A 72089-nucleotide genomic window follows, 5' to 3' on the forward strand; every position below is an offset into this window, starting at 1 on the left:
GTATAAAAGGGAAATTGAGTTTAGAAGGCCGGCCAAAAGACCCCATCTTTAAGAATTTGTTGAGGCATCACAAGCGCAATGGGATTGGTTGGCCAAAGAAAATGAATATAGGGCTACCATAAGCAAGCTGTAAAAGCAAGTCAAGGACCTTCAATTCGAGAATGGTTTGCAAGTCGCTGCAGATGAGGGTGAGAGGAAAAAGCTAGCCAAGGAAAATGAATCCCTTCGAGCCCAAATTCGGTAAATAAAAATAGCAGCTGAAAATCCCGCCAGAAGTGCAAAAGATGAAAAGCTTATAAAGAACCTTAGGCAGAGGTGAGTGAGTATGGTTTTGATTTGAACAAGGTGGAGGGTGAATTAGCAAGGGCTCGAACAAAATTGGCTAAGAATGCGGAAGAACGAGAGCGCTTGGTTAATCAGTTAAAAGAAACATATGACAATGAGGTTGTGGAGTTGAAGAAAAGGGTCACTATCTTTAAGAACAAAATGATCAAGAAAGCAAAAGACTTTAAGGCAGAAAGAGAACACTATTATGCAGCGATGGCACAGTTAGAAAGAGATCTGCAACAACTTCAAGAACAGAATCATATAGTTGAACAAACCTTGGAAGTTAGGGCCCAACAGATTGGGCGTTTGTTGCAAGAAAAGGGTGTCATAAGAGAAAGGGTCAGAAGGATCGTCGACTACATCACAATGAAATGCAGTAAGTGTGAGGTCATGACTAGATCCATGTTCTTCACCACTGTGATGACCAAGGGGATTTGGCGCGTAGGCCTGTGGCGAGATCGAATGATGTCCCGCGGGCCCCAAGAACAGTTGAGGCATTGATGTATTCATGATTTTCATTGGATTCTATTAGTCTGTTTTTTCATCTTGAAGTCTGTTAGTCTGTTTTCGAGTCAATTTTTTCATATTTCCATTGGAGTCTGTTAGTTTCTTTTTAGAGTCTGTTAATTTTTGAGTCGTTGTAATCAAAACGTTTATTTTATGAAAAATTTTGAAAATCCCAAAATATTTTTATTATTTATTTTTACACTTATCTCCCAAAACTACGCAAAGATCTGATTCATGAGGGGTCATGATACATAGCCAATCTCCATAGGATTCGATCATAACCAAAAGAGAAAAAGAGAGAGAAAATAAAAAAAAGAAAGAGAGAGAAAAGAAAAAGAAGAAAAAGATAGAGAAAATAAAAAACCGTGAGAAGGGAGCAATGGCAAAATAAGAAAGAGAAATGAGAGAATAAAGAACAACGAGAAATCAAGCAAAAAAAGGGGAAGGAGTGAAAAAGAGAAAAGGGTTGAAAAAAAGAGGAGAAAAAAAGAGAGAGAAAAAGAGAAGTTGCAAATAGAAATAAGAGAAAAGTCGGGATTACGCAAGCAACCGATCATATGCATGATAGAAATGGTTAACTGCTTAGGTGCATTACATTCACCCAAATGTGTGGTTGCCTATCTGTTAAGCTCTAGCTGCTAACAAGTTTGTTGTTGATAGTAGTACAGGAAGGTGGTTAGTTTGTTGGCATTCTGGCAACTCACCCATACAACACCCGGTCCAAAAACAAGTTGATCATGGCTAACCAAGAACTTGATGCAAGTGTTATCGATCTTTCGAGGGAGGGGGAAGAGTTGGATGTAAATTTGAAAGAAGAGATGTATAAGTTAAAACAACAGATGGCCGAGATGTATCAAGCATGGGTAAAAGGGCACCCACCACCACTTTATCCCACCAACCCTACCTTTGTCCCTCTATTGGCTCAGTCTCAGGAACCTCCTGCTACCGATTCATCCCCGAGATTTCCCATTTACCACCACTACCAAAGCACCACCTCCCAAACACCACAAGCTCTACCACCCAAACCAGTTTCATACCCTCCTCCACCAGCCACTCTTTTCTTTGTGGCACCCCCACCCGCTACACTCCAACGATCCTCCAGCGAGCCATTATTCCATGCCCACGATAACCAATATTACCCCCCGGAGCCCACATTCAATGCTCTAGAACCCTATTCCTTCACTCCTCCTTTTGATCTCCCTATGGAAACTGAGAAACCATCTAAGAATCCCGAACATAAGGAGATGTTCAGGAAAGTTAAACGCTTGGAACAGTCATTCAGAAACATGCAGGGGTTGGGAGGTCAGGTAAGCGTGGCTTACAAAGATCTATACTTATTCCCAGATGTTCAATTGTCAGCTGGGTTTAAGATGCCCAAGTTTGATTTGTATGATGGGCACGGAGACCCGGTGGCGCATTTGAGAGGTTTTTGTAGCAAAATGAGATGAGCTGGCGGGAGAGACGAGTTACTAATGGTGTATTTCAGTCAGAGTTTGAGTGGTTCGGCGCTAGAGTGGTACACTCGGTAGGATCACGGAAAATGGTATACATGGGATGATCTAGCCCAAGCATTCGCTTGTCACTTCCAGTACAATCTCAAGATTATTCTGGATCGTCTGTCTTTGACAAAGATTGAGAAAAAGCATAATGGGAGCTTCAGGGAGTATGGTTTTCGATGGAGAGAACAGGGAGCAAGGGTTGACCCTCCAATGAAAGAAAGTGAAATGGTGGATTATTTTCTGTAGGCCTTAGAACCTACTTACTACGGTCATCAGGTATCAGCTATAGGCAAGTCCTTCAATGAAGTGGTGAAAATGGGCGGTATGGTAGAAGAAGGACTTAATTCAAACAAAATCATGAGCTATTTGGCTATTAAGGGAACCACCCAGGCTATTCAAAGCGGAACTGGGGAGTAATTGGAAAGAAGAAGAAAGAGGACGTGGCAATGATTGATTCAGGAGCTTGGTTTGGACCTAGGGGTTCATCTCACCACTATAATTAGCCTCGACCCCACCACCAAACCTACCCCCATACCCCGTATAATCCACCCCAACACTACTACCCACCACCAGACCTCCACTTTTCTGTCCACCATTTCCAAACATACACTCAACCTCCTGCCCATGTACAATGGAGTGCGCCAGCCCCACAAAACACCTACCCGCCCTCACGAGCCTACTGAAACCCTTCTAGACCAGATTTCCGGCCCAATCAAGCATTTAAAAATAAGAGGTTGCAGAAGAATAAAACCTTCAGTCCATTGGGAGATTCCTATACCAGTTTGTTCCACAGGCTGAGACAATTGGATATGCTAAGGCCGATCAAGTTAAAATTGCCAAATCTTCCCCTGAGAAATCTTGATTATTCTGTAAAATGCGAATATTGTTCTGGTGCTCCGGGGCACGACACGTAGAAATGCTGGCAATTGAAAAATGCTATCCAAGAGCTCATTGATACAAATCGGATTGAAGTACAAGCTCCGAAGGCACCCAACATCAACCAGAACCTGTTGCCAACCCATCAGGAGACAAATATGATCGAGATAGTGCATTAGGGAGGGGAGCCCAAGAAACCTTCACAGACCGTCATGATGATTCGGTCCAGCGAGGTTAAGCCGGTTGAAAAATCAATAAGTGATAGATCAGTGATCAAATTGAGCGGGACAAACAGCGAACCATCTGCGGTAGTCAAGAAAGGGTTCTCAAGTGATGTTGCCACGAAACAGGAAAGGGCAAAAGTGGTTGTGCCAGGAGTGGAAAACAAGCCTATCGTAATTGTAGAGGGTGCACGCATAGATCCGGTCATTATCAAGCCTGTAACCAAGTTACCAATAGTCAACAGCAAGGCTATCCCGTGGAATTATGAATGGGTGACAATGACTTACAAAAGAAAAGAAGTTAAAGAAGAAGTCTATAAGACCCACGGATTGACTCGGTCAGGTAGATGTTTTTCCCCCGAGGAGTTACGAAAAGCTAAAACCTCCAAAGATAACCCAGTGCTTGTGAAGAAAGTTGTTACCGAAGAAGAGGCAGAAAACTTTTTGAGAAAGATAAAGGTGCAAGACTATTCCATTGTGGAGCAGTTGAGGAAGACGCCTACTCAGATTTCACTGTTGTCATTGTTAATCCATTCAGACGAGCATCGACGAGCCTTGATGAAAATCCTGAATGAGGCCCACATTCCTGACAAAATCTCAGTAAACCATTTGGAAAAGATAGCCAACAAGATATTTGAGGTAAACAGAGTCACTTTTTCTGATGATGCATTGCCTGTAGAGGGTCCTGAGCACAATAGAGCCCTCTATCTTAGAGTGAAATGCGAAGATTCTGTGGTTACCCGGGTATTGGTTGAAAATAGTTCCAGTGCGAACATTTGCCCTCTCTCCACTCTGAACAAGTTGAAAGTGGATGATGAAAGGATTCACAAGAACAGTATTTGCTTGCGGAGATTTGACGTTGGAGGGAAATATTCAGTCGGTGATATAGTCCTTAAGCTGACAATAGGACCAGTTGAATTCATCATGGAATTCTAGGTGCTGGATGTGGTTATTTCCTACAATCTGTTGTTAGGTCGACCCTGGATTCATGTTGCCAAAGCAGTCCCGTCTACTCTGCATCAGATGGTCAAGTTTGAATGGGATAGACAGGAAATTGTTGTGCACGGCGAAGATAATTTGTGTGTTCCCAGTTATGTCATTATTCCATTCATTGAGGTTGAAGACGACAAGGGGCCTTGGGTATATCAGGTTTTTGACACAGTATCAGTCGAGAAAATTCCAGAAGGGAAATGCGTTGCAATGTCGAGGGTAACCACCGCATCAGTCATGGTGGCTTTTGAAATGTTGAAAAATGGTTTTGTACCTGGTAAGGGTTTGGGTGCATCTCTTCAAGGTATAGTACAACTGGTGTCTCTCCCCAAAAACTTGGATACATTTGGTTTGGGATTCAAGCCCACAGCCGCAGACATGAAAAGAGCCAGAAAATTGAAACAGAGGGCATGGGTCCTCCCAAAGCCGCTCCCACGTCTCTCCAGATCGTTTGTCAAGCCTGGCGCCAAGAAGCGCCCAGTAACAACAGTTCCCAGTTCTGTGGTTGGTCTTGATAAAGAGTTGATTGAAAGGTTTGAAAGGTTGTTCGACGATGTAAATATGGTGGAAGTTGGAGAAGGTTCCAACAAGGCGGATGTGCAATTTGTCGGGCCCAGTGCAAAGATTAACAATTGGGAAGCTACTCCTCTCCCTACCCGAAAGGAGTTTTGGTAGTTTGCTTTGATTTTCTTTCAGTTTATCTGGATTATTCTAGGGTTGTAATTCAGATTCTATGTTCCGTCCGTTTGGATGTATAAACCTTGTTATCTTTTGATATCAATGAAATGCAATTTCCCCTTTTTCATCATTCCTGATAGTTTTATTTTTGTTTTTCTTTTCTTCCTTGTACAGTTCTTTTCATGCTGGTTTCAATGACATGACATACATGAGGAATCTTCTTCCCAGTCTTAAAAGCCAATCTAATTCTGAAATAATAATTCAAGAAATAGAGTGTGATGATAAATCAGAATACGATGAGGATGAGGACTTTGAAGAGATTAGTAAAGAATTAAGCCATTTTGAAGAAAAACCCAAGCCCAACCTGAGTGATACCGAAGCAATCACTTTAGGGGACCCAGATAATATAAAAGAGAAACTAAGATAAGCGTTTATCTTGAACCGCAACTCAGGGAAGAGATGATTAAAGCATTGTTTGAGTACAAAGATATTTTTGCATGGTCATATGACGACATGTCGGGTCTAATAACTGACTTGGTGGTTCACAAATTGCCCACTGACCCGGCATTTCCTCCCGTCAAATAGAAGTTTAGGAAGTTGAAAACCGACATGAGTGTGAAGATCAAAGAAGAGGTCACAAAGCAGTTCGAGGCAAAAGTCATTCGAGTCACGCGGTATCCCACTTGGTTAGCCAATGTTGTGCCTGTGCCAAAAAAGGATGGTAAGACTAGAGTGTGTGTTGATTACCGTGATCTCAACAAGGCAAGTTCAAAGGACAACTTTCCACTGCCAAACATCCACATTTTGATTGATAATTGAGCCAAACGTGAGATTGGGTATTTTGTGGATTGCTATGCGGGCTATCATCAGATCCTAATGAATGAGGAGGATGCAGAAAAAATGGCATTCATCACGCCATGGGGAACATACTGCTACCGGGTCATGCCTTTCAGTTTGAAAAATGCTGGGGCAACTTACATGAGGGCAATGACGACCATATTCCACAACATGATACACAAGGAGATCGAGGTTTATGTGGATGATGTAATCATAAAGTCTAGAAAGCAGTCTGACCATGTCAGAGATTTGAGAAAGTTCTTCCAAAGGCTTCGCAGGTACAATCTTAACCTCAATCCTGCAAAGTGCGCATTCGGGGTGCCGTCTGGAAAACTGTTGGGATTCATAGTCTACCGTTGAGGTATTGAATTGGACCCGTCAAAGATCAAAGATATCCAAGAATTGTCACCCCCAAGGAACAAGACTGAGGTGATGAGTTTATTAGGGAGGTTGAACTACATCAACAGGTTTATTGCTCAGCTTACGACAACTTGTGAGCCTATCTTCAAACTACTGAAGAATGATGTTGTGATGAAGTAGACAGATGAGTGTCAAGAAGCATTTGATAAGATAAAGGGGTACTTTTCAAACCCACATGTGTTGGTGCCACCAGCATCGGGGAGACATTTGATTCTGTATTTGATGGTCATGGACAATTCATTTGGTTGTGTGTTGGGTCAGCATGACATCACTGGCAGGAAGGAGTAGGCCATCTATTATCTCAGCAAGAAGTTCACATCTTATCAGGTTAAGTACACTCACCTGGAAAGGACATGTTGCGCCCTAACTTGGGTAGCACAGAAGTTGAAGCATTATTTGTCATCTTACACAACTTACCTTATCTCTAGTTTAGATCCGCTAAAGTATATCTTTCAGAAGCCTATGCCTACAGGGAGGCTCGCAAAGTGGTAGATCTTACTAACAGAATTTGGCATTGTCTATGTGACTTAGACTGCAATGAAAGCCCAGGCATTGGCCGATCATTTGGCCGAGAATCCAGTGGATGAAGAATATGAGCCTTTGAAGACTTACTTCCCTGATGAAGAGATAATGCACATTGACGAGTTGGAACAGGTTGAAGAGCCAGTTTGGAAACTTTTCTTTGATGGAGCTACTAACATGAAAGGCGTTGGGATAGGAGCTGTACTTATTTCTGAAACAGGGCATCACTACCCTTTTACGGCTCAGCTTCATTTCTATTGCACTAACAATATGGTTGAGTACGAGGCATGTATTTTGGGTTTAAGGTTAGCTACCGACATGGGTGTCTAGGAAGTCTTGGTCTTGGGAGACTCGGACCTTTTGGTTCACCAAATTCAGGGAGAATGGGAAACACGGGATTTGAAACTCATACTGTATCGATAATTTTTGCATGATCTTTGTCAGTGGTTTCGATCAGTAGAGTTCAGGCATATTCCATGGATCCATAATGAGGTTGTCTATGCTTTGGCTACTCTGGCGTCAATGTTACCTCACCTAGATAAGGCTTATGTTGACCTTTTGCATATTCAGGCCCATGATCAGCATGCTTACTATAACATGGTGGAAGAAGAACTTAATGGTGCGTCGTGGTTCCACGACATCAGGGAATACATCAGAATGAGAGTATATCCGGTACAAGCCACAGGTGATCAAAAGAGAAGAATTCGTCGTTTGGCAAGTGGAGTTGTCTTTAGTGGAGGAGTTTTGTACAAAAGAACTCCATATCTTGGATTGTTAAGATGCATAGATGCTAGACATGCCACAGCTATCATGACCGAAGTACATTCTGGAGTCTGTGGACTACATATAAGTGGGTACGTTCTGGCAAAGAAGATTCTCCGAGCAGGTTATTATTGGATCACCATAGAGAGAGATTGTATCAGCTTTGTGCGCAAATGTCATCAATGCCAAGTACACGGAGATTTGATTCATTCTCCGCCATCTGAATTGCACACAATGTCTGCACCATGGTCTTTTGTTGCTTGGGGCATGGATGTCATTGGACCGATTGATCCAGCAGCATCCAATGGGCACAAGTTCATTCTAGTAGCCTTTGATTATTTCACTAAGTGGGTTGAAGCTAAAACTTTCAAGTCTGTGACCAAGAAAGTGGTGGTCGATTTTGTACTCAAATATCATCTGTCGGTGCGGGATCCCAAAGGTGATCATTACAAATAATGGTGCTAATCTCAATAGTCATCTGATGAAAGAGGCATGTCAGCAGTTTAAGATTATGCATCGCAATTCCACCCCATACCGCCCCAAGGCGAATGGAGCAGTCGAGGCAGCCAACAAGAACATAAAGAAGATACTTCGGAAAATTGTGGAGGGTTCTAGGCAGTGGCATGAAAAGTTGTCATTTGCATTGTTGGGTTATCGCACTACTATTCGCACTTCAGTAGGGGCAACTCCTTATTTGTTAGTATATGGCACTGAAGCAGTGATACCTACGGAAGTTGAAATCCCATCCCTTCGGATTGTCGCTGAAGTCGAAATTGATGATGATGAGTGGGTCAAAACCCGCCTGGAGCAATGGAGTTTGATCGATGAGAAAAGATTGGCAGCAGTGTGTCATGGCCAGTTGTATCAACAGAGAATGGCAAGAGCATATAATAAGAAGGTGCGTCCACAGAAGTTTGAAGTGGGTCAACAAGTATTGAAACGTATCCTTCCACATCAGGGTGAAGCAAAAGGCAAGTTCGCCCCAAATTGGCAGGGGCCGTTCACCGTAACGAGAGAGTTATCCAATGGTGATTTGTATTTAACAGATATAGAAGGCAAATGTGTAGACATGGCTATCAATTCTGATGCAGTCAAAAGATATTATGTATGATTTCTCTGGTTTAAATTGTATTTGTTTGCACTTGGCATGTTCTGAAGATTAGAATGACGAAGGTATTTTGTTCTGCTATCAAAACAATTTATCATTTGTTACCCCTTTTGAGCCTTATTTATTTCATTTCATACCCCTCTTTTGGAATCAGTAGCAAAGTTCAGAAACACAGTCACAAAATATAAGTAAAGGAAAAGATAGAAAAGAAAAGAGAAGGAAAAAAAAAAGAAAAAAAAAGAAATAAAGAAAAGAAAAAGGAGAGAACAACAAAACAACAAAAAGAAAAAAAGGAGGAAAGAAAAAAAGAGAAAGAAAAGAAAGAGAAAAGAGAAAATCACAACAGCAAAGCCATTTCTATGTCATGAACTCCGTTCGACCTCATTCCTTTTAAGGATACGTAGGCAGCCTCACGGTTCGGTCCCATCAAAGTAAAAATTCAAAAGTCCCCCAAGCAAAGAAATTGAGGCAGAAGTTGTGGTTGTTGTAAGAAATCTGATTCCGAAAGTTGTAATCTTGAACCCATTTGAATTGTTTTGAGCCTTTTGATACCCTTTCTTTCTAACCCCATCCAAACTCACATTACGGTCCAAAGAAAGACCTTCCGATCAGTCTTCGAGAGATGCCAAGTCGAGCAAGTGGAGGCGATTCATATCAGGGGCAACACTCCAGTCCAAACAAAGAAGATGAAAATGAGTGAGTCTTATTGGTGAAAACCCTTGCCGTCACCATAAGGCGACGAAAGATGAGAGAAATCAAAATGAGAGAGTCTTATTAGTGGAAAACCTTCACGGGCACCTTAAGGCGAAAGTGAGTTGAGAGATGAACAAATGAGAGAGGTTTGTTGGTGAAAATCCTTTAGGGCACCGCAGGCCGAATTAGGACAAGGTTTTGGTGAAGAAATTGGGGTTTGAAGATCTTGGGGCGTAAAGTACGACAACTGAAAGTTGGTTGGTTGGACAGACTGGGCCGATTAATCCGAAATGCATGTCATGATCATTGGTGTCGGCTGCTCCACTCAGATAAGTCTCTTTTCTTTTTCCCTTTCAGACAGTCTTCTAGTTTTGGATTTTTCTTTTCCCTAACTCTCAAAGTTATTGCATTTCATTTCTTCTAGATTTATTTCTCTAAGATGTTTCCAATGTCAGTTCTGTTTAAGCAAATAAGAAAGGATTTCAAAGCTCTCTACCAACTTCCAAAATTGCACAAAAGCACAGCGTTGCCAAAGCATTGTTAGAGATAGTATGATGTGAAATGGGATATAAAGGGTCAGCAAAAGTTCCATTAGTGAAATGGTTTAGTAATTTCGTGGGAGATGCAGAGGTGCAGATAGATGGGTCAGAGATATAACACAACAGTTGGGTATAGAACACTCGGGTTATCCAAGGTCATATGGGTGAAAGTTAGTCAGAAAGTCAAACGATTTTTGGCCAATCCGGGGAAGCCAGTCAAAACAAAGCACGGTAGTAGAGAGGTCACCTTCAGCAATAATGCCACAAACTAACCACCACATTTTAAACTGACAAGATTTTTCTTTGATTGAAATAGGGGCAGGAAATTTTGTTTGTTTCGGAAAAACCCTCCGTAAGGGAAAACAAGCACCAGATAGGTTTGATCATAAATTCTCAGGACCCTCCTGGAAAATGGGACCTAGTTTAAAATTCAAAACATTCATGAATAGCAAAATCTAGCATAAATGTACCCCAAAGGAATATAAATTGGCTTCAAAGTTTTCATGCTTGAGATAGGATTCAATTAAGAACTTTCAGGACCCTCGTGAATAATGGGACTTAGCTTTAAGATTTCCCTTAGATAACAAGATTTAGCGTAAGTTCTGTTGTAGGGTAGTATAATTCAGCCGTAAAAGTTGTCACTCTTAAGATAAGACTTGATTTTTGATTTTCAGGACCCTCCTGGATAATGGGATGTAGTTTTAAGACCCTCCTAGATAACAAGGTTTAGTGGGAGTCATACCTTTAGAAGATATAATTTAGATGTAAAGTTGTCATTTAACTAGGAGTTTTCCGGACCCTCCTGGAAAATAGGATTTAGCTTTCAAATTCATAGAGATATTTGGTGACGTGATTCAATTAACACTCATAGATGCGCACAGCACCAAACTGGGGCAGGAAAATTTCTTTTGTTTTGTTTGTTTTGTTGTAATCAGGTTCAAAGGCAGCAATTTCAGATGATCAGTTCAAGTTTTGGTAATCAGACGCCCACCTGGAGAGTAAGGGAATACAGTTCAAGTTTCGGCAATCAGGCGCCCACCTAGGGAGTAAGGGAATACAGTTGAAGTTATGGCAATCAGGTGCCCACCTGGAGAGCAAGGGAATACGGTTCAAGTTTTGACAATCAGGCACCCATCTAGAGAGCAAGGGAATACAGTTAAAGTTTTGGCAATCAGGTGCCCACCTGGAGAGCAAGGGAATACAATTAATGTTTCGGCAATCAGGCACCCACCTGGAGAGCAAGGGAATACAATTAAAGTTTCGGCAATCAGGCGCCCATCTAGAGAGCAAGGGAATACAATTAAAGTTTTGGCAATCAGGCGCCTACCTGGAGAGCAAGGGAATACAGTTCAAGTTTTGGCAATCAGGCACCCACCTGGAGAGCAAGGGAATACAGTTAAAGTTTCGGCAATCAGGTGCCCACCTGGAGAGCAAGGGATTACAGTTCAAGTTTCGGCAATCAGGCACCCACCTGGAGAGTAAGGGAATACAGTTCATGTTTCGGCAATGAATACAGTTCAAGTTTTGGCAATCAGGCGCCCACCTGGAGAGCAAGGGAGTACAGTTCAAGTTTCGACCGTCAGGCGCCCACCTGGAGAGCAAGGGAATACAGTTCAAGTTTTGGCAATCAGACGCCCACCTGGAGAGCAAGGGAATACAGCTAAGGTTTTGGTAATCAGGCGCCCACCTGGAAAGCAAGGGAATACAATTAAAATTTTGGCAATCAGGCGCCCACCTGGAGAGCAAGGGAGAACAACACTAGTTTTAAGGAAGGGAAACAATTTAAGTGTCGGTAATCAGGAGCCCACCTGGAGAACAAAGTAACTCAAAGTATTGGTAATCAGGAGCCCACCTGGAGAACAAAGGGAAAGCAGCAATATTCGAAGGAAGACGGTTCAAGTTCAGGAATCAGGCACCCACCTGGAAAAAAGGGAAAGCATCTCAGATTACAATTCGAGTCGGCAACAAAGGGACTTCACCTGGAGAATACAAGTCAACAAAGCAACAGGAATCGCAAGATCAAGTTTGAAGATATAGATAGGATTCTTGTAACTCATAGATCATAGTTTAGTATAGCTTCTATTATTTTGTCACGGTGTAATAAGGAGTTCAGTAAGCAGTAGCAGCGGCGACAGCAATAGTGAAATCACGGCTTCATGGTAGTCCCAGCTACTGAAACTTCCCGAACTACACTGACTTGTTCCCTTTATAGCCAAGGATTTGTAGGCAACCTCGGAAGCAGGGTGCGGTCAAATCTTTCAAAAATGCTTCCCTCGTATCTGCTCACTTTATCGTTGCACGAAAACTCTTCATGTTTCCGAGCAAAGACGGGCAGCTGTGAGCACATGATTTTTTCCCTATGTGAATTACTCCCATAAATTCAAGAAAAATAAATTTTCCCGTTATTTGCAATTTCGTAGAGTTTTGTAGCATTTTTCGTTAATTGTTTGCATTTGTCTGCGCATTTTAATTCTATTTAATTCATGAAAAATACAAAAATATATTGCATTTGCATTTAGAATTTAATTTTGCATTTTTGGATTAATTAGTAATTTAGTTGTTTTACAAAAATAGAAAATCACAAAAATAACTCATTTTGCGTCTTTAACTTTTTAATTTTAAATTTTATAGTTTTTCTTTTAATTTAGGAGTTATTTAATTTTTGTAAAGGCTATGAATAGTAATTAGTTTAATTTGGAGAGTTAATTCAGTTTTAAGAGTTAATTTGGGTTTTTAATTTTGATTTGAAAAGAAAAGGAAATTGAATTTGACAAAGAAAAAGAAAAGAAATTGAAGCAAAGGCTGTCTTGGGCCAATTCAGCAGGCCCAAATAATTCCCCTTCCTTACCCGCCCCTCTCCAGCCCACAACCCACAACCCGTTCTTTGACCCACCCCAATCCAGATCCGTCCAGCCCAAATTCCCTTTTAATCTCATCCGTCACTTCCTCTCATCCAATGGCCCACAGCACTTCAATTATCCAAATATACCTCCAATGCAAGAAAACCTAATCCTAAAGTCCCAAACTCAGAAACGGCATGTTCATCCTCTCTTCACCTTCAATCTGCATCCAGACTCGCCAAATTTCAGGCGAGTGAGCTCAAACTCGACTCATGCAACCCCCATCTCACCAAGTCACCGAATATTCTAACGGCTTCTGACAATTTTTCCACACCATGTGCTGAATTAGTTGAAATCTCTGAGGGATAAATTCCGAAAAATGGGAGCTATGGATTGATTTGAGGATCAATCCCCTCCTTCCATCTGTCAGAATTGGTTCCAAAAGAGATCTTCAAGTTTCATGTATGTGAAGAAAGGAATAGGAGGTTCGAGATTTTTGGGGGAAGGTATATATATAAGGTAAGCTTCTTCGTTAAGGAGGATTTTTTTGAAGAGATTTTTTGGCATGAGGGCTAGGGTTAAAAGTAATTCTAATTCTTCTTCGTTTTTTTTTTAATTTTGGCTTAGTTTTTCCAGAACAAGCGAAAGATACATAAAGAAAAATGTTCATTATTCTCTGAGTTTGTTTTTCATTTTCGACTACTTTTAAAAAAGAGAGAAAAAAATCAAAAATATATAGTCCGTCCTTTCTCTCTGGGGTTGAAGGCTGTTTGAAAATGATGCTCGATTGAGAGTTGCTAAGTTTTGTTGTTGTCCAAGCTATTGATTTCTACTTGACTCTGTTTGCTGTTCGGATTAGCATTAGCTTCTGGATTTCAGTTGTAATTAGTGTTTAAGCAAAGTAAATCGAAGTTGTTACTGATTCCTGGTTCATTTCTTCTCCATTTTTTTATTGTTCCCGATTTGGTGTCGTGTGTTCATGTTCTGTGATGATTTTATTTAAGACTACCTGAAAGTCAGTATTCATTGCTTGGGTTAAATGATGAGTTCTTTTGGCCTTGATTCAGGCCTGTTTGTGTTTCTTGTTTATTCTATATTGGATGAGTGATTGTATGCACTGATGTAATGGCTGCAGTTGTATAAACTCATCCCATTCATTTTGTTAAATTTTAGCACTAAAACAGATTCTTGAAACCCTAAAGAGTGAAGCCTGCTTGTTTGATCATTTTTGTTGGTTTACCTGAAGTTTGAGCCTTAAGTAATTCGTGTGCTTGGTTCATTCTTGAATTAGTGAGTCAACACACATTTAGCTTCACCTCTAAGGCCACAGAGGTTAATGTTCATGTTTCCAGTAGTCGTTTGTCACTAAATCTCTTGAAACAGTAGTTAATATGAAGCATGTGCAGCATTGCTTTGTTCTCTCAAATCATTTTATTTGCTAGTCGAGTTTGTTTAAGTTTTGGTAAGAAAACAATGTTCAAGAATCTCCTTCTCTTTCTCCGAAATAGTTTAAGTGCCTTATGCCACAGTTGATCCTTCATGTCACAGTATCCACATTCATAGTAAAATCATGTTTAAAACGTTAGTTCGAGTGATATTTTGGAGTTTCTAGCATCACGTGAGCTATGTGCCTTTTGTCCATTCTGATAAGTGTTGCATTAGGAGCAAGGTCACATTAAGTTGTGTGGGCTCGCCATGATCCAGCTTGCCCTATTTAAGACTTTCGCGTGTTTGAGTGCCATTTCAACTGTCCTGATTGCCAATTCAGTTTGCCTTAATATCCTGGATATCAATATGTCCTGTTATTTTTTCCCCTTTATGTTTCTATGATGATAAATGAATAGAAAAACCATGGATAATACAGAACTGAATGGTATAACTGAATACTGGAGTTAAATGGATTGACTGCATTTTTTGGGCCGGAAGGACTACTGTTTTTGGCAAGAATTTGCAGTTGTTGATGGCCATTTACTTTCTGTTGCATAAGGTTAGTTTGCATAGCCTTTGAAGCATTTGTGAGCATTGCATGACTCATATGTCATAGTTCTTGCAGCTTTACATATTGACGACAGTAAATTTTGCATCTGTGAGTTGTGAGTTTCTTTATATGTGTATAGCGGGGGTAGGGGGTGTTTGTCGATGTTGTTACAAGTTTGTACGTGGCTGAAATTCCTGCTAAGTTACAATCACACGTCAATTTGATATGCTTTCGTAGTTCTAATTGCCATACTGTATCATGTCATTCCCACTGTAACAAATTAGATACACATTTATATGTTTGCTATCTTCCCTTTTATCCATTCAGGTGCATGAGAGATATTAGTGCATAAACATATTGCATAAAAATGCATTTTTTTGTTAACTAGGAAGTCAGAAGTGGGGGAAAGTGGGTCAACTTGATAATAACTTCATTTCCTATTGGCTTATGTTTACAGATGACTTCGTTGGTCGTTTATAGGTTGATTGATTGTGTGCAGATAGATTTTGTTAATCCTACTAGTTAGAATGTGATGCGAGTGAGGAAGAAGAAACAATTTATTCATGAACGTTCTAGTTTATTTTAGTCAAGTAATTAAATTATTACAATTACGGGTACGGTTCCCGTGACGTGGTTGTGATACTTAGTTTTTTTTAAGTTAGATATAAGTAGGAGTATTTTTGGTTTGCCTTAGCTAAACACAATTCTTTTCTTAAAATAATTTGAGGTGCGCCATACACAAACAAAATCCTATAATGTATGGCCCTCACATAAATACAAAATTAGTATAGAAAATGCCCTGAACTTGCGTAGTTTGCTTTAGGCGTGTAATTTAAATTACTTTCCTAAATTTGGGTGTGCATTTATGTGACCCAAATCCAAATATCAACAACGTTAGATAAAATGTGTCGTGGACCGCGGGTGCATTTATGTGACGTGGTTCAAGACGTGTTTAGATGACGTTGAATCTATCCTAAAAATAATTAAATAAAAGCGGTTATAAAGTTAAAATTGAACTATAGGCTAAAACATGTATTAAAATCAGATAATAGGCCAATTATAATAGTTGAGCGACCGTGCTAGAACCACGGAATTCGGGAATGGCTAACACCTTCTCCCGGGTTAACAGAATTCCTTACCCGGATTTCTGTGTTCGCGAACTATAAAACTGAGTCAATATTTCCTCGATTCGCGATTTAAAACTGGTGACTTGGGACACCATAAATTATTCCAAGTGGCGACTCTGAATCTTTAAATAAATAAATCCCGTTTCGATTGTCAGTTTAAGTTGGAAAACACTCTCTTACACCCTTCCGGGAGTGTTAGGAAAAAGGAGGTGTGACACTAGTCAATTCTCGCACTTGACAAAGTTTTATCTCCCTTCTCTCTAGTTTCCCTTTCTAAGTTTTATAATGTCAGTAAATGACCCAATCTCAACCCCACCACCAGCCCCACCTACAACCAATGAAAACTTAACAGAAAACCTAAACTCAGCTACAAACACCTGCACACCACCTATTCACCTCAAACCATCGGCTAACTCAGACCAACCAACCCAAAATACCACAGCTAAAACCAACAATTCGAATTTACTAACAAATGTTAATGGCGTAAACAGACCAGTTTCCACCACCATAATACCTCAAACCACCACTATAACATCAATTATCTCTTCACAACCCAAAATTTCCTCCAATTTGACAGACCAGAGTGACAAAATGGCAATACTTTGAATAATGAAGAAAACATTATTCTTCAATCGTCCATCATTCCTAATGAAAATTCAAACCTAGAGAAGCTATTAGCCATAAAGGGTCAGACACACAACCTATACCAAAACCACATGCAACAACCTAAAGGTTATTGGTAACAGACCATCATCACATAGTGGACGTAGAGATGACACACAGAGTATCTCCAAACTTTCCTTTGCAAGCTTCATTTAAGACAAAGAATACACGACCAGTGGAGATTAGACATGGAACACATCTAGGTAAGTTGGCAGTTTACTTATCTTCTCCAGATTATTTTATCAACCTTGTTCAGGATTGAAGACTCACGATAGTGGGTAAGTTTTATAGAGGTAAACCAACTATGGAAGAAATATGGGAAGTTTTCATAAGGCAATTTTATCTTAAAGGGCCAGTGAAGATTCCTTATTTTGATCCTAAATATGTCTACATAGATGTTCCGAATGATGTCGATTATAAACATTTTAGATTCAAAGAATATGTAGATATTAGTGACTCTCCAATAAAATTTATGAAGTACACCCCTGACTTCATACCAGAAGTAGAGACTTCTATTATTCAAGTATGGATTTTGATACATCAACTACCATGGCACCTGATCAAGTAGAATATTATTTCTAAGATGATGCAATCTATAGGGGTGGTTGTTTCTCCTGATTAGGCAACATACTCTAAATCTAGAGGAAAAGTTGCTAAAGTGAAAGTTAAAATCGACCTTCTAAAGCCAGAATTTGACTAGTTATGGTTGGGCTTCAATAGGCTTAGAGGTGCAGAAAATGGTGTGATATTAAGTATGAAAGGGTACCAAGTTATTCTCTTTATTGTAAATTATAAGGTCAATAAATTTAATGTAGAAATAGAGTCAGAGATGAGAGAATCAAAGCACAAAAAGAAGAAATTGCTAGAGCTCAGAAGGGGGAAATTGCTAATAGAAAAACAGGAAGCAAAAGTGATGATGAATTCAAAATTGTAAGCAGAAGGAAGGGACCAAAAGAAAGGAAGATAGGAAGCACACAAAGTCAAAACAAAAATCAAGATCAGAATACTACACATCAAAATGAAAGAAACAGCCAAACCAACAAAGCTAATAGGGGCATTGTGATCAGGGAACTAATAGAAGGAAACCATACAATTATGTTAGAAGAAGTTTAGGGCAAGGGTAAAGGAAAGTTATATAAAGAAAACAATGATTAAGCCATTGAAGAAGAGGATACGGAATAGGATAATGATGCACTTCCGAGATACAATGTTGAGGAGCCAAAATTGAAGAAAGAAAGAACCGGAGGCAAAAAGAAATTCAAAGGGAAAATGAGAATGAGACAACTCAAAAGTGTGATGAAGAAGTACAAGAACCTATCAACCTAATGAACAAGAAAAGGTTAATAATGCTAGTACTTTAAAAATCAAACCAAGTGAGAAGGTTGAACAAAAGTCAAAGTTCCAGGAGCAAAGTAGCATTCACTCAATTCCTGAGAATCAAGAACTTAAACCACTTAGTAGAGTCACAGATTAGACTACAAACCATGTTATTTAACCATGAGAGTGCCATCACAACTATATTAAATTAATATCTGGAACTAACCTTGACAGAAATCACAACAATGGAGAGACACAACATATCATATCAGATGAAATTTTGAATTCATCTGAGAATGATGAAAGTGCAGGAGACATGGATTATGTAGATGAAGAAAGTTCAGAAGATGGTGATGATTATGCTTATGATAATCCGCGTAGACCAAAGGAAAACACTCATTGTTTATGGCATGGACTACCAGGGTATCTAATCATGTTCGTTCCCCATGCTTTCGCACCATAGCGTCATATGGTCCTGGATAGAGGTTCCATCCTAAAAATAAAAGAGAGCCTTCATGAAAAACTATTTGAATGAGATCTCTCATACAAAAAGTTCTTAGCTAGTGTTTCGGGAGAATCTAGTCATTTAGTCAATTCATATCTATCTCTGTAAATCAAGGGGTAAAGCTTACCTCTCATGTAGTCGTCGGCCTTCCTAACTCAAGGGTAGAGTACTCAGCTTTTAAGTGCGGCTAGTCTTTTTTATACATATGGATGAAGTGAGGGATTTGTTCTGAATTCCATCTATACTATAGAACTAGACGTGAGAGTTTCTTCTCATCCAGCTCCTCGCGAATAAAAGGATCCAAAAAATTTATATTGGAGCAAAAAATAGGGGGTCGTAGAACTGACCTCTTATTTTTATTGATTCAATACATTAGGGAAAAAGATCGTATAGTTCCCTATCGAGACAAACTCTCAACGGATTCTCCACGTGTTGGGAATGCCTCTTCCGTGCGTCTTTCTCGTGGCGGGAACAGAACAATAGGGAAAGACCCGGCCCAGGGCAAGGTTTATTTATTTAAGAGAGAATGACAAAATGAACCACATGTCCTGATCGGAACGATTGAAGAAAGAAAGAGAATGGTAGCTTCTTTCGCCTAGGGGACATCATCGGAGAACAATGTCGGGGACAGGGTGAGAATCTTCTGTTGGTTACGCCCTTGTTGTGTCAGTTCTTCCATATTTAGAAACTTCATAGAAGTCAAAATAGGAAAAAATAAAAATACCTAGCAATTTTTTTCTATGGATATAAGGCTTTAATTGATAGAGATAGAGGAAGCAGCGTAAATATCAAATAGCGAGGTTTTGGGCCGATACAATAATAACTGCGTACGGATGTCATGATGGAAGAAATACTTATCTCGTGATGTGAGATCAATCTTAGGGATTTTCTTTCAGTGCCTCGAAGACTCAATAGCAATTCCATCTCGTCTATTCTAATAGATTCCACTTCGCTTACTTGCATGACTTCCTCTTTACTTAAAAAAGGGGGGTGAGTCAAAGGTCTTCATTCACTCTTCTCTTACTTTCCCTACTTCTAAAAAAAATGTTGAACAAAAATGATCTTTCTAAAGTTAAGGCATCAAATCGGTCGGCTGCTGGACGGGGTCAGGAGCAGCAGTAGGAGAAGCGATAAGCCCTTCAATCTACTCCTCAATGCAGGAATGGAGGGCCGCTTTGGACCACTTTCTCCCGTATTACTGCCTTGTTTTCTTGTGCCAATAGTTTCCCACTGAGAAAGAGATCGAGGATCGGTCGGAAGCTTCTTCCTTCGAAGGAATTTCTCCTTCATCAAATGAATTCTCTTTCAAAGTAGATAAATGATATCAAAAATCGATAGATTTAAACTACTCGTTCGACAAATAAAGAATTTATAGTTGTCCAATAAAATAAAACCATCTACGTAAAATGAATATTCATTTAGACGAAATATGATATTAAGTGAAGGAAAGGGGAATTTTAGGAAAAAGATATTTTTTTTAGATCTTTTTTCCCTTACTCTTTAATATCATTGTAATTTTTTTGCATGCCTCCTTGACTTCTCAAACTGAACTAAGACTGTCCAACTAGAGTATAGCCAGAAGGAGCTCTTTTTGTGGTGAAAGTATTTCCAAATAGAAATCCATAGCGTCAGTATTAAGACTTAGAGTAAACGAACAATTGAAGCTTCTTACAAAAGGTAGATCAGCTTGATAACTCGGTACACTGTATTGACAGAACTCTATTCATAGACAAACTTGAGATTTGCGATCCCAAGTAAGATCAGTTAAGGACCATGGGATCCTTTTCTATCAGATAGGACATCTAATTCCTCTAACACGGATAACATAAAAACTAGGATTAGATGCTTAACATAACGACTCGTATGCTTTCACAAAAGATAGAGGAGCGACTCCGGAGAGAGACATCTAACAACTCAACTAGAGCAGATCCCGAGACTTCACCCTTTCTATTAAACTGTTGGGCACTATATTCTGTAAAAATAAAGAGAAAATAAAAGGTAAACAAAAGAGAGAACAAATGCGATAGAAAGCGTCAGAGCTTCGAAAGCCTGAAATTGAGTGTCCTTGATTTGAGCATGTTAGTTAGGTAGAATGTGGGTCTCCAAAATCCAATGTCGTAGGTTCAAATCCTACAGAGCGCGATCGGGGCATTGCCCTTACTTTAGCTTTAGGAAGAAATCTAGACTTTGCATCTCATATTAGGGATCACATATCGGTATCGGAAGATCATGCCTATCACTTCTTCTTAACTTCCGTGATTTGACGGCAGGAGGATCATCAAAGGTTGGAGAAAGAGATAGAAAGCTGACTAGAGTAGGGGTAGAGGGGCTGTGTCAATCTATTCCAATCGAGGTGATAGCTTGACTCGGCCAATGGGAGAAAGATCAAATTGCGCGGGTGAGGGTTCCCACCCATCATCTAGATTCAAAGTCAAGGTCTTGTTTTGATATTGATCATAGCAAACGTCACTTCCTTTATTGGATAGATTCAGGCTTGCTTATCTCGCTCTCAAATTGGAAAGCTAGGTTTGGAACAATTCAATTCAGTGGGATCCTTCATTCACATTTTTTCCACCAAGAATGTTTTCTAAAACTCTTTGATCTCCAAATTTGGAGAATCCTAATTTCACGCAATTCACAGGGTTCAACAAGCAATCAATATTTCACAATCAAGAATGTAATACTTTTTATAGTAGTGGTCCTTATATATTGTTTTAGCAATCGAAATATGGTCGAAAGAAAAAATCTCTAATTGATAGGGCTTGTTCATATACCTATGAATTCCATTGGACCCAGAAATGATACATTGGAATAATCTATTGGGTCTTCCAATATCAATAGGTTGCATAGTAATAGTTGTTTGCTAGGTTGGTTTTGCTCTCTACCTTCTCACGGTGGGATGGAAACAAGAGAGGTCAACCCGGCATACCTTCAAAGCAAGAAGCTATAACAGCAGAAGGGGAGAAAAACGATCTACACGAATGGTGTAATGACTGCCCCGCTATCTTTGACATGGACCCGGTGAAATTAAATTCTTCGTAAAGATGTGGAGTACCAACGGTAAGATGGTAAGACCCCGTGCACCTTAACTATAAAACAACGACTTTCGAGTAGAGGATTTGTTTGCTCTTCATTATTCCCTCAGAGTTAAGTTATAGTTAGCAGATGGGATCTAATTCATTAGAGGAAGTATGAGGAGATCGATAGTGACAAATATGTAGATATTTTGCTTGAGACTTTTGCTTCCGAGAATATGGTTGACGTTCCTATATCCTCGACCACAGACACTACTACCAATACAATTTGCTCATCTCATAGGGGCAGAGGTGGAACAAGAGGAGGTAGATATTCAACAAGAGGAAGAGGTAGCTGATACACCAATCAAGGGCATGTGGAAAATCACAGAAATACAGCTTCTCAGATTAGTAATTAAGTTTAAGTCCCTTTTTGGAATATAAGGAGCATCAATTCTAGTGGTGCTCTTGAAAGACTGAAGCAATTGATTAGATCACATAAATTTCCTTTTATTTTCTTAAGTGAACCTTTCTATAAGACCAATAAGTTGGACAAATACAAAAGAATATTGGGATACCAACATGCCTTTTCTAACAACAACAGTCAAATAATCTTGATTGTGAGGTGGTGGAAGAGGATGAACAACATGTGTCTAGTATTATGAAACACAATGTAACTTCATTTCTCATGTTTTCTATTTATGCAAAATGTGAAGATCATTTGAGAAGATAATTGTGGGATAAACTTAGGAATTAGGAGCATCTCTGACAAATATAGCATGCCTTGGTTCATTTATGGTGATTTCAATTGTATCACTGACCCTCGTGAGATGAAGGGAGTGGTCTACATAGGATGTAAAAAAGCTTGTCTTTTCTCCAATGTTTTATGAATTGTGAACTAGTGGAGGTTGGCTACACTGGTTCTGCTTTTACGTGGTGTAATGGCTGGTCTTCTCAAAGAAGAATCTTGCAGCAATTAGATAGAGTCCTTGTCAATCATAAGTGGATGAACCTCTTTAATGCCGCAAATGTCATTCGCTTAGTTAGGACAGGTTCTGATCATGAACCTCTCTTATGCTCCATGAAGATAATGCTTAGTGAACCAGTGAAATACTTTAGGTTCCTTGATTTATGGATCAAACAAGAAGACTTCATGAATATAGTAGAACAATCTTAGGCTGACGAGGTTTAGGGATCACCTCTTTGGAGATTTCATTTGATGTTGAAGAACACATGCAGAAAGTTATCTCAAAAGTCCAAGAGTTCTCTTGGTAATATATTTGACAAAGTTAAGGAACTAGAGGGTAAGGTAGCAGAGCTAGAAGAGAGGTCCATCCAAGATAATTATGATTTTAACATATGTGCTCTTAATCAAGCCAATGCAAATTTGATTAGTTCTATGAAGGATGAAGAGCCTTACTAGAGACAAAAATCTGGTATCAAATGGTTGGTTGAGGGTAAAACTAACTCTAAAACCCTAGATAATATTTCCATCAAAACCCTAGATAACAAATTAGTTATTCATAATAGTATGTAAAACTACAATACTAAAAGTCATAACAAACAATGAAAAATAGGAAGAGAAAGGAAAAAATCGTAGAAGAATTCCCCACCTTGCTCCTATTGTGTCTCTGCCTCCTTAGGTCGAATCTGTGTCAAAAGTATGTCCAACCTCCTCAAAATAGCATTTTTACATGTATTTATACCAAGTAGGGTCGAGCCCAGACGAAAATACCTTCTCCCGTGCGAAATAGGTCAACCACTCTATAAACTTTGCACTACCGCGCCGCACCATGCGGTGCGGCAGTGGGAAAGTTCAGATTGCTGATTCTGACAGGCTGTAGGAAATTTCCACAGGCGCGGCGCACTGCACGCCGCACCATGCGATGCGGTAGTGGGAATTTGTTAAAACACAAAACAGGAAAGTTGTAGCCCATTCAAATAGCTTTCCAACAATATATTGTGAATCCCAAATGGCATTCTGAGTGAAAAGTTATGTGTATTTTACTAGATAATACACTGTATGCCCGCTCGATTCTTCGTTTCGTTCTTAACTATCGTTTGTTGATCCCCCAACATGATTCCGATTTAATTTCTTGGGCTTTTACTCAGACTTCAAAGCTCCAAATCACTTGAATTTATTCCATAATATCTACATAGCTCGGAATCACTCCTACAAGGCATATAACACATAATTAGTGCAAAACACTAGCGATTAAAGCTCAAACTCAATTAAAGTGCAGTAAATTAGAGTGTAATAAGTGATTAAAATATGAAATTATAGCCTATCATCAACACCCCACACTTAAACCATTGCTCGTCCTCGATCTATCAAACTACACTTTATATAGACACGACCTTTTTAAGCAATTTTCCTAATGCATCACACCAAGAATATTTAAAATAGAATAAGCACAAAAGCGTAACATCTTTACCTCAAGATTTGACTCACAAGTACCACGCATTATTCACAACTCACCCACTTATTCTAACATAGAGGTCACTGATATTACCTTTCCTTCATGAATCAAGTGCCCTCACACAATAAAAGAGAGTAGTTCCACACAATATAAAAGTTAAGAACCATTAGGAACTCAAGATAGAAAGAATTCACTCACTCTCAGAAACAATATTCATATGCCACAAAAGATGCATTAGAGGCTTGCCCATAATGTAATACTCTATTAATCGAGCTTATTCAGTCTAGGATCAAGTAGGACTTTATTTGGTTGTAATGTAGGCTAAGGGATGGGTAGGATACATTTAGATATAAGAGTGACTACACCTCTCTAAGCACTTTAATACATACATTTAACATTTAAAACCCCACTTATGTCAAACCAAAACTCCACCTTCCCATTAATGTATATTAACTTCATACTTCTTTAAGCACAATTACATCAAAAGCCGCCAACACAAGGAATATTCTTCATAACAATACAACTATTTTTTTTCTTTTCTTTCGTTTTCAATTCAAGTGACTCTTACTTTTTTAAAACAATGCACCTTTCTTCTTATTTCATTAGTTCCACTCAAAAGCCAAACCAATCACCCCACACTTTAACTTTTACAAAGTTCATAACAATTCAAGTGCTCATGAGAGGTGAAAATGTTCAAAAAGATGGTTAATTCAAACAAATGGGTAAGGCTTGTAATGTAGTTGCCAAAGAAACAGGATTACAGGCTCAAAAGGGTTAGCTACGATACATAAAAATTAGGCGGGTAAAATATACATATCTGGCTCAACAAAGAAACGCCTATATCACTTCCAAGACTGAACAAAATTACTATTTTGCTTTGCAAACACACGGGTCAAGTTCTAGATATTAAATTCAATGCACTGAATAATGCAAAACCTTACACACACATGGCACATAACTCACTTAGGATTGGATTCATCAAGACACTCTAGTTAAAGTAGTTAAGCAAAGTTAAAATCATATAATTTAAGGTACTTATACAAGAGTCAAAAACTGAGCCTAAGCATCACAACCAAAGTACTCACTATTCTCAAGGCATAACAAAGTCAAGAGATATTGCTTCATTTCAAAACACAATACAATGGCTCCTACTCCAAAAAAAAACTAACTACACCCGATTCAAACAAAACCCTTGGAAAAGAATTGCAGTACAAAGAAAAACCAAGGGGGAATTACTACACTACCTACAAAGAAAATCTTTTTGTCCTTTTTTATTTAGAATTAAATCCCTAAGAAAATTGTCTAGGATATCCATCGTCGGGAAAAGTCCATTCGTTACTATTTAACAAAAAAAATATTCAATTAAACTAACATAACTAAAATGGCATAGAAAATTATCCAGACAATCTCCTCACCCCACACCTAAAATTGTGCATTGTCCCCAACGCACACCATACTAATAAGAGGGTAAAAGAAACGCCCTGGTAGGACAAAGGCCGAAGCACTAGCAACTCATGGGGTACTCAGTCTTCTCCCGGGCTTGGTCCTTCGTGCGGGTACCTCACACTTAGTTCCAACCATCTGGTTTGTTGTTGCATCCTTCCAATAGGTTTTCTTTCCATACTCCTAGAAAATAAAAAATCGACACTACAAAATAATACATTAAGAAAACAAAACAAAAATAAAATAAAGCAGTAAAGCTGGGTTGCCTCCCAACAAGCGCTTGATTTAACGTCGTGGTACGACGCGAATCACTTTCTGCCTCCACTTCAAACTTATGAATTGAACCCCAAGTTTTGATTTTGCTCTGTGATCATGCGCCTGGGGTGGTAGAACGAATCTGACTGGCCCAATAAAACAATGTAGTATTCTGCACTTCTTGGCCTTTGGATGAGGTGTGTAATCCCGACTTTCAGCAAGAAGAATTCCAAAATGTAAGCACTTTGTTCCTCATTCCTTGACTCCTCAAGTGGCTCGGACGACTCTATTTCCATAACATTATCCAAACACCATGTTAAAAAATGCTTGGAGTGTGGACCAATGCGCTCAACTACATGAATATTGGGACTGTCTATATTCTCAATACTAATGACAATAGAGTCAACTAAATATGTATCCTCAATATCCTTGGTTGACTCTAGTATCTCTTCTACGACATTGGCATTCTCAAAATCTAGTTTGATTGATTGTTGGTGTTTTACTCTGGCCTTATCCTCTAGCTCCTCAATTTCTGTATCTAATTCACGCTTTTCTTGGATACTATTCACAATATTGGCTTGTTGAGCCTTAAAAACTTCAACCAGTTGACTCATGTGAACTTTCAAGTTGTGAATAGTTTCCTCGTGCCTTTCTATCTGCAGTTGTAATTTACTATGTTGTTCCAAAATGCACTTTAACATATCTTCGATCTTCTTTAGGTCAGCTTCCCTGGGTTCTTTGTTCCTATTAACTTCACCAGAAAAAGAAGAACCATCAAAGTAAGGGGTTAGGGGAAGGTAAAAAATATAATCACAACCGTTAATGAGACCATCTTGACCACCACACATATCACACACATTCCACACATAAGATTGAGTTGGTGCACAAAACTCGCTCTCGGGAATAGCCCTGGGTGGTTTCCTTTACAATATGCATAAGGAGGATTAAAAGTAGAATTACCAACATCAAAATTCTCATAATTCCATGATGCCATGTTTCTCAAATAAACAAATAAAACTAAAATAAAAAAAATAAAAAAAAAATCAAATACTAAATAAAATAACATAAAAGTTCAAACTTGAAACCTAACAATATGTACACCTACAACTACACCCGTTAGTTCCCCGGCAACGGCGCCAAAATTTGATCACGCCCAACTATGCCTTATAAAAAAGACTAAGCGGTCGTTGCAAATATAATCCAGTTTACAAGTCCGGAGTCGATTCCCACAGAAAATTAAGGCTTAGCTACAACTGTTCAATATTGCTAAGAAGACAAGCTTGAACAGTTCCTAACTTATAAATATTTAGATTTTAGTTTTTAACTAACTAACTAACAAATTAAAATAATAAATTAACATTAAAGATAATACAGGTTGGAGAAAATATTAAGGAGGTTTAGAGTTATGATTTCCCCAATTGTCGGAATCCTTCCCGCTATGTCTTCTATAATTTCGCCTAAGTATTCTCTACCAATAATGAGTGCTCTGCGTGTTGTAATTATCGCCCGAGTAATTACGACAATTTACTAGACATACTCTCCCAAGTTACGCTAGCTGGCTTTAATTACAACTCACTTAGATCACATCCAAGGTTTCGTTATCCCTAATACCACCTTTAAACCCTTGGTTATCGATTCCTCACATACGTCGGGAGTGATGTTGTTCGACAACTACCTAAATATGCACTCTCTCCCGAGTAATACATACTAAATAGGCACATCTAATTGAGGATACTATCAATTAACTACAACTAAAACATAGTTGAACAAATAGAGATTATACTACAGCTCAATTATATAAAAACATAACAAGAATTTATCCTACAAAAGGTTCCATCAAAACTCTAGATAACAAATTAGCTATTCATAATAGTATGTAAAACTACAATACTAAAACTCATAACCAACAATGAAAAAAAGGAAAAGGAAGGAAAAACTAGTAGAAGAATTTCCCGCCTTGCTCCTATTGTGTCTCTGCCTCCTTAGGTCGAATCTGTGTCAAAAGTATGTCCAACATTCACAAAATAGCGTTTTTACATATATTTATACCAAGTAGAGTCGATCCCAGACGAAAATACTTTCTCCCGCGCGAAATAGGACAACTACTCTGTAAAATCTGCACTACCGCGCCGCACCATGCGGTGCGGCAGTGGGAAAGTTCAGATTGCTGATTCTGACAGGCTGTAGGAAATTTCCACAGGTGCAGCGCACTTCGCGCCCCACCATGCACCGCGGTATTGAGAATTTTATAAAACTCAAAACATGAAAGTTGTAGCCCTTTCAAATAGCTTTCCAACAATATATTGTGGACCTAAACGGAGTTTGAGAGAAACGTTATATGTATTTTACTAGACAATGCACCGTATGCCCGCTCGATTCTTCGTTTCGTTTTAACTATCATCTGTTGATCCCCCAACACGATCCCGGCTTAATTCTTTGGGCTTTTACTCAGACTTCAAAGCTCCAAATCACTTGAATTCATTCCATAATATCTACGTAGCTCGGAATTACTCCTACAACGCATAAAACACATAATTAGTGCAAAACACTAGCGATTAAAGCTCAAACTCAATTAAAGTGCAGTATATAAGAGTGTAATAAGCGACTAAAATACGCAATTATAGCCTATCATCAGCAGTTCTCACAAGAAAAACAACATAGGGATTTCACAATTTTAAATTGTATTCTGACGGTGGTGACTGACGCAGATAACAGTAAATTGATAGCACCACTAACTATGTAGGAATTAAAAGAGATAGTCTTTTGCATGAATACTCACAGTATCCCAGGACCAGATGGCATATATGGAAAATTTTATCACAAGTATTGGGAGATCATCGAGGATGATTTACTACCAATGGTTTGCGATTTTTTTGCAGGAGCTCATTTACCAAAGCTGGATATGCCTAAGGCATACGACGGAGTGGACTGGGATTATTTATGTAAAGTACTGAGACGAATGGAGTTTGATGAAATATGGGTTGATAGAGTATGGAGATTGATCTCAAATGTTTGATATTCCATCAATATTAATAGTGTTAGGCATGGTTTCTTCAAGTCTAGTAGAGGTATCCAGCAAGGAGATCCCTTGTCCTCATATTTATTTGTGATTGAAGCAGAACTTCTATCCCAGTTGATGAACAAACTTTCACAAGAGGGTTTCATTCTTTACTCATATGATAAAAAGGATCCTATAGTTACTCATTTGTGTTATGCAGATGATACTATACTTGTTTCATATGGAGACTCTTTGTCATTGCATATGATTATGTCTAAACTAGAGCCATATGAAAACGTTTTAGGGCAAATGGTGAATAGGAGTAAGTCAGGGTCCTATGTGCGAACAAATTATGATGAACAGAAGATTAGAGATATCAAATGCACTATTGGTATCCCTTATTTCCAATTCCCTATGTTGTATCTAGGGTGCCCTATCTACTATGGTAGAAAGAAAGTGTTCTACTTCAATAACATGATGGCTAAGGTTTCCAACAGATTTCAAGGATGACAAGGAAAGATGCTATCATATGGAGGTAAAGATGTATTGGTGAAATTTATTTTACAAGCTCTTCCTCTTAATTTATTGTCTGTACTCCACCCTCCAAAAATTATTTTAGCACAAATGGAAAAGATCATGCCAAATTGTTTTTGGGGAAAATTGGAGGATATAAGCAAACATCACTGGAAAGCTTGGGCAGACTTATGTTATCCCATTCTTGAAGGTGGAGTTGATTTTAAATCCTTGCATGGCATATGTAGTTCTTTCTCTATTAAGATATGGTAGAGTTTTAGAACTCAGAAAACTACGTTAAGAGAGTTCCTTGAAACCAAAAATTGCAAGAGGAAGCACCCGAATGGACTTATGGGCAATCTCATACATGGAAGAGATTTATGGATATCAATGAAGATGCTAAGAAATATATCTTATGGAAGATAGGATCACGTACATCTCCTTCTGGCGGGATAATTGAACAGGTGAAGGGCCCCTGGCAAAACAAATTCATTTTGATGTTTTACCAAAGAATACAAAAGTCAAAGATTTCTTTGAAGAAGGTAAATGAAAGGTGGATTCACTCAGAACCTTCTTATCTACAAATATTGTCAATACTATCATTAATATTGATATAAATGTAGGGAGGGATGATTTTTCTATTTGGACACCTTATACCATAGGAAGTTTCACATGTAAAACTGCCTGGCAGACTGTGAAAAGGCAAAGAAATATCTCCATGACATCCAAGATTATTTGGTAGAAAAAGCTTCCATTCAACATATCATTTTTTATAGTGAGACTGCTTCAGCATAGGTTACCCACAGATGATGCTATTCAGAAATTTGGCATTACAGTCCCTCCTAGGTGTGTCAGTTGTAGAATTTCTCTGATAGAAACTATATCTCATTTTGCAAAACAGGTGTGGTCTTTCTTTAGTAGCTATTGTGGCATTCAGATAAGATGGAAAATATCAGACAACTTGGTGGCTTTACAAGACGAGGAATAAAGCTCATGCAACTTTCCTACAGTGGATTCCTTCTGTTATATGCTGGGAATTGTTGAAGAGTAAGTGCTCTGCTAGGTTTTATAATATAAACATGAATGTCAGGTTCATAAATCAACAGGTTTCCAGAGAAGGTTCTATTGGATTGTCAATTTCCTCTGCTACAATTAACTCATTCATGGGGAGATATGTGCTTAGCATTTGAAAAGGCACAATAGATAACTAATAACCAATTGGTTAGATGCCAAAAACCGAATAATGATTGGTTAAAGCTTAACACTGATGGCTGTAGCAAAGGGAATCCAGGGAGTTCAGATGGTGGAGGAATTCTTAGAGACAGCCTAGGTAATATGATATTGACTTTTCCTGAATTCTATGATCAATCCACCAATAATTTGGCTGAGGCCAAAGCTATCTTGGGGTTTAATTTTTTATATTAGTAGGAGGAGAATCAAGATTATAGTGGAATCTGATTCGTAGCTAATTATTGATATGATTAACAACAAATTGAAACCACCTTGGCAGATTAGAAGGATCATTGACTAAATCAAAGAACTATCAGGCAAAGGAGAGTTTGTTTTTGTACATACTCTTAGAGAAGAAAACATGATGGCTGATTTATTAGCAAACCTTGGAGAAAAACAGAGATGTCAAACTATTTTTGAAAATGTAGAATCATTACCTGGTCAGATCAAAGCGGAAGTGAAGATGGATCAGGAGGAGGTTCCATGATTCAGAATCAAAACAAGAAAAAATTATTTCGTTATTAATGATGTTTTTAACTGATAGAGTAGAATGTTGTATAATTCTGGTACATATGGGCATATTACCTTTTTGTGAAGCTAAGTGTATTTATCTTGCAATAGAGGAGACCTCCTGTCACACCTCCTTTTTACCCGAGGGGGAATATAAGGGAGTTTTTCCAATTAAAGTGACATTAATCGAAATGGAATTATTTATTTATTTTCAAAGCTGCCACTTGAAATAATTTTATGGTGTCCCAAGTCACTGGTTTATTTTTAAATCCCAAATAGAGAAAAATTTGACTTCGTTTAAAGTCTGCGAAACCAGAAAGACTAGATAAGGAATTCTGTTAACTTGGAAGAAGGCGTTAGGCATTTCGGGGTTCCGTGATTTTAGCACGGCCGCTTAGCAATTTATACTTGGCCTATTTTGTCTAATTACTCTTTTTAAGACCTATGTTTATTTTACCGTTTACCGCAATTAATCACTTGATAATCCATATTTTAAGGAATTAACTTAAGATGTGTTATGTGTACGTATACTCAATCCCTAACACTTAGTTTATTTAAGAAAAAGGTTTGGTCAAAATTACGCGAACACATACTTTGAATTTATCTGAAAGAAATGTAATCATGATAGTAATTTAAAAATCACTCCTAAAGCATTTCTACGAATATTTGATTAAGACGTTTACGTTTGATTATGGTCACGCGAACGTATACCTTGGCATCACAACTATGTCACGCATGCATAAACATAATTGTAATATTAGTCTAATTTAAAATGAACCTAAAGTTATGATTATATCTCTAAGTTAAGTATCATGTAACTAGGTGTAAAGTTTCAATGCTATGTGAGATATTTATTTAATTAATGGGGCAGTTTATGTATTAACTACCAAACAGGCCCAGATTTAAAGTTTGGGGCCTGACAAGGACTGGGTCCAAATAGAACCTAGCCCAAGATATATAGTGTCTTTTACTCAACAGCTAAAAATTTTAAATCTAAAGGAACTTGGGCCTGACTGAGCCTAGATGAATCTGGTCCAAAGCAATTTAAGCATTCAATCAATTAAACACATTTAATTCAGGAAGGTTTGGGCCTAATAAGTCCAAATGACTTTGGCCAAATATTCATTTGTGGACAAATAAATAAATTCATAATGATAATGAGTACAAGTGAACTCTAGCCCAATGCATATTTGTGTGAAGGAGTTTGAGATAAAACTCTGTAGTGACATTTATAATGTTTTACCTATATTTTGTTTATCTTTTAAAGCAAAACCAAAAAGGGTTTTTGAATAAATCGAAATTGTTGTTAAATTTTGGATCATTTTCCTACTGATTTGCCTAAGTCTTTATTTTCTTATGTCAAAGTGCTAGGTTTAAAACTCATTTGTATTTGAAAATCTTAAAGTGTAAAGGCCATTGATCAACTCATTTTGTTTAGTAAAAAAAATCAGAACACAATTCCATGAACCCAATTAGTTTTGGGCCTGAAAATATATTATGGTTACCATTTAGCTTACTTGTAAAAATTTGGTTTTTCATGACTTTAAGCTAACAGCAATCAGAATTATTTAATTATTTAAAAAAAAGATATGGTAAAGTTGCCAATCTATTCAACTGATTTATCACACAAGAAAATGTAGTAAAAATTATCTTATTAAATTTTTGCTAACTAAACAATGATAACCAAACTGCCTGTTATTACTAACAGAATTTTCTAGAAAAATAATTTATGCGATACTATTGCATACGAACATACAGATTTTATAAAAGTATGAAGCTTTAAACAGGTTTTGTAATTTTCTGAACACTTTAACATTAAAGTTAATATAGCTGAAGGTGGCCTAAAACAGTGTAAATAACTAAACTTACATGAATTTACACATAACTTTCATCTAAACAACTTCAAACAACATGATTCATGTAGCATTCAAACAGAATATAGATTCTTGATAAACAGCAAATCATATTGATGATACAGCAAAATTAAATTTACATTGTTAAGAAAAATACCTTCACAGTAGCAAGAAAAACAGATAAAGAAAATAGGTCTCTGAAAACTTGAGTAAGAGCAGCAACAAGAAAATCCAAACAGGAAAATCAAAACAGCTTCAGATTAAAACCCAGAAATCCTAAAAAATAGTATGAAACCAGTAGGAGTTCTTTGCTAAAAGTTAAAGAAAGAGACTCCAAAAGCAGTGTACGATCAGTGTATTTTTCAGGAAAATTTTCTCTACTTTTCAGTGTGAGTCTTCAGATCTATATCAGTGTATTTTTAGGTCTAAATATATATATATATATATCCCGGTCTATATCCAAGATGTATATTCAGGTGTGTATCCAAAATGTATATTCAGGTGTGTGTTGTGTGTAAAACGGAGGTCTTATGGCTTCGAGTTTTTGACATCATGTCATGACCCTAAAATTGACCCGGTCGTGATGGCGCCTATCGTGAAACTAGGCCAACCGACACAATTCCTAAATCCAACCATTATTCTATAAAATTCATTTTTAAGCCATTAATTAACAAGAAATCTCATGATATAAGTCTAAATACCAGTGCGGAATAAATACACATGCCCGACATCGGGGTGTCACAAGTCACAAGCATCTACTAAGGTCTGAATACAACGAAGAGTCTGAAAATATACTAAAAATAGTCTAAGGAAAATAAGAGGGAGAAGAGCAGGGTTGCGAACGCCGGGCAGCTACCATGCTAACTCCGATGACCCTGCCACTGAGTAATCAACACCCGCCACCGGGTTCAGAAATACCTGAATCTGCACACAAGATGCAGGGAGTAATGTGAGTATGCCAACTCAGCAAGTAATAAAAGTAAATAAAAACTGAGCAGTAAGAGATCACGTAAACCACGTCATAGCACCACAGTGGGTACAGTATATTTTCAAAAAAGGATACAAATCAAATCATCTCGTTAAATTCCAATTTAAGTAAAAATCCTTTGAAAAATGTCTTTTTAACCATTTCAATATAGGTTCAACGTAATTTATAGTGAAAGTGATGAAAAACATAATTGGCCTCTCGGGCAAAACATAGTTCGTATATAGTTCTCGGGCAAACATAAATCATAAACAGCCCCTTGGGCAAATCTCTCGGTTACTCATATACATCTCATAATATGAAAATCTTCGTGGAAATAACAAACCAAATCAATAATTAAATTTCCAACATCTCATAAAAACTGCAGTTTAATTGAAAGTTGTTCAAAATTTTTGTTTAACATTTTCAATGCTCAATATAAAGATGAGTGAAATCAGTAATTTAATCAACATCTTCAATAGAGATTCACTTTGAGGAGTAAAAACAGTAATTTCATAGACAAGCCCTTCAGGCAAAGCATCACTTGTATATGTGTATATATAGCTCATCGGGCAAGTCTCTCAGTCACTCGTGACTCAACTCCCATCAATCAGCGCTCATACTCAGCACTCACGCTCAATAGGTACCTTATAATAACCGTTGCGGCATGCACCCCGATCCATATATCGCTGCGGCATGCAGCCCGGTCCATATATATAGTCGACTGCGCTCACTGGGGGTGTACAGACTCCGGAGGGAATCCTACAGCCCAAGCGCTATATCGCTACAGCGTGCAGCCCGATCCATATTCATATGTCGATGCGGCGGCCTCTCTCAGTCATCAACCTCACAATCAGGCCCTCGGCCTCTCTCAGTCATTAACCTCACAAGCCACTCGGTCTATTAGTAAAACAGGGCGTTCAGCCCAAAAATATCATTTATAGTATCAAAACTGAGTAAATAAGGTTGAGTTATGAAATCAGTAATACACAGTATGACTGAGTACAAATATTAAGTCAAAACAGTGAAGAATAGTAGTAAAAAACCCCTAAGGGTCCAAACAGTTGGCACGAGGCCCAAATATAGCATTCAGCCCAAAACATCGCATTACTTTCCAAAACACAATATTATCAAATAGTTTTCAATCAAATACGCGACTTAATAGTCGTACGAGATGGACCAAGTCACAATCCCCAACGGTGCATGCCCACACGCTCATTATCTAGCTTGTGTGTCAACTCAAAGTAGCACAAAGATGTGAAATCCGGGGTGTCATACCCTCAGGTCAACATTTACAATCATTACTTACCTCGAACCGGATGAAAACTAACTCTGCAATGCCCTCGCCGCTCGACTCGGCCACAAACCGCCCCGAATCTATCCAAAATCAATATTATAACATCAATACAAGCCAAAAGGACAAAGCCCACACGAAAATTATCAAATTAGACTGAAAATCCCGAAATTGGCCAAATACGGCCCCCGGGCCCATGTCTCGGAATCCGACAAAAATCACAAAACTAGAAAACCCATTCGCTCACGAGTCTATACATACCAAATTCATCAAATTACGACATCAAATGGTCCCTCAAATCTTCAAATCAAACTCTCCAATTCTCTTCTATTTTTCCCCCAATTTTAAACCCCAATTTCTAATTTAGATGATAAAAATCAAGACACAATCATGGAATTTAACCAAAAATAAGTGAAGATCACTTACCTCAACTACTTCTCTGAAATTCTCTTCAAAAATCGCCCAATTTCGCGGTCTCTAGCCAAAAATATGATAAATGGGTTCAAACCCTCGATTTTAATATTTAACACTGCTGCCCAGATTTAACCCTTCGCGAACGCGGTAGATCCCTCGCGTTCGCGAAGCACAAGTGCCTCTGACTCGGAAATCCTTCTATGTGAATGCGATGACCCACTCGCGAACGCGAACCTTTACCAACTTAACTATCGCGGACGCAACAGCCTCCTCGCGAATGCGATGAATACTCACATCAACCTTCACATTCGCGTCCACACCTTCGTGAACGTGAAGAAAAAAATTACCATCTCAGAAAACACTCTTTGCGAACGCAAGGCCCTCCCGCGAATGCGATGAACAACCCTTCTGCAACAGAAAACCAGCAAAATCTACTAACACTCAAAATTAAGAATTGGTCCGTTAACCACTTGACACTCACCTGAGGCCCTCGGGACCTCAATCAAATATGCCAACACATCCTATAACATCATTCAAACTTGTTCCAACATTCGGAAAGCTCAAAACAACATCAAAACATCAAATCACTCTCGGATTCAAGCCTAAGGATTTTAAAACTTCCGAATTCGATCAAAAGTCTATCAAACCTCGTCCGAATGACCTAAAATTTCGCGCGCATGTCCCAAATGACACAACAGACCTACCCCAACTTCCGGAATTTCATTTTGACCCCGATATCAAGATTTCCACTACCGACTGGAATGCCAAATTGCCAACTTCATCAATTCAAGCTTAATTCTTCCACGGACCCCTAAAATACATTTTGAACACGCTCCCAAGTCCAATATCCTCTAATGGATCTAACCAAATTATAAAAATCCAAATCTGAGATCGAATACTAAAAAGTCAAAACTTGGTCAAACCTTTCAAATTTAAAGCGTCAAGCTGAGAATTGTTCTTCCAAATCTATTCTGATTATCCTGAAAACCAAAATCGACAATTTACATAAGTCATAATACATCATACGGGGCTAGTCATGCCCGAAAATTGCCAAGCAAAGTGCAAATTCTCAAAATAACTGGTCGGGTCGTTACAAAAAAGGGATAAGAATTAGGGTACAAAAGAATCTACCAGAATTCCCTAAAAATCAGGGAAAAGGTATCTTTCTAGATAGAAATGGACACCTTTCAAATTTTTAGTACCTTCCTTATCTCAGAAAATGGACAAGTGTCCTATTCCTGGATATTTTTTTATCTTATCCCTTTTTCCTACTCAACATTGAGACAGTTATCCTTATTCTACAAAGTTCTAGTACTTTCTGAATGATTTTCAGAATTAGGTTTTCAAAATTGACCCTTAAGGGCCTTGGAATTACCTCAGAACCAGATTGGTTCTGGGCCTGAGTCATGTGACTCTTGACCTGAAGATCTTGGGCTCTTAAATTTTTTACAAAGCTATAGGCCTGTCTATTTAGACAGGCCCAATTAATTTAATAAAATAAATAACAGGAAATAAACAACAAAACGAAACAGTAAACAGAAAGCAAAAAAGCAAAAAAGGAAAAAATAAATTAATTTAACATTGTATTTTACTTTATCTTGATTAATCCATTTTAATTAATTAATTAATGAAAACGAAATAATAAATAAAATACATAATGATGTGAAAATTAATAGAATACATTTGAGCCCTGATTTTATTACTAGTTAAGCCCGTTTTAATTAATCAATTTGAGTATAATATAACTAACAATAATATTTACTAAAAGAAATAAAAAACAACAAATAAAATAACAATGAATACATAGCAGTAAATAGATAAAAAAAATAAAATGCAATACTGGAAATAAACAATCATAACCATAATAAAATAATAAAGATAAAGTAAAGACAAAATAAAATAAATAATAAAAAATGAGAAAAGAAATTAAAGATCTAGTTGCTAAAAACCATGATGTCAATACACCCATCTGGGTTTTGAGATCCTTGATGGGAGATATTGGCACGAGGATCTTTAAACTAAGTAGAAAAATTGAAAAGGAGGTGGATAGGTTTCGGCCCTTTTAGATCTAAGATCTAGGGTTTTTGGTTGGGTTTTGGGGGATTTGGTTGGTAGGATGAGGTTCAACGAGGTGAGGAGAGTTCATGGTGTGAGTTTTAGGGGTTTTGGAGCTCCGCCGCCGCTTTCGGCGATTTCCGGCGGCGAGGTTAGGGTTGCACTAGGGTTTCGGCCCTACTTTAGTGTAATGACCAGACAGGTTATTTTGGGCTTTTGTACTTTGCTCGCCAGTTCTCGGGCATGAATTGCCCTATGGGATGTATTATGACTTATGTAAATCATTGGTTTTGGTTTTCAGGGTAATCGAAATGAATTTGGAAGAACAGTTCTCAGTTTGTAGCTTGAAATTTGAAAGGTTTGACCAAGATTTGACTTGTTTGTATATAATCTCGGATCATAATTTTTATGATTGGTTAGCTTCGTTGGGTGATTTGGGACTTAGGAGAGTGACCGGAATGGGTTTTGGAGGTTCGGAGTAGATTTAGGCTTGAATTGGCGAAGTTGAGATTTTGGCGATTTCCCGTTGATAGGCGAGATTTTGATATAGGGGTCAGAATGGAATTTTGAGAGTTGCAGTAGCTTCATTGTGTTGTTTGGGATGTGCGTGTAAAATTTCAGGTTATTCGGACGTGGTTTGATTGGGTTTTTTTTATCAAAAGCGTATTTTAGATGATTTTAGAAACTTAGGCTTGAATCCGATGTGTTTTGGGTGATATGATGTCGTTTGAGGTGTTTTGATGATTGGAACAAGTTTAAATAAGGTTTTAGGATGTGTTGGTGCCTTTGGTTGAGGTCCCGGGGGCCTCAGGTGAGTTTTGGGTGGTCATTCGGATCATTTTGGAGTTGAGAAAATAGCAGAAATTGCAGGTTCAGATGTTGCAGAAATTTGCCCTTCGCGATCGTGAGGGGTGTCCTGTGATCACGTAGAAGGTTTTGAGGAGGCTGTCCAGTTGTTCTTCGCGTCCGCGAAGAGAGGCACGCGATCGCATAGCATGGGAAGGTCATTCATCGCGAACGCGGGAAGGTAGTCGCGTTCGCATAGAGTTAAATGGACCTAGGGGCTTGGCTGGTCTTTGTTCATCGTGAACGCGGAGGGGTGTCCGCGATCGCGTAGTGTTAAGTTGTCTGGGCATCGCGTTCGCGTAGGCTTTGTTGCATTCGCATAGAGTAAATTTTGGGAGCTGAAGATTTGTTCTTCGCAATCACGAGGGATGTTCTGCAATCGCAATGAAGAAAAATGCCTGGGCATAAATGTTTTTAAAATTCATCTTGTCCGCGAGGATCAGGTTTATTTCCTCCATAGTTGACCATTTTGGGAGATTTTTGGAAGGATATTGAAAAGGAATTCAGGGGGAATCATTGGAAGGTAAGATTCTTGGACTAAAACTCGATTATTATGTGAATTCCACCTAGAAAATCATGAAAGCTAAGCCAAATATTGAAGAACTAGGGCTTGAGAAATTGGACTTTTGATTTGGGATTTGGAGGACCATTTGGAGTCGGATTTGAGAACTTTTGATATGTATGAACTCGTGGCAGATAAGAAATCTACTGATGTGAAAATTTTTGAGTTTCGAGAAGTGGGCCCGGGGGGTTGGATTTTGGTAATTTCGGGTTTTGTGCCCTTTATTGATTTTTTTCACTTGGACTTTGTTCCCTTAGCATATTTTGACGTCCTCATTCTGATTTTGGATAGATTCGACGCGCGTGGAGGCCGATTCAATGGTAAAAGGTATCGCGAGCTAGAGATTTAGCCGGTTCGAGGTGAGTAACGATTGTAAATGATGTTTTGAGGGTTTGAAACCCTGGATTGCACATCGTAGTGCTATATTGAAGTGAGACACACGCTTGATGACGAACGTGGGGTCGTGCACTATTGGGGATTGTGACTTGGTCCGTCCCAATTGATGATTTTACCGCGTATTTGACTAAAATCTATTTGTTATCATCATTATTTGGGCTGAATGACATATTTGGGCTTTGTGCCAACTATTTGAACCCTTCGGGGATTTTTGTTGATGTTTCCTCAATGTTTTGATTTTATGCTTGAACTCAGTCATGTTATTTTCCACTGTTTTCAAAACTCAGCCATGTTTACTCTGTTTTAACACTTGAAATGATGTTTAAATCATATTTTGGGCTGAGCATCATGTTTTACTGTTGCCCGAGTGGCTTATGTGATTTTTGACTGAGTAAGGTCGAGGGCCTATGTTGTGAGGATACTTTTGGGTCGGGCTGCACGCCGCAACGGAGATACACTAATTTGATTATGAGGCTGAGGGCCTGAGATATGTACGCCACGAGGTGGATTGTTGATATTGATATGAGGCCGAGCGCCTGTTTATGATGCCACGAGGTGGCTTGATATTGTATTTGAGCCATAATGGGCCTCTCCAAGAGTCTGCACACCCCCAGTGAAAATGGGTACCCATTGTGATGTGAGATATAGCCCGAGGGGCTGGTATTGTTCTGAGTTATTGCTCGAGGGGCGGATTTGTTGATATTGTGCCCGATGGGCGAACCTTATGTGCTTACCTTTCTTATTTGTCTGTCATTTTGATCACGACCTACTCTGCACTCCTAATTATGTAGCGAGAGAGGGTCCAAGCAGCTTTTACCCGATTTTGGGTCAAGATCGATATCCACAGAAAGCTAGAATTGGAGTCGAGTATCTATCTAGCTTAGGATTGCGTATATGTTCCAAATTACGCTTCTCATCATTTTTGGGGTTTTCTTTATAATTCTACTTTTAACAAACTACACATTGTAAATTAAGCTAAAAGTTAAATACTACGGGTTGTTCAAATAGTTTAAAGGGCACTAGAGTAGTGACATCCGCCAAGGTGGTCAATTGACGGTTAATTGAGTCTAAGGCACAATTGACATGATTTGGGAGTATGATATAACTGTTGCACTACTTTACCCACTCTACACCTCTCGGTGGTTCAAGTGATTTTGCCCAATTGACTTTCTCAAGACCAACTAGGTATGCAAATTTGCACAAACAACTTAGGATTCAAGTCAGGTATTACTCTCTCGAGGTTTAACCCTTTAATTGGGGCTATCAATCTCTTGAGTACGCCCCAATTCCTTGTTGGATCAATTTCGGAGACTTAGGCTCTCTTTTTCAAGAAGAGCCCTAGTCAACTAAACACAAACTAGTGTTTGTAACCACTAATTCAGCAATTAACCATGAAATTGACCCAAATATCAAACACCCATTATCAATTTAGCCCTAAAATACAAGACCCACCAATTACCCATACTAGGGTTGAGCCACAACTAGTTATGAGGTCTAGCTACTCATAGTAAAAGTAGAAAAACAAGAAATAGATGAAGATAAACACATATTAAATTAATTGCTAAGCTAAATACAAAGATTCAACGATAAAATGTAGTTAAAGTTGCCCAAAATGACTAAGAAAAATCAACCCATGAGCGCAGCTATGCTATTACAATATCTGATGACCTAAACATGGAAAAAGGATCTACTTGTACTAAGCTAAAAATCTGGACAAAACTGCCCCTATGGGGTTAGTGCGGACCGCACAAAATGGACTGCAGCCGTACTAGGACTCTTGGCTCCAAAATTCAGCTCTGTGAACTCAGGCTCCGCGGACCGCATAGAATGGACTGCGGCCGCGGTGACTTCTAGTGCAGTCCGCGCAAAATGGACTGTGGACCGCATTGGCTTGAAAGCTCCAAACTACAACTTCTCTGAATCTTGGCTCTGCGGACCGCACAGAATGGTAGTGCGGCCGCATGGACTCCAGTGCGGACCGCACTAAATCTAGTGTGGCCGCATTGCCTTTTAGCCTGAATACCTGCTCTCTGAACCTCCTAGTGCGGACCACATAAAGTGGTGTGCAGCCGCACTGGACCTATTCTGCCTAAGCTTGTCTTGTCTTTGGTACTTGTGCAAGTTTCACTCCTTTTGAGCTGATCTTTGACATCTTGTCACTTTGTTGATAAAACCTGCAATCAAGCATAAGTTATGAGCCTTTTGGGACTATCTTGTATGAGTTTCTAATTAAAGCATGAGCAAGAAGGAGTATAAAATGTGTCAAAATCCCTAGTTATCAACTCCCCCAAACTTAAGCTTTTGCTTGTCTTCAAGCAAACAAAATAAGACCTACCCCTTAAGGGAAAATCCAAGAAATTTTCAGCTGTCCTAAAGCAACCCCAACTAGCATCAATTGGGACTAACAATTTGCCCTCAATACAAATGAATCATTAACAACATTTACTCTTTGAAACATTATGGATTAAGTGCGACACAAGAGTATCAAGAGTTGACTCAACACATCAGAGAACTCTTTCAATTACTTTGGTCATTGTGGAACCCAAACTCACACATCCCCAACTCTCCCTAAGCAAACCTCACCTTTAGAATAGTGGCACGCAAAATGAGGTTAATGGAAATTTACTCATCTCTCTCAAGAAAAAGTCACAAGTCTGGTTCTAAGTACCATATGCTTGCCCCTTATGTGAGTATCCACTAATGTAAGCTTCATTCAACTAAAGATCATATAGGACTTTTGTGGAGACATTGTGAAGGCTTTTGGTTTAGTGTAGGAAATGTTTTGGTCTAAGTAGGTTCCATCTTCCCTTAAGAACTTCTTTTGATTCATTTGGCATATATCCACTTGACTCTTTGAGTCATTTCACTTTTTTATAGAGAGACACATTGTCACTCTTTCTTAGGTATTTCAAACCTTTTCTCCTTTTTCAACTTTCCACACCTTTCATTCTTTGCTTTTCTTGAATCCCTTTTTCTTTTTTACATTGAACATTCTTTTTGTCTTTTTGTCTTTCTTTCTTTTTCATTGACTTTCCTTTTCTTCATTTTTGTGCCTTTTTACCACTTTGTTGCAATCCTCGTCTCTCCCCCGAAACTTATACTTTTGCCATGTGCTAAAGGAACGATTGGGTTCCAAGAGAGGGTATCTTTTAGAACGAGTATGGGCGTGTATCATGGTTCTTGAAAGAAAAAGATCTAAGGCTCAAAAGGGTTAACTAGGGATCTTATCATTGGTAGGCTATGGAATTGTTCAAACTATCATTTGGATCAAGGAGAGCTTATAATCATGTCTCAAGTCAAAATTCACTTATGATTTTGCCTCAACAAACATTCAGGGCAAGTTCTAGACCAATGGCTCGGGACTTGGACTTATAATTGCAATTACTCACCACACAATCTAAGGGATTGCTAAAGACATAGAGTCGGGGGCCCACAACGACCTTAGATACAATTTGAGCACACAATGGTCCCAAAAAATCACTTGATGATTATCGATCATCACAAGAGTCTCAAGGTCACAACTTTCACCATCCTAAACACAACAATTTATTTTTGACCATGAGATCAAAGGCAAATGTGCTAGGACCAAGTGAAGCTTCGCTTGAGGCACCCTTAACTACTAACTTATTAAAACAAAAACAAAAACGGACTCAAACCCTTAAGAAGGTTGTCACGCCATCCATCATTGGGAAGAGCCACCCGGTTCACACAACACTCCACCTTTGGAAAGAACAGTGGTATTAAGAAAAACCAAAGGCTTATTGCAAACTTTCAAAACAAGAAGCTACGAATAACAAATAAGTAGCTAAAAACGAAAAATTTTGCGGAAAATAGAATGAATATATACAAAAGGGGATTTGAATATACAATGGATGGGATGAATATATACAATGTGATATAATCTTTATATACAGACCTAAAGTGAAATAAAAATGCGATAAATGTAACGAAATATCAGAATTATATACAGACCAAAGATGAAAAATCAAGAAAGCATAAAAATTGTTAAATATATTCAATCATCCAAGATATAGGGCCTACTCCCTCAAATAAAAGCTGACATTGTCCCCAATGCTAACTAGTCTAAATAAAGCACCAAAAAGGTAAGAGGAAAAAGGATATAGAAGACTCCCTATGGTCCGTCTGTCTGCATAGGCTCATGTGTGGTCCCTGGGTCCTCTATGTGGTCAGGGACCTCAGACTGGTCCCATGTGGCCTGTTGCTCTGCTACTGGGACCTGGGCCTGGACCTGGACAGGCTCTGTAGGTAGTGCACCATGTGGCTGACTGGAAGAGGTCTCTTATGGGTCAGCCAGCTGGATGATTGCATCATTAGCTCGAGGGATCATCTTCTTCCTCTTGGGAGGCCTTTGTGTCTGCTCCGGCTCTGGATGAACTGCTGGTTCTGTGTCCTGGAGCAGTAAATCAAAAGGCAGGTGATCCGCCTTCAATCTGTCTACATCTACTCTTAGCTCCTTCACAAACTCTTTGGAGGCTCATGTCTTCCGCAGCTTCTTGTGCTCCCGAGAAAGATCCTTGAGAGCCTTGCTATGTGAGTCAACTGCCTTTGAGAGCACTGTCTGAGTGTCGAGGATATTCTTTTGGTTGTCAAGTATCTCCTTGAGAGCATCCTCTATCGACTGTGGAACCTATTCTAGCGGAGGTGTCGATTGAGCCTCTACCACAGTAGTGAGTGTGGACAACTTGGATGAGGCAGTATGCATCCAATTGTTGATACTAAGGAGCGCCTGACTCAGCCGGTGGGTAGTAATAGGATGGGCCCGGGAAGATGGAATCTCCGGGCCTGCTGAGGTGGATGGGCCATCAGGATTGGCTGTGGATGTGAAAGAACCAGGAGGGATGTCTATGGAAGTGGAGGTAGGCTCAGCAGGAGCCACTACCACAACTAGCTCTTCAGACTGGCCAGTTGGAGCAGTAGTTGTACCTTTGAAGTTCTTGCTCTTGGGGTTATCATCCCCATGCATGTTGTACCAAGAAAATGGGGTTTTCGCCTTGACTTTGATGTTGAAGGGCCTCTTCTCCACTTTCAAGTCCCAGAAGTACATTGTGAGGAAACTGGGGAAAGGATAGTTCCGGTCATGCTCCACATCCACAATAGTAATGATTCTGGACATCAAATTTCCCACGTTGATGGGGTACCCTGCCATGATAGAAGCCACTAACACAGCCCGGTGGAGAGGAAGAGAGTCATCATGTGTCGTGGGATCCGACCGGCTACATACAAAGGTCTCCCACCCCCGTGCCTCAAAGTTCAAACTCCTTCTTAAGATCTTAACTCCAATGGTCAACAAGTCTGGGGTGGTACCTGGGATTGCTAGGTATAGTGCCAAACATGGACGGACCTCCTCGCACATTTCCATCTTCTCCATGTATAGGGTCTCGTCCTCCTTATTGAAGTCAAGGTATTCATTTATTGATTTTCCATCAAATAACACTTTCAGATTCCGAACCTTGGTCACTTTGGAGCCCTTTTTGATGTGGACTACATTGCAGTAGAATTCCTTGACCAAGTGTTCGTTGGTGTTCACACACTCATCCAGAAAATGCTCCCATCCAACTCTCGTCCTAAACTGCCTCCTCACGTTGGGGTTGTGAGGTAGCAAGTCTCTATCTATGAAGCTCCTTTCCGGGATCAACTTTCTCACCGGCCACCACTCCCGAAATTTATGGTACGCCACCTCACTCACGAATCTATCTTTCCAAACCTCCGGCTTTCTAGTTCTAGCAATGCCTCCCACCTGAGGCTCACCTCCTTCTGCTACTCCCTCATCTCCATCTACTTCCTCCTCACCTCATACTGCATTCTCTCTGGATAATGAAGCTGTGGGAGATGAGGAGTATTCCCTACTACCTGCTACTGAGCCCTCAGACGACTCAAAAGAAATGTTCACTAATGCTTGGGCAGCGGGGGAAGTGGGAGGAGTGTCTCTCAATCTGTGCCTCTCCGGATACAGGATGTATTCTGGGATTGAGTTCGAAGAGATCTCCCGGGAGGGCTCGTACTCACTTTCCGGCATATCAATGGCTCTGTCATCAGCTTTTATGGCCTTCCTCATGTTTTTGATGTTTTGCCTAACTTGGGGAGTGAGTTTGACCATTTTATGTTTCTTACCCCGGGACGATTCACCTCTGCCAGGTTGTTTAGATCCTTTACCCCGTTGTTTCACTATTGTCTGCAATCACCATTCAAATGACTTCTTAGTAGCAGTTGCAGCAGCTAAGAAGCAGTTAGAAGTAGTGTTGCAGAACAGAGAAAACAATTATAGAAGGGTTGCAGAAGCCACCCAGTGCGGTCGCACAGGGGTCAGTGCAGACCGCACAAAATGGTCATGCGGTCCGCACAGGGATAGGGATCAGACTACCCATCCTTTGTATGTAGGCAGTGCAGACCGTACAAAATGGTGGTGCGGCCGCACAGGGGCCAGTGTGGTCCGCACAAAATGTAGTACGGCCGCACTGCCCAAGGTTAAACTTCCCAGAAGTTCATCAGTGCGGTCCACACAAAACTGCGAACCGCAGAGGGGCACCGCGGACCGCACAGAAATGACTGCGGTCTGCACTGAGTGCCTAGTTTTGTCACTAAGTTAGGGTTTCATGATTTTTGATTTTAAGCTCAATTTTGCCCCTAGTTAATGTCCCTGAGTGATTTTCCAGTAATTATAACTACTTAGGCTTACTTTAATGAAAGAATTAACTACTCTAACCTAACAAATTGAAGAAAAATATGTTAAGCATAGAAGGGGAAGCAATTAAAATAAAAAATAAAATGAATTAACAAACTTAAACAAATAAAAGGAAGATAATGGTACCATATAATGAGATGAAATGAAGAACTACGGTTCCATGCAGTTAGTTACGAGGGAAAAGAGTGATGAACAGTGTTTATATGCTTCTGAGAATTGAAAGTTCGAAAAGGGTAAAAGAGGGGGCCTCGAGCCCTATTTATAGAAAAGGACCAGGGGCCCAGTCTCATCAACTAGTGCGGACCGCACGAAATGGACCCCGGTCCGCACTGCACTGTTTTGTTCAAGCTTGAAAAGGAAACGCTCTGCGGTCCGCACAAAATGGACTACGGCCGCAGACGTCCACTGCGGACCGCACAAAATGTAGTGTGGCCGCAATGGCAAACTTCAGAGAGGCTGCATTTTACCCTCACCAGTGCAGTCCGCACAGAATGTAGTGCGGCCGCACTGGCAACTTTAGAGACCTGTGCGTATTTCCAATATGTCTTGCACTGCATCAGCACAACCCTATAACATCTCACAACCAGTCAGCCCAAAAATCAATCTTACACTACAATAAAAATCAAAATAAAAACAAGAAAAAAAACACATGGGTTGCCTCCCAAGAAGCGCCTGATTTAACATCGCGGCACGATGCAGGTTACCATCACATCATTTGAAATGAAGAAACCCCACCACATGGTCATTAATTTTCCAAGATAATGATTGACGTGGTGCCCATTAACTCTGAAAACTTCACCATTTTTGTTCTTTAAATCAATAGCACCAAACGGGGTCACACACCACTTCAAACGGTCCACTCCATTTTGATTTGAGCTTTCCCGAAAATAAACGTTTGGGCTAGGTGGTTTTGGGCCGTGTATTTGGGTATTGGGCTAGGTATTTTTGAATTGAATTTGGGGTTAGGCTTGGTTTGAAGAAACAAAGACCCCTTTTTCTTTAGTTTTAAAAGGTGGTTAATTTAAATAAACTCTAAGTTAAGTACTAAATTATCTTAATTTGTAAAATTTAACTAATTATCTATTTGTATTATTTACACAATTAGTCAATCTGAAATTTTGAAAAGGAAAAAAATGCTAATTTTAATACTAAAACTTAAAATGTCAAAACAAACAATTTTTTTTTAATTTTCTTTTAATGAAGTAATTAATTATGTAATTAGGTATTAAATTAAATTAAAAGCCTAATAATGCAATATGATGTAGTTTTTAATATTTTTTGTTAGTTTTCATAACTTTAAAAATAAAAAATGAGACTAATAATGCAAATAATTCCAAATAAACACCAAAAAATCCTTCAAAAAATCTAAAAATAAATAGGACTAACTTATTCATTAATTTTGTAGGAATATTTTATTAAGGTAAAAATTACATGCTCACACCTCCCAACCGAGAATAGTTTCTATAGATCGAAAGGTCACAAGAATGAGTAACATCATTCTTCATCTCATTAAGGAGGCTAAGGTTTATGTCCTCCTCCGTATATTGACTCTATTTGATTATCTACAGGTTGGAGTCCAGCATAACCCCCATCTATATGATGGATTTTTGATTTTAAAAAAAGTACAAAGTACTAATAATTAAGCTCAAATACAATCAAAGTATAGTAATTAGAATGCAAAATGTTGTTAAAAATGTGAGTTCCTAGCCTACCATACAAAAACTACTACAATTTTAACTGCTATACCTATTTTCTTACAAATCTTATCGAATCTGATTCCAAAACCAAAAAACTAAAAAATAATATTAAAAAATAAGAATAATCTAAAACTTGACTTTTTTATTGTCTTTACGGTAGAATGTAGATTTTGCAAAGTTGTACAATTTGTTGTTGAAGATCGCTTGTTTTTTTTTGAGGTAAAATTGAGTTATAGTTACTGATTTGAAGATTCAGATTGAGGTTTGAACCTAAAATTTAAAGAACATGTAGAAACCTATTTTGGGCTTGCGATTTTAAATCTGAAATTCGCGATTTTATGGTTATTTGTTGTTGAGAAACTATTTTGGCATGAGGTTGCAGGTGGAGCTTTAAGAAGGAAAAAGTTTTGTATTATTATAGTGGAAAGCCTGGTGGTTGTGGAGCTCTTTTAGTGGTGGTCCGTTGGAGGATGTGGGAAAGGGGGTAAAATATATTTTTGTCGCGGTAGAGGGAAATATCTTCTTTTTTGGTAAATCGGTGTATATCATATCAATCTATATTGATGGGTATATATTGTGTCTATCCTATGTTTATCAGTGATATATAAGTGATATACTAGAGATATACAATTTAGTAACATCTCTTGACTCTACTTCAATTGACTTCAAACTAGTGCAAATCACCTCAAATCATTTTTAGATGCTGTATATAGTCTCATTCAGATGCTTCCAACAAATTCCAAGTACACCCACTGAAAAACAACTAGTAACAAATTTCGAATTCAAGCTTCAAATGAGCCTTTTAATGATGGTTTTTAAATATTTTCTTCAAATATTCATCAAATCATAGGGTATTAATGTTGGAATGGTTCGAGATAAGGTGATGGGGTAGTTAAGATGGAAGTTATGGTGTTTTTGTGGTGGTTGTTGGTTAGAAGTTCTCTTCGAGGAACTGTGTTGTGGTGATGATCCAAGGGTGAGAAACACGCGATGGTGTGATTGAAATAAATTTTTGGAGGCTTTAGGCTACCGATTTATGTTCTTTTGGGCTAAGAAATTTCTTTCCTAACTGGGTGTATAAGGTAAAATATGTTCATATTTAGTGATCGCATGAGAAAATGATACGTGGAGCCGAAGGCATAACGCAGTCAAACCCGAAGGCAATGACCTCACCTGTCATCGGGAAGAATGGTATTCATAAAGAAGAAACAAATGTCTATCATCCGATAGCATTCAATGAGGAATATTCTACAACATTAAGTGCATGATCCGTTAGAGAATATGGCATTCACTGCCTACCGTTACACATTCTTCAATGGCTCTCATAATTGTCCTTTAAAAGAGGCTTGATCTTAGGACCTTGTTCCCTAGATGTATCCATAAATAGTGAGCTCTACCATCATTGTAAAGGGACAGATTTTCTGACAAGCATACACTATATTATATCAAAAGCTTAATAACATTTTACTTTCTTACTTATTCATATTATTCTTACTGCCTCCAATAGCTCTGGGCAAGATATCTGTCGTTTCATTTCAAATCTTATATTTTTGACTAATTCATTTATTAATTTAGGATCAAATTAATTTATTTTTTTATAAACCAAGTATAAATTCAACTGGACCATTTTGCAGGTAAACAGTTTGGCGCGCACCGTGGGGCATAGACAGTTGTGTAATTGAATTGATCCTTAGCACCTATTACTAACTTGTTTGATTATTTGTTCATAGTGAAATCATTTAAAAATGGCAGATAATGGTGTTAACAACACTCATAATGTTGAGGCCCAAGGAAATCAGTCTCAGCATGAAGATTCCATTAGCGATACCCACAACGAGGGGAGTGAGGCCATGCCCATCCACGGCTGTCGATATCCGCAACATGTTTGGGAGGCGACTCATAATGACGCTGAAGACGAACATTATCACAACCCGAATTCCCCACCATCGAGAGTCGTGATGGAGCCCACTAATGGGAGCTAGGTAAGCCAATTATCAAACAGTTACCTTTTTACCAATTTTATTTCTCTTTAACAACCATAAAGCGATAACGCATAAATAACGGAAGTTTAAATTTAAGCGGAAGAAAACGATGAAATATCTGAAATCTGCATTTATTACAACTACTTAAGCCTTAATAACCCAAAACCTGGTATCACAATGTCACAGATGGTCTAAGATTACTACATACAAAGTCTAAAGAAATAATAGTACACTGTTTCTGAAGTAAGAAAAATGAAATAGGGAATAAGGGATAGAGGGAAAAGCCAGGTCCTGCGGACGCCTGCAGCTCTACCTTGGATCTCCGCGTGGACTGAAGGTAGCCTCCAAATTACGGTCCAAGAGCTGCTCTGGGATCTGCACATAAAGCAGAGTGTTGTATCAGCACAACCGACCCCATGTGCTGGTAAGTGCCTAGCCTAACCTCGGCGAAGTAGTGACTGAGGCTAGGACCAGACTACCAAATAACCTGTGCAATTCAATATATATAGCGGAAAAGAAGTACAGAAATAAACAGTCAAGTATGGGAGGCGGAGCATGCTGCGGGGGAGATATCAATTCCGAATAGAAAGATATCAAGTAAATGAAAGAAATGATATAACTCGGGTATCAACAAAGAATAAATCAATAAATGCACGACATCACCCTTCGTGCTTTTACTCTCATCCTCACCAAAGCAATCATATAATAAAAATGTGCACGATATCACCCTTCGTGCTTTTACTCTCTTTCCTCACCATATAATTAATATAATCGGCACGGAATGGTACATCGTGCGGCACGGCATCACCCTTCGTGATTTACACTCTTTCCTCACAAAAATAATGCATGGCATCACCCTTCATGCTTTAACTATCTTCCTCATCCAAACAACAATCACAAACAATCGGGCAAGGGAAATAAATGAAATTATAATAAGAATCCCGGCAAGGGAACAACATCAATAATATCAACATCCCGGCAAGGGAGATAACAAATAAAGCAACAATAACCTGGCAAGGGTGGCAACATAATGATCTCTCCTCTTTCTCACTTTTACTTCATAATTCACTTCACAGTTCGATCCAATGCTCTAGAGATATCACTTATACCTTCACAATTCGTTGTACAACTTGAGCCAACGCTCCTCACTGTTCATAGGTCACAATTCCTTCCACAAACTTTATACAACAAATAGAAACCATCACCAAGGCATGAAAGATACAACGGAGTCATGATAATCACAATATAAAGACTCACGAGCATGCTAAGACACAAACGTATAGATACTCGTCACCATGCCTATACGTCGTACTCAACAATTACCACATAGAAAATAGGACTCGACTCCTAATCCCTCAAGTTAAGGTTAGACAAAACAATTACCTCGATGCCACGAACACAATTCACGATTCAATTATAGCTTTACCCCTTGATTCCACCAATAATTCGTTCGTATCTAGTTACAAGTTACTTAATTATATTAATAAACGCTACATAAATCAATTCGAATGCATGAAAATGAATTTCCCAAAGCTTTACCCAAAAAGTCAAAAATTGCCCCCGGGCCCACATGATTAAAACTCGAGGTTCGAACCAAAACCCGATTACCCATTCCGTCACGAACCCAAATATATAATTTATTTTGAAATCGGACCTCAAATCAAGGTCCAAATCCCCAATTTTTGAAAAACCTAGGTTCTACCCAAAACACCCAATTACCCCCATAAAAATCATTGATTTTGAGTTGAAATCATGTTAAAAGATGTTAATGGTTGAAGGAAATGAGTTAAAATTAACTTACAATCGATTTGGAAGAAGAGATGTTCTTGAAAAATCGTCCTAGGAAGTTTGTATTTTGAAAAGATGTGAAAATGGGTTAAAATTCGTTTAAGTATAAAAGTTGCAGGTTGCAGATGTGGGAAATGCGAATAGGGGTTCGGAATTGCGAACCCCGAGCTCTGCTAGCTTGGGAATTGCGAAGGGGGGATCGCATTTGCGACCTCAGGCACCAAAGGAGAACTACGCATTTGCGAAGCAGGCGTCGCATTTGCGACTGGGCCTTCTGCATTTGCAAGCCAAATAGTCGCATTTGTAGTCAGGCCTACCTAGGTCCTTGTTTCGCATTTGCGAGCCAGGCTTCGCACCTGATACACCAGCTGAGAAATCTGCAATTTTCTATGTCCAAAATGCACCCCGTGGCCTATCCAAAACTCACTTGAGCTCTCGGGGCTCCAAACCAAACATAAACACAACCTCAAAAACATACTAAGGACTTATTCGTGTAATCAAATCACCAAAATAATATCATGAACATTGAATTAAACCTCAAAACGAATGAAATTTCTCAAAACTTCTTTAAACACCAAATTTTGCATTTAAGGTTCGAATCACATCAAATGGATTCCGTTTCTTACCAAACTTTACAAAATTATCTTAAATCATATATAAGACCTATCCCGGGCACTAGAACCAAAATACGGGCCCGATATTATCACGTTCTAATCATAATTTATTTCCAAATCTCTTAAATAATTTTAGAAAATAATTTCTTTCAAAAATCTATTTCTCGGGCTTGGGACCTCGGAATTCGATTCCTAGCATACGCACAAGTCTCATATTTTCCTATGGACCCTCCGAGACCATCAAATCACGGGTCCGGATTCGTTTACCCAAAATATTGATCGAAGTCAAATTAATTCATTTTATAGTCAAAATTTATTATTTTTCAGAGATTTTCACACATAGGCTTTTCGGCTACGCGCTCGGATTGCGTACGCAAATCGAGGTGATGCCAAAGAGGTTTTTAAGGCCTCGGAACACAGAATTCATTTTAAAAGAATAGAAAAGATCATCAGATTCTCCACCTCTAAAACAACCGTTCGTCCTCGAACGGACAGAAGAATGAAATACATGAGTCGGGGAAAAGATGGGGATAACGGCTCTGCATATCAGACTCGGACTCCCAGGTCGATGCCTTATTAGGCTGACCTCTCCACTAAACACGAACAGAAGGAAAACTCTTTGATTTCAATTGACGAACCTGTCGGTCTATAATAGCTACCGGCTCCTCCTCATAAGACAAGTCCTTGTCCAACTGGACAGTGCTGAAATCTATGTCGAAGCAATACTCGCTCACCGACCATGAATGCCAAATCACGAACCTTGCAGTCGGCATAACTCTTTTGCCTGGACTGAGCTATACGAAGCCTATCCTGAATGATCCTGACCTTGTAAAAGGCATCCTGAACCAGATTCGTACCCAACAGCCGAGCCTCTCCCAGCTCAAACTATCCAACCGGAGACCGACACCGCCTACCATATAAAGCCTCGTAAGGAGTCATCTGAATGCTCGACTGGTAGCTGTTGTTGTAGGAAAACTCTGCTAAAGGCAAAAACTGATCCCACAAGCCTCCAAAGTCAATGACACAAGCTCGGAGCATATCCTCCAAAATAGGCCAAACACCCCTTCTCGACCATACGTCGAGCCTTCACATAATAGATAACATTACGGGTAGAATGACTAGGAGTCCCTCTCTACTCTAAACGAGGTAAACCCAGTAAGGCTAAGGTCACAGTCTTGGCATGGCATTCCAAGATAGCGTGGTAAGGTGATAACCAGTCCATCCCCAATATGACATCAAAATCAACCATGTCTAGAAGAAGCAAATCTACACGAGTCTCAAGACCCCCAATCACAAATATACATGAACGATGGACTTGATCTACCACTATAGAATCACCCACCGGTGTAGACACATAAAAAGGAGCACTCAAAGAATCACTAGGCATGACCAGATATGGTGCAAAATAAGATGACACATACGAGTATGTAGACCCTAGATCAAATAAAACTGAAGCGTCTCTATCACAAACCAGAACCATACCTGTGATAACTGCATCGGAAGCCTCAGCCTCGAGCCTGGATGGAAGAGCATAACATCGAGGTTGGGCCCCACCACCCTGAACTACATCTCTGGGATGGCCTGTTGTTGGCTGGCCTCCACCTCTAGCGGCCTGAGCTCTACCTCTATTACCTCTACCTCCACCTCTAACACCTTTACCCCCACCTCTAGCTGGTTGGGCAGGCTGTGGAACACCTGGTTCCTGAACCATGGCACGAGAACCCTGATGCTGAGAGTTACTCGGTGCTCGAGGGCAAAACATAGAAATGTGACCCATATCACCACAAGTGTAACAAGCCCTCAGCTGCTGAGACTGCTGGCTCTGACGACCTGAATGACCAACCCGAAAACTCTGAAGCGGCGGTGCACTGATAGGAGCAGGTGGTGTACTATAGGACTGCTGATCAAAATACTGCATTTGAGGACCACAGCCACCTGAAGCACCGTGAGAAACCTGGAGTGTTGACTGAAAAGGCCTAGGAGGATGGCCTCTACCATATGAATCCCTACCTCGAGACAAGGTACCACTGAATCGGCCTGAATGACGGGGCCTCTTGTCCAACCCATGACCAGCTCCCTATGATAGAACCATCTCCACTCTCCTGGCCACATTGGCCGCCTCCTGGAAGGAAATCTCACTCCCTATCTCCCTAGCCATCTGAAGATGAATCGGATTTATAAGTCCATCAATGAACCTCCTCACTCTCTCTCTCTCTCTCTCTCTCTCGGTGGGAAGTATGATAAGAGCATGACGAGCCAAGTCGATGAATTTGGTCTCATACTAGGTAACAATCATAGAACCCTACTGGAGATGCTCAAACTGCCTCCGATAGGCCTCTCTCTGAGTGATGGGGAGAAACTTCTCCAGAAATAGCTGAGTAAACTGATCCCAAGTCAAAGATGGTGATCCGACTGGTCTAGCCAAATAGTAATCCCTCTACCAAGTCTTGGCGGATCCAGACAAGCAAAAAGTAGCAAAATCGACCCCATTGGTCTCAACTATCCCCATGTTCCTAAGAACCTCGTGACAACTGTCTAGATAATCCTGGGGATCTTCAGTAGATGCACCGCTGAATGTAGTAGTGAAGAGCTTGGTGAACCTATCCAACCTCCACAAAGCATCGACAGACATGGCTGCTCCATCACCGGTCTGAGCTACCACACCCGGCTGAACTACTCCAACTGGTTGAACTGCTTGAGTCTGAAACTGGGGAGCTACCTGCTCCAGAGTGCGAGTAGCAGGAGTCTGGGCTCCTCCTCCATCCTGAGAGACGGCTGGTGCTATAGGAAGCAAGCCTACCCGGGTGACACTCTCCATAAGTCCCACTAGTCGGACTAGAGCACCCTAAAGTACTGGGGTAGCAATAAACCCCTTTGGGACCTGAGCTGGGCCTACCGGAACTGTTGGGGCCAGAACCTCATCATTAAAATCAACCTGAGACTTTGTTGCTGATGCTGCTGCTCGGGGCTAAGCTCTGCCCCTACCTCGCCTCGAGCACGACCTCGACCTCGGCCTCGCCCTCTACCCCTCGTGGGAGCTGCTGCTGAGGGCTCGAGCTGCTGGTCAATGGATAAGGAAGCGCGTGTTCTCGCCATCTGCGAAAGAAAAAAGTAGAAATTCAATTAGTATTGAGAAACCAAACCGCACGATAGGAAACAATAAATGTGAAGTTTTTCCTAACTATGTAGCCTCTAGGAATAAATACAGATGTCTCCGTACCGATCCCTCAAACTCTACTAAGCTTGTCTGTGAACTGTGAGACCAATGTAACCTAGAGCTCTAATAACAACTTGTCACGACTCGGATTCCCCACCCTCGGGAGTCGTGATGGCGCCCACTAATGGGAGCAAGGCAAGCCAATTATCAAACAGTTACCTTTTTACCTATTTTATTTCTCTTTAACAACCATAAAGAGATAATGCATAAATAACGGAAGTTTAAATTTAAGAGGAAGAAAAAGATGAAATATCTGAAATCTGCATTTATTACAACTACTTAAGCCTTAATCACCAAAAACCTGGTGTCACAGCATCACAGACGGTCTTAGATTGCTACATACAAAGTCTGAAGAAATAACAGTACACTGTTTTTGAAGTAAAAAAAATGAAACAGGGAATAAGGGATAGAGGGAAACGCCAGGGCCTGCGGACTCCTGCAGCTCTACCTTAGATCTCAGCGTGGACTGAAGGTAGCCTCCAAACTATGGTCCAAGAGCTGCTCCGGGATCTACATATAAAGCAGAGTGTTGTATCAGCACAACCAACCCCATGTGCTGGTAAGTGCCTAGCCTAACCTCGGTGAAGTAGTGACGAGGCTAGGACCAGACTACCAAATAACCCATGCAATTCAATATATATAGCGGAAAAGAAGTACAGAAATAAACAGTCAAGAATGGGAAGGGGAGCATGTTGTGGGGGAGATATCAATTCCGAATAGAAAGACATCAAGTAAACAAAAGAAACAATATAACTCAGGTATCAACAAAGAATCAGAAATCAATAAATGCACGGCATCACCCTTCGTGCTTTTACTCTCGTTCTCACCAAAGAAATCAAATAATAAAAATATGCACGGCATCACCCTTTGTGCTTTTACTCTCTTTCCTCACCATATAATCAATATAATCGACATGGAATGGTACATTGTGCGGCACGACATCACCCTTCATGCTTTACACTCTTTCCTCAAAAAAATAATGCACGGCATCACCCTTCGTGCTCTAACTCTCTTCCTTACCCTAACAACAATCACAAACAATAGGGCAAGGGAAATAAATGAAATTATAATAAGAATCCCGGCAAGGAAACAATAATTCAACAATTTAGTCCCAGCAAGGGAACAACATCAATAATATCAACATCCCGGCAAGGGAGATAACAAATAAAGCAACAATAACCCGGCAAGGGTGGCAACATAATGATCTCTCCTCTTTCTCACTTTTACTTCACAATTCACTTCACAGCTCAGGCCAATGCTCTAGAGGTTCAATTATCACTTATACCTTCACAATTCGTTATACAACTTGAGCCAACGCTCCTCAATGTTCATAGGTCACAATTCCTTCCATAAACTTTATACGACAAACAGAAACTATCACCAAGGCATGAAAGATGCAACGAAGTCATGATAATCACAATATAAAGACTCACGGGCATGCTAGACAACAATGTATAGATACTCATCACCATGCCTATACGTCGTACTCAACAATTACCACATAGAAAATAGGACCCGATTCCTAATCCCTCAAGCTAAGGTTAGACCATACACTTACCTCAAAGCCACGAATACAATTCACGATCCAATTATAGCTTTACACCTTGATCCACCAGCAATTCGCTCGTATTTAGTCACAAGTTACTTAATTACATTAATAAACGCTACATGAATCAATTCGAATGCATGAAAATTGTTTTACCCAAAAAGTCAAAAATCAACCCCGGGCCCACATGGTCAAAACCCGAGGTTCGAACCAAAACCCGATTACCCATTCCCCCATGAACCCAAATATATAATTTGTTTTGAAATCAGACCTCGAATCGAGGTCCAAATCCCCAATTTTTGAAAAACCTAGGTTCTACACAAAACACTCAATTTCCCCCATGAAAATCATTGATTTTGAGTTGAAATCATGTTAAAAGATGTTAATGATTGAAGAAAATGAGTTAAAATTAACTTACAATCGATTTGGAAGAAGAGTTGTTCTTGAAAAATCGCCCTAGGGAGTTTGTGTTTTGAAAAGATGTGAAAATGGGTTAAAATTCATCTAAGTATAAAAGTTGCAGGTTGCAGATGTGGGAAATGCGCGAACCCCAACCTCTGCTATCTTGGGAATTGCAAAGGGAGGCTTGCATTTGCGACCTCAGGCACCAAACAAGAACTTCGCATTTGCGAAGTAGGCATCGCATTTTCGACTGGGCCTTCCGCATTTGCGAGCCAAATGGTCGCATTTGTGATCAGGCTTTCCCAGGTCCTTGTTTCGCATTTGTGATGGAGGTTTTGCATGCGAAGCCTGCAGACCTGATACACCAGCTGAGAAATCCGCAATTTTCTAAGTCAAAAATGCACCCCGTGGCCTATCCAAAACTCACCCAAGCCCTCGAGGCTCCAAACCAAACATACACACAACCTCAAAAACACACTACAAACTTATTCGTGTAATTAAATAACCAAAATAACATCATGAACATCGAATTAAACCTCAAAACCAATAAAATTTCTCAAAACTTCTTTAAACACAAAATTTTGCATTTAAGGTCCGAATCACGTCAAATGGATTCTGTTTATTACCAAACTTTATAGAATTATCTTAAATCATATATAAGACCTGTACCGGGTGCCGGAACTAAAACACAAGCCCGATACCATCACGTTTTAATCACAATTCATTTCCAAATCTTTTAAATAATTTCAGAAAACAATTTCTTTCAAAAATTCATTTCTCGGGCTTGGGACCTCGGAATTCGATTCCGCTCATACGCCCAAGTCCCATATTTTCCTACGGACCCTCCGGGACCGTCAAATCACAGGTCCGGGTCCGTTTACCCAAAACGTTGACCGAAGTCAAATTAATTCATTTTATAGTTAAAGTTTATCATTTTTCATAGATTTTCACACATAGGCTTTCCGGCTACGCGGTCGGACTGTGCACGCAAATCGAAGTGATGCCAAAAAAGGTTTTTTAAGTCCTCGGAATGCAGAATTCATTTTAAAAAAATAAGTTATGACCTTTTGGGTTATCACAAACACGTCATAGAAGCTGTGAGGATCTTGAAGGAGCAATAGGAGGCCATACTAGGCTATCTCACATGGCAGGATCAGGTCATGACGAAATTAAAACAGGCATTGTCTGGTACTTCCAACAATGCGAATGGACAAGGTGCAGTTCCTCACGGTGCTCCCACGAATCATACAACGCAGAGAGTCGATAACAATACCCCAAGGGGCAAAGTCAGTTTTGACAAGGCCGGAGGGAACTATGGTCATTCCGGGAGCAACAATGAAAATGATCCATTTAAAGTCAAAATCATGCAGTTTAGGAGGGAAATAAACAGCCGAATGGATCAAATTTCGGGGGCACCACCAGTGCTGAAAGGGTCGGACTTAAAGAAGTAAACACAACTGTTGTTCAAGCCAAGTACGACACCATAATTGATCCCAAAGTGGTTTAAAATGCCGGACGTGCCAACTGACGCTCTCTGATACGATCCAACAAGAAAGACCGAGAAATCACACAAGCAAGAACATGACTAGGCTCCGAAAGATCCAATCGCACAAACTGGTTGGCTAAGGCCTGAACATCCATCGCCATGGGCCACTCCGCTGCTGGTAGATAAGCCAAACTCCCCAAACTCTCTGACCAACGACTCAAAGCATCGGCCACCACATTGGCCTCGCCCAGGTGATACCAAATAGTGATATCATAGTCCTTCAGTAGCTAAAATTTAGGTCATTCTGCTTGAACAGATACTGCAAACTCTGATGATTAGTATAAATCTCAAACGAAACACCGTACAAATAATGACGCTAGATCTTCAAGGCGTAAACAATAGCAGCTAATTCGAGATCACGGACAGGATAATTCTTCTCATGCACCTTCAGCTATCTGGATACGTAGGCAATCACCCTACCATCCTGCATCAATACCGCTCCAAGGCCAATCCTCAAGGCATCACAATAGACAGTATAAGAACCCGAACCTGTAGGCAATATCAATACTAGGGTTGTAGTCAAAGTTGTCTTGAGCCTCTGGAAGCTCTCCTCACACTCTTTCGTCCACTTGAACGGAGCACCCTTCTGGATCAGCCTGGTCATAGGTGCTGCAATAGATGAAAATCCCTCAACAAATCAATGGTAATAACCTGCCAAGCCAAGAAAACTACGGATCTTTGTAGCTGAGATTGGTCTGGGACAACTCTGCACTACTTCCACTTTATTCGGATCCACCTTGATCCCTTCATTCTATACCACGTGACCCAAGAATGCCACGGAATCTAACCAAAACTTACATTTTGAGAACTTTGCATCTAATTTCTTTTCCCTCAAAGTCTGAAGCACTGTCCTCAGGTGCTGCTCATGATTTTCCCGACTCTGGGAGTACACCATAATGTCATCAATAAAGATAATGACGAACGAGTCAAGATATGGCCGGAACATGTTGTGCATCAAATGCATAAATGCTGCTAAGGCATTGGTCAGCCCAAATGACATAACAAGGAACTCGTAATGACCATACCGAGTCCTGAAAGAAGTTTTTGGGATATCTGGCTTCCGAATCTTCAATTGATGATAACATGAACGCAAGTCAATCTTAGAAAACACTCGTTCACCCTGTAACTAGTCAAACAGATCATCAATACGAGGCAAAGGATACCGGTTCTTCACCGTAACTTTGTTCAACAGGCGATAATCAATGCACATATGCATAGAACCATCCTTTTTCTTCACAAACAAGACAGGAGCACCCCAAGGTAATACACTGGGCTGAATAAAACCTTTCTCAGGCAATTCCTACAACTGTTCTTTCAACTTAGGAGGAGACATACGATAAGGAGGAATAGAAATAGGCTAAGTGACCAGCACTAAATCAATGTGTTTACCTCGAAAATGGTAATTACAATTAGATTTGATTTTGTGGTTCTAAAAATACGTGACTTGTTTTTATGTTAGTTGTTAGGCAAAAGATGCGAAGTATGAGATTAGGAAATAAGAGAAAAACTTCAAAATAGTATGTTTAAGCAAACCGAACAGCTGAGAATTAGGGCCTCGAGACTGGTTATACGGGCCTCGGGGTCGAACTCGACAATGATCTGTGGATAGCCAATGAAGGAATAACAGTTTTGAGAGCTTTGAAGAAGACTCTTTATGATCAATAATGAGCAATAAATGATGAACAATTAATAGAACACAGTAAATGTAAGCAATAAATGTAAATAATAGAATCAAAGAAGAATATGTTTATGTTAGAGAGCAGAGAATGTTCTTGTATTGAATGTTGTATTTGATCTCTCTTACAAAAATGACAAGGGCCCCCCTTATATATCAGAGGAAATTCCAACATAGTACAAGTGCATTTATTACAAAGTTATATGGCTGGTACAACCATTTAATGCCACGGTACGGGCTTGAACTAGCCTAATAGACTTGGTCAACTTTAATCATATGCCTTGGGAATCTCCCACTCGTTCATCATAGCCGTCGATCTACTCTGCCCCAAGGTAGAGCATATGGGACCCTTGGGGTAGGGCCTCGAACTGGACTTGAGCCTTTTGAAAACGGGCTGTAGGATATCATAATGATCATAAAATCGGGCTCTCTGATTTTGGCCATACATAGATAGTCCTCGCATTTCTCAGAATGGAAATGACAAGAAACGGTTTTGACACTGATCTCCTTGAGCCTCTTGTGATGACATCATGCTTATGATGTAAGCATTTGTGATAACTGAGACGTCTCATCGGTACATCTTTCCAGAAGCATTCAATGTAGCGCCGGTTTATTTTCTCAAAGCGATAATATCACCGCCGATCTGTCTCCCAAAAAGCATTGATTGCACTGTCGGTTACGCTGCCACCTTTCTATAAATGGAAGCTTTCTTGAATCAAAACTTCATTTAGTCATTCTTCAATAGCCTTTAACTCTTTCCTTTTCTTCACACTCATCCAACTCTATTTCTCATGCTTAAAGCCCGTGGCCGAAAGGTCACACAGCAGTGTCCTCACCAGTTATGCTATGGCTCTTTCTCAGAGCTTTCCCCTACTGAGTGGGATCGCACTAGTTTTTTGTTGTTGTTGTTGTTTATGTTGGCCCAAAATAATGAGAAAGGAATCTCAAATTATCTTCGTATCGGAGGATATGTAGACCGTAAACTGCTGCTCATCTCTCTTAACTTCCACCTGGTGTGGCGCTTCACTCCTTTTGCTTTCCATGGAGTGAGGTGATGCCCTCTACTAACATTTTCATCCCACACCGGTGCAATGTCTCAAGAAGTGGCTTTGCAATAGTAGTGCTCGCGAGACCCGTACTTGCCAAGTTTTTCAACAAGCCACGATTCTTCATCTTCTTCTGCTTCCTCATCATTTTCTACTTCTTCATCTTTTTCTAGTTCTTCAACTTTTCTGCTTCTTCATCTTTTGTCGCTTCGGAGGAGGTTCTCAAAGACGTTGTTTGGAAGGTCGAGATGGGATCTCTGAGGGAATGGTTCTTGCATAAGTTGCCCCCGAGGGTGTACCTCCGAGAGTAGATTAGACTTTTAGCTGCTATTTTATTCCTCTTTGATTCTGTGTAAGGACCCTCCGTGGGCTTTTGTAATCATGTATAAGGACCCTTCATGGGTTTTTGTAATCATCATTTATTAATACAAAACGTTTTTTTCAATTTGTCTCTCATTTGTGTTGGATTTCCCTTTATTTGTGTTTGTTAAGAATCTGAGCACGTGACTTTACCGATTGGTTCGGATACCGGACTCGGGCGTAGGTATTCCCTCGGTTCCTGATTGGTTAATATAATATTCCTTGGAACCCTTTGGCATTCCTCGGACCGAGCCCAGATCGAATTGATACAAACTTAGGTCGTCAGGACCCCTGACTTCGAATTAAGTGAGAATAGATCCTCGAATTTTAGAACGAAATTTAGTCTTTTAGGCCCTGTCAATAGTCATCAAGGGAGAACTTGCTCAAAACGCCTGAGAATAAAGATAGCCCTAAGACTTTCACAGACAGTCCCCGAGTTAAAGTTAGCTCGAGCTCGGGCTGCCTAAAAACTTGATTTGAACTTAGAGTGAAGATAGATCTAAGGCATTATAGATAAGACCCCAGATGAGGATATGCTTGGACTCGATTGCCCCCTAGATTAAAGTAATCGAGAGAGCATTTAACTTGATCTGAAGGCGAAAACAACTCAAGGCTTTACTAGCAATTCTCGAGTGAGAACTAGCTCGGGCTCTGGTAGCTCGAGGGCCAAAGAATCGGGTGGAAGACCGCACTCGTAATAGCAGAAATCCTCGAGATAGGGTACCACCTCGAGGTTAGGTTTATACGAATAGCTTCTTAGAGCTTATTTTTCGTTTTGAAAGAGATCCTCGAGATCGGTCACCATCACGAGGCTTAGAGTGATATTGATGGCTCCTTAGAGCCTATTTTCATGATAGCAGAGATCCTCGAGATCGGGTACCATCTCGAGGCCAGGTTGATGCGGGGGTTTTGATCCCTCGAACGTTGTACGACAGTGTTTATCGTATGACATGGTCATAAAATGATCGAGGCAATCCTGCTGGTACATCCCCCTAAATGTAACAATGGCCTAATCGGACTTAATTAGCTTTTTAAGGTAGGCGGACAGTCGCCGCTTGCTCTATATATGAGTTTATTTCCTTCTTTTCTGAGGATTCCGCTATTTTGAGTCGTTACCCCTTTTCATAGAGTTCTTCTTCCTTGCTTCAGCTTTTCCGTTATTCTAATTCAAAGTTCTTGCCTGATTTTTCATTTCCCTTGTATTCTTCTATTATATCCATGGCTGCCACACCTAAATTCATTCACCAAGAAGAGGAGGGTTCCGTTTCTTCTTTCCGCTCAATTGGTAGTACAACGCCGGCATCTGGCGAGCCAATCTCAAGATGCTTTATCTCGAGGAGGGACCTGTTGCTAGAGAGGCCTCCCAATGTCGAGGGCCATTGGGATCATGCATCAAGGTTTACTTTATTAGTGGGAGAGACTGCGGATGGGGCAAAGAGGTGGTACTGTAGGTACCCTCCCCAGAAGAGAACATTACGGCTCATATAGAGGGGTTTTTACACGTATATACATATCCATTTACGTTGGGTCTTCTTGATAGAGTCATGCTTGACTTCTGTCAAAGATATTGGGCTACCCTAGCACTGGTTCACCCGTCGTTCTGGAGGACACAGCTGATGATGAGGTTTTTTGCGGAAGAAGTCGGGCTCGAGATCACCCTTAGTCATATCATCAGATTGTACTGACCCTTTCATTGCTGAGGTCTAATAGCTTTGCGATGCCGCTCCTCCAGGCCCTTTGTTGTTGATGATGAAGAAAACGGGAACCGAGGATGGATAAATCGATTTATCCGACTAAGGACTGTCGATGTTATCCCCATCGAATTCCTGTCATTTCCTGAGAAGTGGAATGTCACACATAAGTGGTACACTTGTGTTTTTATCATTTTTGCTCATGATGGGGACGGTTTTTGTAAAGACGCTTTCTTTTTATTTTTGTAACGACCCCGTAGATGCCATACAAGGTCCCTGACCTGGCAAATTAGGCTTGGAAGCTGGAAGCCCGTTCGACCTATGACGAGCGTAAGTGGCGAGATCTATCCAAGGGTAGATGGGAGATAAAACACTATGGTACGTGCTATGTGGTTTGCTTTCTTTGGAGGGTACTCTGCGTGTACTAACCTCGTTACCGCAGGTATTGGAGAATTTCCTGAGGTGAGATCGTTCTCCCTCGGAGAGGAGGAGGGGTCGTCATCTTCAGGACTGAGAAGTAATATCAAATGGAAGAAACCCTCGCAGGGCGAAGGCACTCATAGCAAGACAAGTCCTGCCCGGAGGCCCAGAGAAGATGTCTCGACTGAGCCTGCAACACCCCAGGCTTTAGTCCTTGGAAAGATGGTTCTTCCTTTGCCATCGTCTTTTCTTCTCGTCGATGGTGCTTCAAGGGACAAGGATTCTGTGTTGCCATCTTCTCTTCCCGTCGAAGGTACTTCGAGGGGTGTTCAAGGCTAGGGTCCACTTGGCTCAAGCAAGGTTTCAAACGATCACGTTCCTATTAGGAACAGTTCTGCTGGGACTGATGAAACTAGGCTGGTAGGTGCGCCTTCGATCTTTGAGGAGGCTCAACGGCTCTGTTTCATGGTGAATTTTGGCCGATTGTATCAGTTTTTTAGTTTTGCACTCCAACTTTGTTATTGAGCTCCTTTTTTCATAGGTCTATGACAAGTTCAAGTCCGAGTTGTTCTGCCATGAAGCCAGGTTGAGGAAAGCCTTGGTTTATGAGAAATTCCTCAGGCTTCTTTGTGATAAGAGGAGAGATGAGTTGGTATACCTACGGTACGAAGCGAATCGGAGCCTGAACTACGAAAGTCACCTTGAGAAACATGCAACCTTTGCTCTGAGGGAATGCATGTTTCTTCTTATATCCTCAAGGATTAACATTTTGATACCTCAGTTGCAGGGCAAGACAGAGGATTTGGAATGCCTTTGGGGCGAGGTTGTCCGGGCCAAGTTTGAGTGTAACGGGCTAAGGGCTCAGATAGATGCCCATGTTGCGGCCAAGAAGAATGCTTTGTCCAAGGTTTCTGCCCTTAAGGTACAGTTCCGGAACGCACGTGAAAGCAGCTTGGTCCGGATGAGCAGGATTGCAAGGCTTGAGTCCGAGTTTTTGGAGATGAAGGCCGAGGTTGTGGACGCCCGGGCTAAAAGAGATTCGAGCTAAGGCCGACAAGAAAGTGGTCGTCTATCTAAAAGACGCTGCCAATGCTCGAGCTAAGTTGAGAGATACTTCCGAGCAAGAGAGCAGAAGCAATGAATATGCCCGGTGTAGATCTTAGAGGGAAACCCTTGAAGAGATTCACGCTAGGTTTTCGATCTCTCAGAAGAGATAGCACAGGCTAAGGCGGATGAATATGATGCCAAATTCCTCGTATCTAATGCCGAAGATAGTGGAGACGGGGATGATGTGGTTGCAGTCCCCGAGGATAAAATAGACTATGCTTTTCATCTTAATTCTTTGTACAGTGTTCTTAGAGAACTTTGCAAATGGAGCCTTTGGATTTTTTCGCGTATGCGTATAAAAGAAAAACCTTTCGGTTTCATCTTTCATGCATTTCCCTCTGCTTGTGTATTTCTTCCTTTGTTTTGAATTTATATGTTTGTCGATGATTAGCCAGGTGAACTAGACCTCGAGTAATGACCCTTAGGTATATAATTCGGCCCTGAGGCAAGTTAGGCTGGACCGTAGACTCTTACGCGTATGGTCGGTACGAACTTTAACATAGGCCGGTGATAGTGGCTCTTATGTGTTTGCCCTTAGGCATATTTAGTTAACTGTTTCAGGCTCAGTCTTCGAGTCAGATTTTGACTCAAGCTCATTAACCCTTAAGTTTTTGAATTTTAAGCTGGCCCTTAGGATCTTACGTGTTGGGTCAATACGACCTCTGATTTAAAGCTGGCAACAGTGGCTCTTACACATTGGGTCGGTACGACCTCTATTATGGGCTGGCGATAGTGGATCTTACGCATTGGGTCGGTACGACCTCTTATGTAGGCTTTATTTTCCCTCGTTAAAGACTTTTTGAAGTTTTATGTTCTCCCGACTCTTCGATGACTCGATAGGAACCTTGATTGTGAGTCGTTATGTAGCGATAAATAAGCACCTCGGGAGGTTTTGCTTGATGGCTAAGTTGTTTCAAAGCCTATTATTTGGAGCTGATATGATCGAAGCTACTTTGCTTATGACAAGGGTAGCATGATTAACCAGTTCTTTTTGAAGTTTTTTTGAAGTAATTGAAGGCCTGTGATTTTATAGCGACGGTCAGGCGTCCCCGAGTCGCGTGAGTTTGGTCGGAGCCATGTGACCGAAGTCATTGAGTTTGGCCGGAGCCTTTTAGTCCCCGAGTGAAGTAGTTTTGGCGTCTATATCGAGGGTATGCCTTTTAGGGGTCTTATAAGTTCGGATATATAGCGTTAACTTTAAGATCGGGATTATGCCTTTTGTAAGGTCTTACAAATTTAACATACCTTACTTGAGGTCTTACAGGTAAGTTACTTGGTACAAGTATACACGTTTTTGACTTCAAGGGCTCAATTATTCTATGCGGACACGGTTCATTTGACCGTTTGGCCCGGTACATCATTTTCCCATCGAGACCCTTTTTGGCTCATCTTGACTTCTCCGAGAAGGCGATCTTCCGAGGGAATTCCCCCCAATGTTCGAGGTTGATTGAAGAGAAGCCTTGAATACTTGTTAAGTTCTCCTTAGGTAGCATATAGATGTTGCCTCGTTATAAACCTTGCCGGTAAAAACCTTTTTTGGGATAAAACCCGATTGAAGGAAAAGAGTGCAATGTATGCTTTGAAACCTTAAGGTCTTCGAGCTGGACAGTGCTTCGACTGTTCTTGATCGGACGTCTGCACAAAGGTTAGTGTAAAATGTACATAAAAAGGGAGATGGTTGTACCTTAGTGGCGATGGCGCTTTGAGCCTCGATATGCCTTCAATATTTGCTCCGAGGATGAGGCACGGTCCTTTGCTTGTTTTATTCATGTATAGCCGAGAATGTGTCTTATGATTGCTATTTCACTATTTGCTTATCCTGTGGCTCCTTCAATGTTGAAGTCGTTGACGCCAGTGTTACGTCGTGCACCACGAACATCTCTTTCACTGCATGTTGTTCCCCATACACGGTTTTTATTCCGTCCTTCATTGGAAACTTCATCATTTGGTAAAGGGTTGATGGTACTGCTTTCATACAGTGTATCCATGGCCTTCCAAGCAAGGCGTTATACCTCATGTCTCCTTTGATGACATGGAATTTGGTATTCCTGGTCGTGCCGGCCACGTTGACCGGGAGGGTGATTTCCCCTTTTGTTGTTTCGCTTGCCATGTTGAATCCGTTGAGGAATCGAGAGGCGGGCATGATTTGGTCAAGCAGTCCGAGCTGCTCCACTACCCTCGACCTGATAATGTCGGTCAAGCTACTTGGATCCACAAGTACACATTTAATTTGAAATGTATTCACAAGAAAAGAGATTACCAGCGCGTCATTATGAGGCTGAGACAGGGTCTCGATGTCCTCATCGCTAAATGTGAGAGTGTCCTCGGGTATGTAACCTCGAGTTTGCTTTTCCCTAGTGATGGATATTTTTGTTCTTTTGATAGTGGGTTCATGTGGGATGTCGATTCCTCCCATGATCATATGGATGACATGTTGTAGCTCATCTATTTCATTCTTCCTGTTCGGCTCTCTTTCTCAGAACTAATTTTTGGCTTGGTCACGAAAAAACTCCCGGAGGTGCCCTTTGTTGAGTAGCGGGGCTACTTCTTCTCGGAGCTGTCTGCAATCTTCAGTCCTATGACCGTGTGTGCCATGAAGTTTTCACACTAAGTTGGGGTTCCTCTGCGATGGAACTGATAGTATAGGTTTTGGCCACCTGGTGTCTCTGATTTTACCGATGGCAGATACGATGTCTAAAACGTCAATGTTGAAGTTGTATTCCGACATGCGAGGTGCCTCCATCGGTCCTATTTGCCTATTAAATTCGACCCTGCTCACGAGTCCCCGAGGATTCTGACCTCGATCTATTCTTCGATTATTTCGGGGTAAGTTATACCTTGGGCATTTCTCCTATCTTTGATGTATGGTTGGTACCTTTCTTTGTTTGGCTTTGGCTCCTTTGCCAGGAGACTGCTTGGGTATACCAAGCCCGAGGGGGCTCCCTATTGGTCGTCCTCAACCCTAATCTTAGATTGATACCGATTGTGGACATCCGACCAACTGGATATTCAACCAAATTTTGCTTCAGCTGCTTTGAAATCACTAAGCTTCGTTCGTTCAAACCTTGGGTGAAGGCCTGCCCAGTCATCGGAGACTGTTGGTAATTCCATTCACTCCATTTGAAAACGGGATACGAACTCTCGCATATCTCGTTTTCTCTCTGTTTGATTTTGAAGACATTAGATTTCCTTGTAGCCACCTTAATGGCACCGGCATGTGCCTTTATGAAAGAATCTACCAGCATGGCAAATGAGTCTATTGAATTTGGAGCTAGGTTGTGATACCACATCATGGCCCCTTTCGAGAGGGTTTCTCCGGACATATTTAGTAGGATAGATTTGATCTCGTCATCCCTCAGGTCATTGCCCTTCACCGCACAGGTGTAAGCAGTGATGTGATCCTTGGGGTACGAGGTTCCATTGAACTTCGAAAGATCAAGCATTCTGAACTTCTTCGGGATGGACTTCAGAGCCGCGCCTGACCGGAATGGCTTTTGCACGAATTTACTTGAATTAACACCCTTCAGGATCGGGGGTGCTCCCGAGATCTGATCGACCCTTGATTTGTAGGTTTCTACCTTTTAATCGTTGTCTTCTATCATCTTTTCGCCCGACTCAATTCTCTTTGTGAGGTCCTCAAGCATCTTCATAATCACGGGGTCCGCTGCCGACCCGTTGTTGCTCGACCTTTCAGGTACCTTTTCGGTTCGAGGGGCCATTTTCGGGGCCGCTGTACTTGGGGTTCTTTGGTGGCTTTGTAGTTGAGCAATTGCCAACTGTTGTGTCTGTAACATTTCAAAAATAACATGAAGGCTAACCTCTTGTTCCTCTCGAGCTGGAGTTTTCTGGGTCTTCTTGTTGGTCTTCTTGGTGTATTCTCCTATTAGTGTGGGGGCTTATATCGACGTGTTGGGTATCGCGTGAGACCACATCGGCGAGGATTAGCTCTGGTGCATCCTCATGGTTTTGTGGTGGTACACGAATACCTGGAATAGCTACGCCATTCTCTCAATGGTCCTCAAGACCGTTGTTTTCATATGCATTCACTGAGTTAGACATTTTGACCTGAAATCAAAGATTTTGGACAAGAAAAAGTGTGAAAGATAACTTGTGTTGTGTAGTAAACCATCAAGAAAACAATCACTATTATTTTTAGCCCCACAGTGGGTGCCAATCTGTTTACCTCGAAAATGGTAATTACAATTAGATTTGATTTTGTGGTTCTAAAAATACGTGATCTATTTTATGCTAGTTGTTAGGCAATAGATGCAAAGTATGAGATTAGTAAATAAGATAAGAACTTGAAAATAGTATGTTTAAGCAAATCGAACAGCTAAGAATCGGGGCTTCGAGCCTGGTTATACGGGGCCTTGAGGTCGAACTCGGTATTGAGTTGTGGATAGCTGATGAAGGAATAATAGTTTTGAGAGCTTTGATGAAGGCTCTTTATGATCAATAATGAGCAATAAATGACGAACAATTAATAGAACACAGTAAATGTAAGCAATAAATGTAAATAATAAAATCAAGGAAGAATGTGTTTAAGTTAGAAAGCAGAGAATGTTCTTGTATTGAATGTTGTATATGATCTCTCTTACAAAATGACAAAGGTCCCCCTTATATACCAGGGAAAATCCCAACATAGTACAAGTGCATTTATTATAAAGTTATATGGTTGGTACAGCCATTTAATGCCATAGTACAGGTTTGAACTAGCCTAATAGACTTGGTCAGATTTAATCATGTGCCTTGGGAATCTCCCACTTATTCATTATATCCATCGATTTACGTTGCCCCGAAGGTCGAGCATATGGGACCCTCGGGGTCGGACCTCAAACTGGACTTGAGCCTTTTGAAAACGGGTTGTAGGATATCATAATGATCATAAATTGGGCTCTCCGATTTTGGCCGTACACACAATGTCGAAATCAATATCTCTGTCGGGTGGCATACCTGGAAAATCAGCTGGAAACACATCAGGGAAATCCCGTGCTACTGGGACTGAATCAACTGTAGGGGTATCGATACTAATATCTCTCAAATAAGCTAGATACGCGTCACACCTCATCTCAACCATTCACTGCGCTTTAAGAAATGAAATAACTCTACAGGTAGTGTGATCTAAAGTACCCCTCCACTGTACTCGCGGTACACCCGGCATAGCCAGCGTCATAGTTTTGGTGTGACAATCAAGAATAGCATAATGGGGCGACAACAATCTATGCCCAAGATAACATCAAAATCTACCATGCTGAGCAATAATAAATCGGCTCTGGTCTCAAAACCACTAACAGCAATCAAACACGACCGATAAACGCGGTCCACAACAAGAGAATCTCACATATGAGTTAAAACATAAACAGGGGAACTTAAAGAATCCCGAGATACGCCCAAATGCGGGGCAAAATAAGAGGACACATAAGAATAAGTGGATCCTGGATCGAATAGAACCGATGCATCTCTATGGCATACTAGGACAATACCTGTGAGAATCGGAGGCGACAGCCTCAGTACGGGCAGGAAGGGCATAATATCTAGCCTGGTCTCCCCCTCTAGGACGACCTCTACCTCCCCGACCTCCACCTCTAGTTGGTTGGGCAGGTGGGGTAGAAATTGGTGTTGTGATCATATCTTGGCAACTCTACGGAGCACACTATGGCTGAGAAGTCTGCGGAGGTATACCCCTCCTAAGTCTAGGGAAACGTCTCACCATTGGTATGTGTCGCCACACTCAAAACAAGCTCAAGGAGGACGTGGCAGCTGTAACTGGCTCGGGCCAGTTCTGCTGGACTAACCACTGAAAGCACCCCGTACAGGAGGCGCACTAGATACTGGAGGTGCATAATAAGGCTCTTGAGGTCTAGGAGGAGCTGGAATACCACGGGCTGGTGGAAGAGCTGAATGAACGGGGCGACTCATATAAACCCTACCATGACGAACTGCAGCTGGAGCATGGGAACCAGAATAATGGCCCGACTCGAAACCTCTTGGCCTCCCTCTCCTATCTATCCTGAGCAAGCATGCCCTTTACTCTCCTAGCAATGTTCACCACCTGCTGATAAGAAATATCCATCTCCAACTCCCGGGCCATGCTAGACCTGATGCTGGGAATAAGCCCCTTAATAAACTGGCAAACTCTCTCACGAACTGTAGAAACCAACATCGGTGCATGCCTAGCCAAGTCAGTGAAATGGACAGCATACTCCGAAATAGTCATAGTTACCCTGGCGCAAATGCTCATGCGTCCCTGAGGCTTTGAGGATCATACTCCATCAAAAACATATCTAAAAACTGGGTCCATGTAAGGGAAGTTGTCTCAGCTGGACTGTCCAACTCAAAAGTATGCCACAATTGATAGGCTTATTTTCGAAGTTGGAAGGCAGTGAAAGAAATCCCACTCGATCCTGATATACCCATAGTGCGGAGGATACGATAGCACTCCTCCAGAAATCCCAGAGCATCATCTGACGCTAAAACACTGAATGTAGGAGGCTTGTACTTCTTGAACCTCTCAAGCCTCCGCTGCTCATCCTCTGAAGTCGCTGCCCTATCTTCGGGCTGAACTGGGGCCACAGGCGATGCCGATATAACCTCTGGGATCTGATCAACCTGGACCCGCTGCTCAGGAGTGCGGGCGGCGGGAATTTGTGCTCCTCCCCCAGCCTGGGATGTGGCTGCAGCAAGGGGAATCAACCCTGCCTAAGCTAGAGTGGTGTACATGCTCACGAACAGTGCAAGGGTCTCCTGAAGAGCTGGAATAGTAGTAGCAGTAGGCGTATCAGGTTCCTGGGCTCCAGTTGGAGCTGCTGGTGGCTCATCTATGGTAGCTCGATTGGGTGCTATGGCTGTACTATGAGCGCGTCCTTGGCCTCTATCCCGGCCTTGACCTCTGGCAGCTCTAGTAGGGGCACGGGTGCCTGGTCATCTCCGGTAGCACGTGTCCTCAACATCTGTGAGAGAATAGAAGATAGAGGTTTAGAGTTTCGATATCAAACATCTCGCACAACAAGGAAATCAAATGAAGTGGAATTTTCCTAAGAGTTACATAGCCTCTCGTAAATAAGTACAGATGTCTCCGTACCGATTCTGCGAGACTCTAATAAACCGGCTTGTGATTCA

This window comes from Nicotiana tabacum, chromosome 6 (assembly GCF_000715075.1).
Source record: "Nicotiana tabacum cultivar K326 chromosome 6, ASM71507v2, whole genome shotgun sequence".
Classification (NCBI taxonomy): Eukaryota; Viridiplantae; Streptophyta; class Magnoliopsida; order Solanales; family Solanaceae; genus Nicotiana; species Nicotiana tabacum.